The 60,948-nt window shown below is 65.0% G+C and overlaps 4 protein-coding genes across 23 annotated transcripts; 2 read left to right on the forward strand and 2 right to left on the reverse strand.

The window, feature by feature from the left end:
- Positions 1 to 4,651: 4,651 nt before the first annotated feature.
- On the forward strand, positions 4,652 to 35,574 carry PTK2B (protein tyrosine kinase 2 beta). 16 transcript variants are annotated; one of them, XM_040552239.1, is made up of 33 exons: positions 19,121 to 19,443; positions 19,526 to 19,587; positions 19,652 to 19,740; positions 19,968 to 20,229; positions 21,821 to 21,999; positions 22,098 to 22,185; positions 22,502 to 22,581; positions 22,823 to 22,885; positions 23,192 to 23,246; positions 23,966 to 24,106; positions 24,604 to 24,678; positions 24,795 to 24,896; positions 26,009 to 26,126; positions 26,305 to 26,344; positions 26,431 to 26,477; positions 26,740 to 26,793; positions 26,999 to 27,096; positions 27,187 to 27,271; positions 27,748 to 27,848; positions 27,942 to 28,057; positions 28,227 to 28,327; positions 28,409 to 28,498; positions 28,988 to 29,192; positions 29,376 to 29,484; positions 29,619 to 29,684; positions 30,313 to 30,438; positions 31,193 to 31,339; positions 32,537 to 32,572; positions 32,938 to 32,965; positions 33,310 to 33,365; positions 33,583 to 33,726; positions 34,291 to 34,371; positions 34,451 to 35,574. In XM_040552239.1, exons 4-33 carry the CDS (start codon positions 20,023 to 20,025, stop codon positions 34,664 to 34,666), a joined length of 3,054 nt encoding a protein of 1,017 aa, XP_040408173.1. In that variant the 5' UTR covers positions 19,121 to 19,443; positions 19,526 to 19,587; positions 19,652 to 19,740; positions 19,968 to 20,022; the 3' UTR covers positions 34,667 to 35,574. The 16 variants fall into 16 exon arrangements, with proteins under 16 accessions (XP_040408167.1, XP_040408168.1, XP_040408170.1 ...); XM_040552238.1 differs by having other exon boundaries at positions 19,121 to 19,587; XM_040552233.1 differs by lacking the exons at positions 19,121 to 19,443; positions 19,526 to 19,587; positions 19,652 to 19,740 and adding an exon at positions 4,652 to 5,106 and having other exon boundaries at positions 19,982 to 20,229.
- Positions 35,575 to 36,189: 615 nt separating this feature from the next.
- CHRNA2 (cholinergic receptor nicotinic alpha 2 subunit) lies at positions 36,190 to 43,489 on the reverse strand. Of its 2 annotated transcripts, none has more exons than XM_040552251.1 (7): positions 43,366 to 43,489; positions 40,849 to 41,109; positions 39,776 to 39,927; positions 39,054 to 39,098; positions 38,755 to 38,864; positions 37,531 to 38,617; positions 36,190 to 37,221 (listed from the first exon to the last, which is right to left on the reverse strand). In XM_040552251.1, the coding sequence occupies exons 2-7, from the start codon at positions 40,910 to 40,912 to the stop codon at positions 37,096 to 37,098; spliced, it is 1,584 nt and encodes a 527-aa protein (XP_040408185.1). In that variant the 5' UTR covers positions 40,913 to 41,109; positions 43,366 to 43,489; the 3' UTR covers positions 36,190 to 37,095. The 2 variants fall into 2 exon arrangements, with proteins under 2 accessions (XP_040408185.1, XP_040408184.1); XM_040552250.1 differs by having other exon boundaries at positions 39,776 to 39,930.
- Positions 43,490 to 45,721: 2,232 nt separating this feature from the next.
- On the reverse strand, positions 45,722 to 50,011 carry LOC121067566. Of its 2 annotated transcripts, XM_040552257.1 has the most exons (4): positions 49,169 to 50,011; positions 47,303 to 47,727; positions 46,785 to 46,905; positions 45,722 to 46,751 (listed from the first exon to the last, which is right to left on the reverse strand). In XM_040552257.1, exons 1-4 carry the CDS (start codon positions 49,244 to 49,246, stop codon positions 46,719 to 46,721), a joined length of 657 nt encoding a protein of 218 aa, XP_040408191.1. In that variant the 5' UTR covers positions 49,247 to 50,011; the 3' UTR covers positions 45,722 to 46,718. The 2 variants fall into 2 exon arrangements, with proteins under 2 accessions (XP_040408191.1, XP_040408190.1); XM_040552256.1 differs by having other exon boundaries at positions 45,722 to 46,905; positions 49,169 to 49,668.
- On the forward strand, positions 48,227 to 60,103 carry EPHX2 (epoxide hydrolase 2). Of its 3 annotated transcripts, none has more exons than XM_040552252.1 (19): positions 48,227 to 48,733; positions 53,015 to 53,099; positions 53,207 to 53,366; positions 53,979 to 54,169; positions 54,384 to 54,506; positions 55,231 to 55,305; positions 55,484 to 55,579; positions 55,688 to 55,766; positions 56,104 to 56,138; positions 56,286 to 56,312; positions 57,380 to 57,465; positions 57,636 to 57,747; positions 58,022 to 58,096; positions 58,700 to 58,745; positions 58,834 to 58,936; positions 59,120 to 59,189; positions 59,303 to 59,383; positions 59,625 to 59,683; positions 59,786 to 60,103. In XM_040552252.1, exons 1-19 carry the CDS (start codon positions 48,684 to 48,686, stop codon positions 59,868 to 59,870), a joined length of 1,638 nt encoding a protein of 545 aa, XP_040408186.1. In that variant the 5' UTR covers positions 48,227 to 48,683; the 3' UTR covers positions 59,871 to 60,103. The 3 variants fall into 3 exon arrangements, with proteins under 3 accessions (XP_040408186.1, XP_040408188.1, XP_040408187.1); XM_040552254.1 differs by having other exon boundaries at positions 48,233 to 48,690; XM_040552253.1 differs by lacking the exon at positions 48,227 to 48,733 and adding an exon at positions 50,451 to 50,653.
- The last annotated feature ends 845 nt before the right edge of the window (positions 60,104 to 60,948 follow it).

Genomic DNA, 60,948 nt, shown 5'->3' on the forward strand with positions numbered 1-60,948 from the left:
CTGTCTGGGGTCCGTGGTGCAGTAGGGAGGACAAACTGAGGAAGTCCACTTTGACTACTGCTGATGATTTTCTTGTCCTTCATGTGACTGGAAATGCTCTCCAGGTATAACTGCTCCATCAGCTTCCCAGGGATCATGGTGATGATGATCGGCCTGATGATCGCTGGGAACTTCACAGCCTAATTCATTGCTGTATTGGGTGTAAATGTCCAGGTTTGGGTGTCAGGGGTGTGTGGAGCATCTGCTAGGAGAGGCCGGGGCTGCCCCGTGCCACACACAGCCCGTTCCAGACAGGTCCATTGGCTCCTCCACAGGACACAGCAGAACCTGTTTGTGACACTGGTGGCACTTCTCGGCAAGCGTATTTAAGAAAAGGCAAACCCCCGAGACAGGTACTGAGGAGTGAGGGGAAAAGTGGGGAATGGCGAAGCCTGGGGGCAGAGGAGGAGGTGGGTTAGGAGTGTGGGGGGGGACGTTGGCCAGGGTGACCCCCCCCAGAATCCCGTCTGCGCTCTGGGCACTGCCCAGTGCCGAGGGAAAGCCCCGGGTCAGGCAGAAGAGAGCTCAGCCCCAGAGGAGGAGCAGCCACGGCAGCACCCACAGCAGAGCCCCCTTCCAGCTCCAGCCATGCTGGCTGTCCTCCCCTCAGCCAGGACAAGGTGGCCACCAAGGCACTCCATAAAGCGCCCGCCAGGGTGGCTCCTCTACCACACAAAAAGGCAACCCGTTGGTGTGGCCAGGAGTTTTAATTGAGAAACCCTTGACACAAGTTGTCCTGACTTGCTTCCTCTCCTTTCCGAGCGGGTGCCGAGCTCTCTGGTGTCTCCTGCTGGCCCTGCTTGCTCCCAGTGCTCCTCCGCACTCTGTCCTCCATCCTGCCCCAGGACTGCTGGAGGCAGTGCACCGTGCTGCCCTTCCTCAGGCCCTTGTCCTCATGGTGGCCCTCTTCCTCTACAGCATGCTGGGCTACATGGTCACGAAGTTCCTGTGGACACAAAGCATGGGGGCAGCCAGCCCCCAGCCCAGCACCACCACCTGCCCCAGCCCCGTGCCCTTCTCCTGCCCAAGGCCTCACAGCAACCTGGGGGGACATCTCATTGCTTCTGGTCCTCCTCTACTGCATTTGTCTGTGGATGCCATTCTTGGCTCCACTCAGATAAATGAGTGCGGAGGAAGGCTGGGCATCTTTCCCCTGGGCTAGTAGCAGTGACCAGCTGGCTGCTGCGGGGCACTCAGGCTGGGGGTGTCGGACTCTTTTGCCCACTGAGGCAGGAACTGGCACCCTTGGGGGAGCTCAGCACCCTGCTACAGCAGGAAGGGGAGCAAGAGCTGGGGCTGCATTGCTGGAGCTATGGGAGTGCTCCCCAAATGATCCTTGAAGGGACACTGAGAAACGGAGCCCTGGGGAGCAGCCTGGAAGCAGCCTGGCAGAGAAGGGCCTGGGGTCCTGGTGGGCACCGAGCTGAACAGGAGCCAGCAAAGGGCCCTCGCCACAAAGAGGGCTGCTGCTCTGTTGGGCTGCACTGGGCAAAGTGCAGGTCAAGGGAGGGGATCCTTCCTCAGCACCGGTGAGGCCACGTCTGCAGTACTGGGACCAGGTCTGGACTCCCCAGGTAGATATCTGCTAATACAGAGACAGAAGAAAATGCCTTCCAGCCTGGGAACTGCCCACCTGAAAACCCGGTCTGGGAACCAGAAACAGCCTTGGAAAAGCACAGCGTGCACCCAGGAACTTTGAGCAGCCTGAGATACTGAAAAGAAGGGCAGCAACAGGGAACTGAAACAGCAGCGCTTCGTCTGGAAAAGAGAAAAACATCCAAGAAAGCAGGAATTGGTGACTGCCGTTGGCTGTTTCAGCTGGAAGAACCGGAGAGCGATGTGGGGAAAGCAGAAGCTGCCGGAGCAGGCAGGACGCAGCCCCACCGCCCGGCCGTGCGGGCAGAGCACCCAACAGAGCAGCGCCCGCCGGTGCTTGGGTGCAGGGAGCCGTGCCCTCTCGTGTCTTTGTGGCACAGAGGACTCGTTTTCCGCCCCAAAAAGCCTCTCCCCGAGCCCTTCCCGTGCTGCACAAACTTTGCCCTTTCCTGCAGGGTTCCCGACAGAAACCCGGCCTGGCTGGGGAAGCCCGGATGACCCCGAGCCCTGGGAAGCCGATCGATATCGGCGCGGGGCTTTGTCCTTGTCGTGCTGGGCCCTGCTGGGTCTGAACTGGCCCATTGCTGAGATCGGCTTGATCGCGCTCTGTACCGGTGACATTTTGAATGTATGTGCACACGTGTACAGATAAGTAAGCTATCGTCAGTATATTTGCTACTATACTAGTGGTAAGTTCCTGTAATGTTATATATTATATTATAAAATATATTATAAATAACACTTACAATACATTGTGTATTGTATATCATATATTGTATATTTTATATTTTATATTGTATATTGTATACTATATATCATATATATGATATATATATCACATTCACATACCACACATCATATACATAATATGTATTATATATTATATATTATATATGTTATATATCATATGTTATATATCATATATATCATATATATATCATATATTAAAAGTGGTATGTTCCTGTATATTAATATATATATACTTTATATATATACACACTTGCTACTATACTGTTGATTGCTGCTACTATTGACAATATAGATCTATCTATATATAATTGCTTTCTTGGCAATAATTCATAATGGCTAAATACACATTTGCTTTATTAATTATACGTACACTTGCTAGTGGTGGTTGGCAGTAATCTGTAATCAGATAGGGAAATTTAGGGAATAAAGCCTCGGTGTCTGTGTATCACGGACCCCTGTGAATCCGCAGCCGTGATCTCCATGCACCTGCAGGCCAGAAGGAGGGGGAGCAGGTCAGTACAACTCGCATCAAGGTTTCTCACATAAAACTCCCATCATGAGCTCATTTCTCAAATAAAACCACGCTCATGAGCTTCCATGGCGATTTTTATGGCCAGCTCAGAGCCCAGCCCCACTGGGACCTGAGTGCCCTCCTGAACCTCGCTGTGCACAGGCGTTGCCTCACATGTGTCCCCAGATGTGGGACAACCACACAGCAGAAATACATCCTCTGTCAGGGAGTGCAGCACCCACCGGACCACCTCAGTCCCAAACCAGGACCTCAGCTGACGTGTGACCCCACTCAGCCCGTGCCTACAGAGCCTGTCCTCCCGTGCCCAGCCCAGCCCTCCTGCCTTGGGACCACCGTGATGGGCTCACCCAGCCCCACAGAGCTGAGATCCTGCAGGGGCTTGGAGCAACCCCAGAGCCCTTCCCTGACACCCCCTTTTCTCCTGGCTCCTATCCCACCCAGCCCCTCGGCAAGGGAGAGGACCCGCAGCCGGGAGAGCTGCCTGTAGCCGACTCCGGCAGGGAGCTTCGATTCCCTGGGAAGGCAGCGCCACTCCCGCCTTCAAGAAGGGCAAGAAATGGAATCAGAGCCCTGTCAGGCCCCCAGCTCCTCAGTGCGGGGTCTGGGGGACGTCCTGGTGGTCCTGGCAGCAGCCCCCCCACTCCCGGCCTCCTCCTTTCTCCATGGTAACAGCAGACTCAAAATCCATGGCAACCCCATGGCAACAGCACGGGGATGCCACCGGTTCCGCAGCTAAAGGCGAGCGGATGCCCGGGCCACCACAGAGCTCCGTTCCTCCAGGTTTCATGGCCACCACCCTCCCACCCCTGCTGTCGTGAGCACCGGTGGCTCCGGGTGGAGAAGGGGTTGTCCTGCAGTCACGAGGTGGCCGGACACAGTCACCTCGGCCTCCTCCATCGCTGGGCTGGGGGGGCAAGGCCCCCTCCCGGCACTGCTCTGCCTCCCCAGGGCTGCATCGGCTGCAGGTGGGGCGTCGTGTCCTACCTGGCCCCCAGGGACCCCCTTTCTGAGGGCGGTTATTTTCCCTGGGGTGGGAGCCAGGAGTAACCAAAAGGCATCCCCCAAAGTGGGTTGGGGGCTGCTCCGAGGCCCGGCAGGATCTCAGCTCTGCAGGGCTGGCTGGACCCAATGCCACATCCCGAGGCACCAGCAGTGAGAGCTGGGCTGGGCTGGGCTGGGGAGGAGACCCGGGGTCTGTAGGCACAGGCTGAGTGGGGTCGATGAGCAGGAATATGTCAGCAGATAAATTGTGGAGGACCCTGCTGGCTTTGGGGACAGCCCAGCCCTCCCTCCCCGCTGCCTGCCTGGCCCCTTTGTGGGCGTAGTGGGGGAAAAATGCTGGTCAGAGCTCTGGAAGAAGAGCAGATCTAGCCCCATTTGGTGCCTTTCCCTGCTAATTCCTTCATCCTTTTCTACGTTTGAGGGCCTGACACTGTTGCTGCCAAGGGCTGAGGAGAGATGGGGTGCTGGTGGGGGGCACCTGCACTGGGGGAAATGGGGCCCCCACGCTGCTGACTCGAGCAGCTATGCTCCTATTGGGGTGCATCGCTTAGCAGCAGAACATTTATCCCGGCTCACAGTGACACCCCCTCCAGAAACACCCCGGTGTCACCAGTCTTGTGACCCTGTTGTCACCCTGTGCCAGCCCTGCTGGGGTGTCCCTGTCACCGAGCGCTGCCAAGGAGCCAGCTTTCGGGGGTGATGCGGGGGTGTCAGCGCTGGGCCCGCCCCGCAGCAGCCTCCCGCCCTTGCTCCTGCTGCTCCCAGAGCACCGAGGACTGGGATTTTTCATCCCCGAAAAGCGAAAGCGAGGCCGGGTTTCAAAGTCAGTAATGCAGACAGCTGCTTTCCTGGGACTCGCTTCAGGTGGCGGCCTGGGGAAGCCCGGAGGGTATTTCTCCGGCTCAGGTTGGCCGTCCTGAAGATGGCAGCAATAACATGCAGCAGCCGTGCAGCGGCTCCGAGCGAGTGGGGACCGCTGCATCCCACCCTCCTGCTCGAAGGACACCCCCAGCCGCCTCTCCTGGCAGCATCTCCCCACTTCTGCCTGGCTCCGGCGCGACGCAACTTCTTCTGCTCCTCTCCGGTGTCCCCAGCACGGCAAACATCTGCTGGAGGCCTCGGAGCCACCGCCGGTGTCCTCCTCCGGCACCCAGACCCTCCGGCACCGTCCCTGCTCCCTGGCAAAAGTAAGTCGGTGCCTTTTGGCCTCGAGCAGCCCCGTGCTGGGATGCTCGAAGCCGTGCCGATGCACCGCTCCCTAGTGATAGGAGAGGTGCTATTAATAAATCCTGTCAGATTTTATCGCTTCCCTCTGTGCCAATGAAGAGGGTGGTTTGGGGAAGGGGGGGGAGGCGGGGGGAAACCTGTTTCTCTCAAGCATTTCTTAGCTACGAGCTCGCCCTCGGTGCAGGAGCATGGGATGGCTCAGCAGGCTGTTAAACCAGCTCTCCTGTAAGTCTCGGGGCTGAAGCCGGTGTCGGAGGCGCGGGGGGTGGGTAGTGGTGTTCATTTTTGGCAGGGATCAGTAGGACAAAAGCGTGGCCCTGCTCCCTGGGGGCCGTGCTGCCCGGGGCACGGCAGCAGTGTCACTGTGTCTCTCCCAAACTTGCGAGGAGCCCAGGCACCTCCTCGGGAGGGCATGGGGAGGGAAAGGTGTGCGGGGGGCTGCTGCACCTCTCCACGGAGCCGTGGCAGCGAGCAGAGGGGATCCTGGAGCCGGTGGTCTCTGCTTCCCCCCCCCCTCCCCCCCCCAAGCTGCCCCCCCAGCAGGGGGCACCTATTGCCCACCGCGCTCCCCCCTGCCCTTTGCCGGAGATGCTGGCCCGCATGGGGCGTGCGGAGGTAGCTGCAGGGCTTTGATGGCATTTAGGCATTGAAATAGCTCGGCTGGCAAGTGGAGAGTGGGCGCAGGCTGTCAGCGCTGCTCCGCGTGCGTGGGAGAGCCGCCGCGGGAGCTCTGGGCACCGCCGGGGGCTGGGCTGGGCTGGGCAGAGGGTGACGGTGGCCGCCCCGTGTTCATCCCCACTGCTCCTGTCCCCCGAGGTGCCCAGAAGCCGTCTGGTCCCTGTGGCTCCTTCCCCCATCCCTCGGGGTGCGAGGAGGTCCCGCTGCCCTCTGCGCCGGGCTGCGGGGATGCTCCGGCTGTGTTCGGCGCATGCAGCGGGGGGGCTGTGCTCAGGTTGTGCCCCGTACCGCAGGCATCGCACCTCGGGGGTGAGCTTGGGGCAGCAGGGGAGGAGTGAGCTGAGCCGAGGAGGAAGGGATTGGAAAGAGATGGTGGGGAGAGAGCTGTCACTGAACGCCTCTTCCCGAGGCAGGGGACGCCCACGCAGGAAGGGACCCCCCCCGGACCCCACCGTGCCGGGCCATGGGGCTGCGTGATGGGGTGCAGCCGCTGACGTGCAGCTCAGCAGGGACCTGCTGAGGTCAGGGGATCTCCGGGATGGGCAGAGGACCCCCGGGAGGCCACGGCTCCCCCGGACCCTGCTGGCAGTGGGGCTGGGTGGCCTCAGCAGCGATGGGGAGCAGGGGCTGCGCCACCCCGACGCAGCCCTCCTCCCCACGGCACGAACCAGCCGCAGAGCTAGGTAACCCACGGGGAAGAGGAATCCCAAGGGGAAACTGCCGTGGGGCAGGATGCTGGCCAGGGGGGGCCTTCCCAGGAAGAGCCCGTTAGCCCACGAAGCCTGCGGGGCTGCAGCAGATGCAGCTTGTGGCTCTGCCGTGCCCGCAGTCTGCAGCGCTGGCGGCAGAAGGGAAGACGCCTGCCCGGGTTTAGGGGAAGTGCCCCGCTGCGGTTTCACCCCGCCGCTTCCCCCATCCTGCTCCGCTTCACGGCTGTGCCCCCACGGCACCCCACCACCACGACCATGGCAGTCCCATAGCTGCTTGGTGGGGGGCTCGGGGTGACCCCTCCTCCTCCTCCAGCTCTTCCTCGGCTCCTCGATGTCCAAACCCGGCCGAGGTTAATTTTCGGCATTGCTCTGGGGCTGGGGGCAGTTCTGCAGGCGGCAGGCCCCGCTGTCCGCCCGTGGAGGGGATCCTCGGCGAGCGAATGTTCAGGGGGGCCTGGTGCACTCCCCAAGCGGGGAGGTGCCTTGGGGCGGTGGCGGTGCCAGACCCTACCCCGCACCCCCGGACGTTGGCACAGCGGCTCTTGCACCATCCTCCTTCCTGCCTCGACCCTTGCGCAGCGCCGGGGCGTCCCGCCGGGGCTCCATGGGGGCAGCCTGCCAGCTCTTCCCAGGTACGAGCGGGGAGCGGGACCAGCCCCAAACACCGGCCTTCCGGGCTCCGTGCCCAAATTCCCGGATGGGACCTGCCCCGACCCGCTCCGCGGGGCCTGGAAGGGTGGCTGGGTGGGCAGGTGAGGGATCCCGGGGCCTTCCTCGCCTGCTGCCTCCTCTTCCTCCCCGGCGGCGTCGCCGCGGCTCCCGCCAGCCCCGGCGAGCCCTATCCGGAAGCGGGCGGCGGGGAGGAGTGGTTTCAGCACCGGTACCAGCCCGCGGGACACGCACCCGCCCGGGGAAGCCCTCCTGCCCGGGCAGCCCTCCTGCCGGCGAGGCTGCCGAGCTGCCCGCGGGGCCGGCCCGGGCGAAGGCGTCCCCCACGCGCCCTTCCGCCAAGGTGAGCGCCGCCGCCCGCTTTCGGGGCGCAGGGCGAAGAAGGGGGGGGAACGCGGGGAGCCGAGGGAAGGAAGCGGGAGCGGGGCCGTTGCTCATCCGTGCCGGGGTGCCGGGGAAAAGCTGGGCCGTGGCATGTGACGGGCGGCGGGGCGGGAGGTGCCGCTCTGCTATCTGCTGCCAGCTCACTGTTTGCCCAAGGGCAGGGCGGCTTCCCCCGGCGAGCCTCGAGAGGAGAAAGGGGGGAAGCCCGGGGACGGGAGCGCTGCGGTGCGAGGGGCTGATGCAACACCCCCGTGCTCGCAAGGTGCCGGCGGGCCCGAGCCCCGCTCTGCTTTGGGTGCCTCTCGTTGCAGTTTCTTTTTCCCCGGTGGGCCGGGGACGTGTCATCCAAGCAGGACACGCTGCTCCTCCGAAGCCGGCCCCGTCCGGGTGATGCAGCGAGTGAATCTGCCCGCGTCCCCTGGGCGGGAAGGGTGTCCCCAGGGCCAGGTGCCCTGCGACTGGGGTGGGGAAGGGCACAGCGGGCTCGGGGTTGGGTTGGGACTGCCCGGAGGAGGTGGCAGAGCGGCGGTGAAATGGAGCAGCCGGGGAAGGCCGGGCACTTCGGCCACTTGGACGAGGCTCTGGTGTTACGGCGGGGAGGCGGGGACGGCTCAGCACTGGTCATATAGCCACTGTGAGGGTCCTCCTGCCCCTCGCTGCCCCCATCTTGGCCCCAGACCGCCCAGTGCAGTGGCATTTCTAGGGCAAAATGGCCACAGGGCCCTGCAATCTGCTGGGGGGGCAGCCAGCTGCAGTGCCTCTCCACATCCTTTACGTGTCCCTCCTCACCCTCCTGCTGCTGGAGGAGAGCCCTGGGGAAGGGAGGCGTGGGGGCTTGGAGAGGAGCAGGGACAGCCCAGGGCTGGCCCCGTTCTCACCCATTGCTCCTGCAGCCCATCTGCATGGCATGGCAGTGCACCTCCTGGCACAGCATCCAGCCTGTGTGCCATAGGTGCACAGGACGAGCTGCAGGGGTCAGGTTTTTGGAGGACCACGAGTGCCGGGACAGGAGAGGAAGGCGCACAGAGCTGAGGATGTCCCGCGGGGGACGCATGGGGCAGCGGTGCCGTGCGGGAGCACCCACGCAGGCTTCACGGCACGGCTCTGAAGGCCAGGCAGGGATGCACGCACAGCCCGTGGTGTTGGTGTGTGTGCGTGGCAGATGCAGGCTCAGCCTCGCTGGCGGTGTCTTGCACACGCTGGTGTGAAACCCAAGAAGACACACACGTAGTGCGAGGCCGCGTGCGGGTCCGGCGTGCGGGGGCACAAGTGCCGCTGTCCCCAGGCTCTGCGTTTCCATGCCTTCGTGCTCAGCTGCTGTTAATATTCAGCGTTTAGGCTCTTTCAGGCGGTGGGGGCTGGGGAGGCAACATCTGAATCATTTTGCTTTTTCCCTGGCACAGTTATTACTCACGAGGAGTAGATGGAGACGTGAACCTTTCCTGCGAAGCCTTCTTGCATTCCTGAATGCAAGCGTGCATACGCAGGTCTCCTCCTCCGCTGAGGCAGCCTGGGGAGCAGGAAGGCTAAAACCTAGGATGCTTGGCACAAAAATCACATGGAGACATTTCCCTGGGGAAATTTTGGGGCAAAATTTGTTTATTTTCCATAGGAAAAATCTTTCCCAGGGGTGACTACCTCTCTGGCTTGGCCATCTCTCTGCAGCCCCATGGGGCGGGGGCGTCACGGCAAGGCCTCCGAGCTCTGTTTGGGGAAGCAGCTTCAAAGGGGAACAGGAACGCGTCGTGTTCGAAACGCAGCTCCTGTGAGCCGGGGAAACCCCACAGCATTCAGCCATGTTTTTCACTTTGGGGCAGCGCAAATGCTTCGTGTTATAGAACAGTCCCAAAGTGCTTCCAGCACAACTCTGCTTCCCACAGGGAAAACCCTGCGGCCTCATCCAGAGGGAGACTTCTCGTGGGCTCCCCGTGCAGCCACTGGAAAAACACAGCCGCTGGCTGGGCATGATTCATGTCATCCCGGGACGCGAGCTGTGGCCTAGAAGTGTCCGCTTCCCCTGGGTGAAAAAGTTGCTGGGCGATGCTGTGCCCCGTGGAGGTGGCTTCCAGGGCGGTTGTCAGCATCGTGTGCCCCGTTAGGAGATGCAGGAGAGCTCTGCTTCCTCCCTGCCCTCATCCCTCCCCGCAGGGCTTCCCAGCGCTCGTCCTGCCTCGCTCCCCGTGCCGCCCACGCAGCACCAGCCCGACGCCTTGCTCGCGCAGCTTCAATCAACTCCCGTTTCAGCACGAGAGCTGCCACGGCCAGGAGCTTCCAGGGCGAGCTGGCCCCCGCCTCGCTTCCTGGGCCGCTCTGCCTCCGAGCCGGGGCACGTTGCTGCTCACCTGCCGCACCGCACATCCGGCACGCTGCACACCCACCACAATGCACACCCACCACAATGCACAGCCACCACAACGCACCCCCAGCCTGCTGCGCGCCCTGCCACGTTGCACACCCACCCTGCTGCACCCCCAGCCTGCTGCACGCCCTGCCACGTTGCACACCCACCCTGCTGCACGCCCGCCACGCTGCGCAACCGCGCCGTTGCACCCCTAGCACGCCCACCACCTTGCACCCCTTGCACCCTGCACCCCTCTCCACACTGCACCCTCCTCTCTCCCTGCTCAGCACCTCCCCATCCAGCAGACGTCCGTTCCCTACGTGCAGGGGCCTGTTCCTTTTTTCGGGGCACGCAAGCAGGCTGTGACTGTCCCTGAGGCTTTCCCTGCCCCGGCTGAAGCCGGGCTGATGCTGTTGGTGCTGCTGAGTTACAGCTGCCAAGGGCTGGGAGCTGGATGAGGGGCTGGGGGGGCAGGCCGGGGCTCCCCCCGCTGTGACCCCCAGCACCCAGAGCCGAGGCAGCAGCAGGGCCCTAGCAGAGGAGGAGGAGGAGGAGGAGGAGGAGGAGGAGGATGAGGATGGGGTGGGGATTTCCTGCAGCTCCCTCTGCCACTACAGCCAGAGGCGAAATACCTGCGCCTGTCCCCACGGCCAGTTCCAGCCACAGGAGAGCGGCTGCGAGGGGAATTTCCACCTGGCAGGAGCTGGGGCCTTCTGCTGCCTGTTGTTATCTCCAGAGGCTGAAGCACCCAGGGATTTCAGACGGGAAATCCCCCCCCCCTTCCCAGGCCCTTCCCCTTGCAGAGATAGCAAAGGGCGTGCAGCCACAGGAATGCAGCGCCGCTGCCCACGGGCGACGTGGGAGCATCGCTGCCCCCCGTTTGGCAAAGTGAGAGCACTTCTGCCCCCCGTTTTACAAAGTGAGAGCATTGCTCCCTCCGTTTTACAAAGAGAGCATCACTGCCCCAGCCGTGGTGCTCGGAGGCAGGGGGGCAGAAAGAAGCTGCCCCCATCCCGCAGGAGCCGTGCCGCTGGGCATGGGGGGCATTCGGGGCGCAGGAGGCCGGGTGCTCGCGGTGCCTCCCGGAGCACTGCCAGGGTGACGTTTAATTGAGGGCGGACGAGGAAAACCTTGAGTTTAAAACCTAGGGGCCGTGCACTGCAGGTCTGCTGGAAGAGTTTAAAAATCTCCCGGTTTGGGGGAGTTAAAGATGAATAAACGTCGCGTTGTCCCTGCGCTGGTGTCCACAGAGCGATGGGGGGGCAAACAGTGGGAGGCACCTGTGGGGGTCGTTCAGCTTGTTTCACTTTTAAAATGGCCTTTAAAATTTTATTTATTTATTTAATATTTTTATTTATTTATTGGAAACTTTGTAAAGGGTAAAATCTTTGAGCTTTGTGGAGATCTTGTCCTGCATAGGCCTCTGCAGCGGCGTGCCAGCGCACACTGAAATGACTGATGACAGTAAAATGAAATGCTTAATTAAATTACAGAAATTAATTTCCCCCAATCTCAGCTGAATTCCCCCGAGAAACGCAAACTTCCCCACGTTTTGCAGACCCAAGCCCTGCTGAAAAGCCTGCTGGGCCGTCACGGCACTGCCATGGGGCCGTTTGGTGCCGAGCCGCGCTGCGGCCGCCTGGGATGGCGCAGATAAAGCGAGGGGCACGGCGGGACCCGCTCGTGGGCACTGCCCAAACGTTCAGAGCACCCCGCGCCGGGGCCTGGCAGTTGGGAAAGGGAAATGACTTTGGGAGGGGGCTCGGTGGTGGCTTCCGAGCTGGCGCTGGGTGCACGTTGCCCCGGGGAAGCCTCTGCGGGGCTGACTGAGGCCGAGGCTGCTCCAGGCTGCGGAGCCGCAGCTCGGGCATGAGCACGGGGGACGGGATCGGATGCGCTGGGGGCCCTTAAGCTTGGCACCCTCCGGCGTGATTTCTGCCCCTGACACAGCCTGCCCAGGGGGTTCTGGAGGAGCTGAGTTTCCCAAATAAAGCCGAGGTGGATCCAAGGAGGTTAATTAGTGTGAGCACCCACAGCTCCAGCAGAGACGGGTGCTGGGCGCTTCTGGTACCGGTGGGAGAGGAAGGACGAGCGCCGCTCCTGTCCATGGACCCTGCAGGTGTCACGGCGCAGCGGTGCCAGCCGCATCCCACAGATGATGCCCCACATCAGCCCTGAGTATAGGGTGGGCTCCTGCCCCAGACCCTCTCCCCTCCCAAAAAAAAAGGAGGCAGGAGCAGCATCGCGTGGTACCCGCGGGTTGCCTGGCGACTGGGATGCCTAGCGACCGGCACCCGCCTGCCAAAACCGATGCTGCGAGCCCTCGGCTTCCTTCTCGCGCAGAAAGGTTACCGGGAAATACGCCCACCCTGTTCCCGGGAAGCTGTTCCCCTCCCCGAGGGGAGGCTTTGTGTGCTGCTCGGGGTTATTTTTAGCCTGGCGGCGCGGCGCCAGCTTCGGTGGATCGGTTCGGTCGGGAGGGTTGAGGCTGAGCCCTGCTGCTGCCATGGTCCTGGTCTCAGCCCCGTGATCCTGCATCGCCCCGAGGGGGGAGCACCTCAAGCACCCCCCTGCTGCTGCCCTCGGGGGCTTGCAGACCCCCCCAGCCTGACTTCGGGAGCTCCGCCAGGCCATCCGCATGCCTCTCCCTCGTACCACAGCCACACCGATGTTCTTTGCTGGAGCTCCGTTGGGCTTGGGTTTGGTTGTGGAAATCCAAGAAAAAAACCGACAGACCAGGTGACAGTTGCATTATTAATTGTAAGAAAGAGGGGGAGCCCCAGGGCGACCCCCGTGATCCAATGCAGGGTTAGGGCACATCCGCAGGGCCCTGGGAGCCTGGCCCTGCAGTAGGACGGGCTGGAAGCCAGGCCTCCCAGCCTGGAAACTCTGGGGAGGGAAACATCCTGCTATTGCTCCTGATCACCTGAGCTTTTGATGGAAAATTGCCGTTTCCAAGCAGTCTGCTGTTGGAGGCTTTCAGGGGCAGCACACCTGGGTGCCTCTGTGTGGCACGGCCGCGGAGCTGGCTTTGAGGACGGACCCTGCTGCCCACAAAGCCTGGGGATGCTCGGGGGGGGGGGCTCTTGCCCTGAAGCCCCAGGGGGCTTGCTGCTGGCTGGAGGAGCGCGGAAAAGCTGATGGCTTTGGCATGGCGAAGGGACCATGCTTTGGCATTTCTGGCCTGGAAGCCGTCCATCAGTGTGGAGGCCAGCAGGGACTGTTGTAACAAACCTTGCGGCTGAACTCTGGATAGAAACCGCCCCGAGGAGGAGGCAGGGGCCACCCTGAAGCACCCGGGGGGGCTGTGAGGCTGCTCTGCCCGGGTGGAGGGAGTGGGAGCAGCCGGCAGGAGCTTGGCGGGGACGTTTTGCCTCCAGGACCCCGTCCCTGCTGTGCACCCCGTTGCCCGAGCACTCGGGGGGAGCTGCGCTCGCAGGGAGCCTGGTGGCGAGCTGTTCCTGCGCAGATGGCCCCGCCGCGTCCCCTCGCCAGCTCCATGCCGGGAACACGCAGATCTTTCCCCGTGCCTGAGTCACCCCCTCGGGGAGCTGCCGGCCGTGGGCGTCACGGCAGCTCGCCGCGTGTTATTCCTGATTCCCGGGAGCGTGCTGCCCCTACCGCCGTGCCCAGCTGCCTGGGTGCAGCCGGCAGCCACAGCAGCGGGCTGGGAGGTGGGGCGCGTGTCCCGGCACAGCCCTGCGCCCAGAAACACCCGCACCGATGTTTTCCCCCTCTGAAAATGGGGGTGTATTGGGGGGGTGGTGGGGGATAATGCCCCTGCAGCACGAGAGGTGTCAGGTGGAAAAGTGCTGGGACCCATCCTCGATGAGGTCTGGGGGGTGCTTTTTGACCGCTGGCAGCGTTTTCGGTTGTCGTGGGGAGCTGGGGGGGCGTCATCAGGGGTTGGTTTGGTTTGGGGTCTGCAAGCAGAGAGGACAGCACCCCCTTTACCTGCTCCAACCCCCACCCCCCCCCCCACCCCGGGGGCAGCCTGTCCCCACAGCTGGAGCTTGTGTCATTTCCTCTGCTTTGCGAAATGGGCTTCCTCCGGGTCATCACATGGCGGCCCCGCTCCCCGCAGTGCCCAAAGGGGCTGAGCGGGGCCGGCTGGGGCAGCAGCACCATCCTGCACACCCCAACCCCGCTGCAACGGGACGCTCGTCCCCGTGCCCCCGTCACCCCCTGGCCCTGGTGTCTTTGTCTTGCCTTCCCTGCCCGGAGAGGCAGCAGTCCCCAAGGCAGGGCACGGTGCCGGATGGGCTGCGCTCCCGTGGGGTTCCCCGAGCTGCACTGGGTCCAACTGGTGCAAAACCAGCCTGGGACGGGGCTGAGGGTGGCGCACAAATCCTTCGCTGGAGGTCTCAGCAGCACCCCGAGGCCACGCAGGGTGGTTTTGTGTTCCCGACCCTGCGTCTGCAGCGGGGAGGTGAAATCCTGTTCGCCGTGCCCGCGGGGGACGGGGCTGGCGTGATGGATGGGAGCAGGGCAGGGCGGGTTTGGGGCAGGTATGGGGAGCAGACACCTGAGATAAGGCAGGGACCCGCAGGGAGGTGGGCTGCAGGGCGCCCGGCCCCACTCCCTGCTGCCGGCTCTGTCTGTACGGGGGCGAGGGTGGGGTCCTTGGGGTGTCCAGGGTCCCTCACCCTTTGCCCCGGGGCTGGCGGAAGGAAGGGGAAACTGAGGCAAACAGGCTTGGTGCAGGGCTCTGCTGGGGACCTTTGGCAAGCCGCCTGGGTGCCCCAAAAGCCCCCTTTATAAGGTGTGACCCCGAGGTGTGGGTGCTGTGCTGCGCTGCTCCAGATGTCACCGCCACGAGAGCCCTGGGCTCCCGGCACCGTAACGCTCCTGCCGTGAGTCATTAAATACCTGCACGGATGGGGCAGGGCCGGGGTGGGGCGGGCAGCGCTGCGGGGGCCCCCGCTTGTCCCTGGCCTTTGGGATCTTGTCCCTGGCCTTTGGGATCTTGTCCCTGGCCTTTGGGATCGCCACTCCCCGGGGTGCTCCGGGGGCACCTGGGCACGGAGCGCAGCGCTGCAGCCCGCGGGGGGGGGCAAGGGGCTGGGGGCTGCAATTTTGTTTTTTTTGGGGGTCCTGGAGCGGAGCAGGGAGCAGGCAGCATGGCTTGGGGCAGGATGCACAGGATGCTGGTGTGAGGAACGGAGCCCCCGGGTTTGGGACCCTCATGGGGGGGCCGGGGTAAGTGGTGGGTCCCTGCTGCCCCTGCCCTTTGGGAGGAGGGGGCTTGCAGCCCCTAAGCTGGGGGTGGGGGTTGGAAATGCAGCGGGTTTGGGGCGCTTTGAAGGAACTCTGGGGATGTGGGGTGCTGGGGGGGGGGGTGTCTCCGCCAGGTGATGGCCATAGGAGGGGGCTGCGTGGAGTGGGGGCAAGGGGGCTCTGCAGGGGGACACGGGGCAGGACGGGGAGCATGGGGCCGGAGCCGACTGACCCAGGGTGAATTAGGGGGGCACAGCGGGGGGGGTCCTTGCTGCGGGGTCCCGCGGGGGGGCGGGGAAGAGGATTCCCCCCAGCACAGCACTACAGGGCTGGGTGCTGCTGCCTGCCTCTGCTGCACACCCAAGCCTCCATCCCGTGCTGTGTGGGGTGGTTGGGGGGGGGGGGGGGTGGCGGGGGTGGGCGGGTGAGCCGTGCCTCAGTTTCCCCACCGGTACCATGGGCTGGAGCAGCCGTGCACGGCACGTGTGCGAGCGTGCCCGCGCGTGGGCTGCGTGCCGGGCACTATGCAAATGCCTCCGCACAGCCTCGCCAGCCGCAGCAGGAAGAGGTAGCGCCGTCAGCACGGGCTCGGGGTGGGGACGCAGGGGACGGCCCCCCCCCCCCCCCCCCCACTTTCTGTGAGTGCCCCTCGCCTCCTGCTCCCCACCCCCACCCCCCCGGCTTCCCTGGGGGCAGCGTTGGGGCGCAGACCCTCACCCCTTGTGCCTGACCAGGGGGTGGGCGGCGGGCTGAGCACGGGCAAACTCGTCACACCGAACTGGGGAACGGGGGGGGGGGGGGGTGGGGCTCAGCCCGTCCCTGGTGCACGGGGATGTGTGGTCGGCCCCAGGGTGGCTGGGGTTTGGGTAGGGCTGGGGGAAGCGGTGCCCGGGCAGGAAACTTTTCTGCGTCCCCGGAGCGAGTGGCAGCGACACGAGAAACTTCCTGGTGCGCCCCGTGCCAGGGCCCGGGTGGCTGGGTGCAGCGGGGGCGTTTTGGGGTGCCCCAGCAGAGCCCCGAGGAGACGGGGAGGGTCTGTAGGGGGTACACGCGGGCTGCAGCGGGGGTCTGGTGGCATTGCTGGGGGTGGCAAGGGCTTGGTTTCGATTCGGGGTGGCTTCTGTCCCTGCACTGGGCTGGGCTGTGTCCCCGCTGTCCTCACATGCCACCGCTGCGCCAGGGGCAGAGCCAGGCTCCCTTGGGCCCCGTCCCTGGGCCAGAGGGGAGGTGAGCGGGCAGGGGTGGGAATATGGGGTGCTGCCCCTTCTGCACCCTGAAAATGAGGGGCTGTGTATGGCCAGGTCTATGTGGGGCATGGCCACTCCGGAGAAGGGGTCCCGGGGGTGCCCAGCCAGCAGGGATGTGCCCTGGGGTGCTGTGCGTGCTTCTCGGCTCTCTTTTTTCGGCTGGGCATCTCGTGCAGGGATGTGTGTGGGGGTGTGAGAGCGTGGGGTGCTCCCCACGTCACCCACCAGGGTAGGGACACGCAGGGGACACCCAGCCCCGGTCCTGTCCCGTGGGCTCAGCCCTGCTGAAAGTGCAAGGGGACGTGTCGTGGGAACGGGGCTGGGGAAAGAAAACCGAAAATGATGAGAAAGTGGGGAGAAAGAAGAACCGAGCAAAGCATTTCTGGTGCGTGCACCCTGAGAAACGCCAGCGCACGTCCTAAAGCTCTTCCCACCCGAGAGCTGAGCTCTCCGGCCCTGTCCCCACCCCGACACCCCCAGGAGGGTGCCCCTGACACCCAGGGGGCACGGGGCTCAGCCGTAGATGTCCCGTGCTCGCAGGAGAAGCTGTTGTGCAGTTCGGTGAGGAGTTTGTGAATTTGGGGAGGGGGGGACGCCGAGGGGCAGCGAGGGGCTGGCCGGCCCTCCTGGGTGGGAGGAGAGGTGTCGCCGGGGGGGGGGGACCCAGCCTCTGCTGGGAGCTGAGGGGGGAGCAGCAAAACCCCAAGCGAACATTTCTGCCCCAGGGGCCGGGCCAGGCCGGGGCCTTGCTAATTCTGCTCGGCCCTATCGCTATTTTGATCTCGGTGAGCAGGAAGCAGGGGGCCAGCGCAGCGAGGCCGGGCGGCCGCAGCACGGATGCTCTGCCCCAGTGCTGGTCCGGCACACCACGGCCACTGCGGGTGGGGACACTGGCTGTCCCCGCTTCCCCCAGCCCTCCTGGGGAGCAGGGGACCACAAGGTGCGTCGCTGCAGGGACAGGGGTTGTAGGAGGGCTCTGCAAAGGATGTGGGTTGCTGCGAGATCCTCCCCGCCTTGCTGTGAAGCGGAGAGAAAAAAAAAAAAAAAAAAAAAGGGTGTGAAATGTGTGAGCGCACACGCACAAACCCGTGCCCTTGGGCACGCGGCCCGTGGTGGAGCTGAGGGTGCCCAGCTCAGCACCGCTGCCCTTCTCGTGCCCGGGGGTTGCTGCCCCAGTGTCCCACCGGCATCTCGGCGATGCTCCAGCGCAGCCGCGGCGATGCGGAGCCTCCTCCTTCCCCCCTTCCCTGGGAGGAACCCGGGCTGTCCGTGCTGCTGCAGGGCACCTCGCACCGCTGCCAGCCAAGCCCTTCGTGCAGCTCCGAGAGCACCGGGCGTGTTTTTTAGGCCGGTGACTCAGTGGGGCTGCTTTAAAAAAGCCGAAGCTGCAGCAGCCAGCGCGCGGCGTGCCGGCGGCACACACTCCTGCGCGGGGCTGCAGCGGGAGCAGGGACTTGGGCTTGTCAGCACGCCCTGGCACCGCTCGCGTCGGGGCCGCCTCTGAGCTCCCTGCAAATTACAGCACAAATCGCAGAAACGAAAGGGGAGGGGAGAAAAAAAAATGGGGAGGAAGAAAAGCCACCGGCCAGCCTCGAAAATGCTTCCTGCAAGCAGCGCCTTGCTGTGCGTCTTCCTTGCCTTCCCCTGCTTGCCTCTCCTCAGCCGGCGCAAGGTGCACGTTGGGGTTGCTCCTGCCCCGTCCCCAGCAGTCCCAGAGGGTGTCACATCCCCCTGGGCACTTTGGGGTTGTCCCCGCACTGTCCCCAGCTGTACAACCCCACAGGCACGCTGCGGAGAGCGGAGACCCCTCGGGTGCCACCCACCCTGTCCCCTGGCACCTTTCAGGTCCCCGTGCCACCTGCCTGGATCCGCAGGGCAGACCCCCCCCCCCGGGTGTCCCAACATCTTTCCCAGCCCCCCTGTGCCTCCAGCCCTGCCTCGCCCCCTGCCCAAGGCAGGGACCCCCGAGCCGGGGCCGTTCCCCCATGGCAGCCCCGGGGGTGACGCAGGCGGGTTTGACCCGCGAGCAGCCGGGCTCCTGTTTGCAAACAGCCTCCTGCCTGTTAATGAGTAACTCGAGGGCTGAGCTCAGCAAGGGCTTGGACCCGGAAGGGGCCTGTCGGGTGAATTTCCACATTTATTGTTGCACACCCAAAGATCAGCGTGGGGCAGCTGCTCGCAGCCCGCATTGGCCCCGCACGGAGCGAGCGGCCCCAGGGCACGCAGGACAGGGCTTTCCCCGTCCCTCCTGCCAGCCCTGCCCAGCTCACAGCCCAAACACCCCCCAAAAAAAAAAACAAGATTTGGGATCTGCTTGGGATCATCCAAGATCCCATGCCCTGTTAGATCGACGCAGGCTGAATATTATTTTTTTTTTTCCCAGTTTTTCTCGGTAAAACGAAAACTCAAACCACTTCCCCTCCAGCCTGAAGGACGTTTTCGAGCAGGCTACCAGTTTTGATGACCTCTAAAAATAAAAGAGCGAATCAATATAAATAAGTATTGCCCTTCCGCGCAGCGACGGGCCCGGGGTTGCTCTCTCCCCGTTCCGCTCTTGCCTCTGCGCGAAGCCCTCTGCTAAATTCGGCTCCGCTAGGAAGTCGCGCTGCGGGGCCCTGCGCTGCGCAGACTTCCGTGGCCGACGGACAGAGGCACGGGGCGAAGCCTTCGCCCGCTTTTCTGGGGCCGTGGACGGAGGGAGGCGGGGGTGAGCGTGGGAATGGGCGTGTGGGATGGAGGGCGAGGGGTGGTCACTGCGCTGGGCGAGGGGAGGCCTGCGCTGGGCGAGCTGGAGCTAGAGCTGATTGACGGAGCCCAAACCCCGTGTGCGCAGCGGTGTCCGCATGGGTGAGGGACAGCAGCGACCTGCTGGGGACACAAGTGTTGCTCCAAAGGTGCTGGGGATGCAGGGGTGTTGCTTTGGAGGTGAAAGGACACAGGGGTTTTGTTCCAGGGGTGCTGGGGACACAGTGGGGGTGCTGCTCTGGAGGTGCCGGGGACCCAGGGGTGTTGCTCTGCAGGCGACAGGGACACGGGGACATTGCTCTGGAGGTGCTGAGGGCGCAGGGACACTGTTCTGGAGGTGCCGGGATCACTGGGGTGTTGCTCTGGAGGCTCTGGGGACACAAAAGAGGTGCTGGGGACACAAGGACACTGTTCCGGAGGTGCTGGGGACATGGGGGCATTGCTCTGGAGGTGCTGGGGACACAGGGACACACAGTTCCAGAGGTGCTGGGGACACGGGGGTGTTGCTCTGGAGGTGCTGGGGGCACAGAGGAGATGCTGAGGACACACAGGTCCTGCCTGGAGGTGCTGCGTCAGGGCGCAGCTGGTGCTCAGTGGCCGTGTGTGGCCGGGGAGGGGGGGGGCACACGGGGAGGGAGAGCACCCTCGCTCGCACTCCTTCCTCTTTCCATCTCTCCATCGCTCTCCATCCCTTTATCCCTTCCCTCCCTCCTCTCCTACCCATACGGCTGTCCCTGCCCCGTCCCCATCCCCTCCAACTCCCTGGGGTGCCCCCCCCCCCTTTCCCTCTCCCGCCGCCCCCAGACCCCCCACCCCACCCCCCCAGCAGCGTGTCTCTCCGCAGGGAAGGGATGCTCAGCTCCTAGCGCCCCGGGCGTGCTGAGGATGTCGGCCGTCCCCGAGCCCCTGGGCCGCCCGCGGAGCAGCTCCTTCCGCAGCCTGGGCGGGACGCTGGAGGCCACGCTGGGCATGGGGCCGCTGGAGGCGGACCGGGAGGAGATGCGCATCCTCAAGGTGTGCTTCTACAGCAACAGCTTCAACATGGGCAAGAACTTCAAGCTGGTCAAGTGCCCGGTGACGACGGAGATACGGGTACGTGGGCGGGGGGGGGCACGCGGGGCCGGGGAGGGCATTGGGGGGGGGGGGGGGGGCAGGGTGCACCTTGTCCGTCTGGCATCAGGGCGAGCTCCCGGCAGGAGCCTTTCCCACAGCTTGGTAGCCCCCAGAGCCCCTTGGCTCCAAACCCTGGGGGGCAGAGAGAGGATCTGGGCATCCCCAGCGGCCCAGCTTGGAGAGGGCGAGGGCTCCTCAGCCCCGCTGTCAGTTCCTGCAACGGGGCTCAGCCCCACCGAGTCGCCCTGGCCCCTTGGTGGACAGCAAAGAGGAGTTTGGCCGTGGCTCGTCCTGCCATGGAGAGGGCGCTGCGTTTGGGTGCTGTGGGGATGGTTTCCAGCCTCCCAGGGGGGATGTGGGTGCAGGGGGTGATGCTGCTCCTTCTCGGGGGGCAGCACACTGCGGGAAGCCCAGGTAGAGGGGACCAGAGCGCAGCTGAGCCGGGGGTCGCTTCTGGGACATCCCCTCCTCCTGTCCTTGAGAGAAGCTCGTGGCATGGCAGAAGAGCTTGGAGACGAGCACAGGAGTGGTTGGAGAAGGCGAGGATTCATCAGGAGATGCCTCTGGGGAATGCAAGGAAGGACAATGAAATGGAGATGGTCTGGCTGTCCCCTGTGCCACGCACAAGGGTCGGGATGCGGGTCGCTCCTCCCCAGGGTGAGCTGGGCCATCACCGAGGCCAGAAATTGCTGTGGCTTCTGGCAGGACAAGTTTCGGGGACAGATCTTCCCTGAGGGCTCCTGATGGCTTGAACACCATGTCTGGATTTGGAGGTCTTGAAGCTACAAGTAACTGGAGACTGGGAGATTTTATTTCAGAAGGACTTGGCCTGACCCGTGTACCTAAACGCAACCGCCAGCATTTCACACCTCCCCAAGCAAGACGCGGCGATCACAGCAAGGCACAGCTTGGGCTGTGCCATCAGCCATCAGCTTGCGCTTGCTTTTTGGCCTCCAGCTGGAGAGCAGAGGCCAGGCAGGAGCTGCAGGGCCGTGCGTGCCGCCCCGCTGTCCCCACACCCGTGGGCACGGTGCCCGCGATGTCGGCCGCGGCGAGGACAGGGCAAGGAAGTGCCCACCCCGACGGCTTCTCCACAGCACATCGGGGCAGCTCTGCTCAGGTGCCAGGCTGGAAATGACCCGCTCAGGCTTTTGTCCTCCAGCAGCACCCAAAAAAATTGGGCATGTTTAGGCTGTGTCGGTGCAGAGCAGGCTGGGCGCTTCTCCGGAGCTCGAGCGGCGGCTGCGGGGGCTGAGCACGGGGCTGTGCTTGCAGCCGTGCTGGGTTTCCTCCTCGCGGCTGAGCTGGCTGAAGCTCATCTGCAGACCTTGGCGGCCTGGTGTCAAGTCCGTGGGGCAGGTGGCGACAGCAGTTTGGGCTCGCAGTGCCTGCGTGCGAGGACGCGCTGCGCTGCGAGGGTGCCCACGCTGAAACCGCGGCAGCTCTGAGCCGGAGCTGGCTGCAGAAGGCACCGCGGCGGAGGGGACACGAAGGGGGACAGGGCTGGGGAGGGTCCTGGGGGCCTGCAGGGGGCTGAGCCCCGCTCCTCCCTGCCCCATCCCGTCCCCAGGAGGTGATCAAGTCCATCCTGGTGAGCGGCCGCATCGGGCCCGACATCAAGCTGGCCGAGTGCTACGGGCTGCGCCTCAAGCACGTCAAGTCGGACGAGATCCACTGGCTGCACCCCGAGCTGACGGTGGGCGAGGTGCAGGAGAAGTACGAGTGCCTGCACCTGGAGGCTGAGTGGAGGTAGGGGACGGAGCCCTTGGCTTTGGTGGGGGTCGGTCCCTCTCCGTGCCCCCAGCCCGCCCATGGGGACCTCACCAGGCGCTGTCCCGTGTCTCCAGGTACGACCTGCAGATCCGCTACCTGCCCGAGGACTACATGGAGCGCTTCACAGAGGACAGGACCACGCTGCTCTACTTCTACCAGCAGGTCCGAGGCGGCCCTGGGGGTCCCCCAGCACCGGGGGCATCGCCTCCTGGGGAGCCCAGCACACGTGGGTCCCCAAACCCGGGACCTTGCAGCCCTCTACCTTCACCCTGCCTCACCCTGGGCTACGGACCCCCCCCCCCCCCAGCCTGCAGCCTGCAGGACCCCCCCATGGTCCCGTCCTGTTGTGCCCCCAACCATGGCAATAAACACCCCCACCCCCCGCCCTCGTCCCGGGTCGGGATGCCAGAGCATGTGGACCCTTGTGGGTGTACGTGGCATCCCCTCCACCCCCTGACCTCCATTTCTCCCCCCCCAGCTCCGAAGCGAGTACATGCAGAACTACGCCAGCAAGGTGAGCGAGGGCATGGCCCTGCAGCTGGGCTGCCTCGAGCTCAGGTACGTGCCCCTGGGGTTTTGGGGGCGCAGCGGGGGGCTGGCAGGAGGGGTGCCGCAGCGGTGGCAGCGGGGCCGCGGAGCAGCCGGGAGGGTTTTGGGGTGGCAGCAGCGGGAAGGGGCTTCCAGAGCCCTGCACGGGGGGGCTGTGCACTAGGGGGAAGGATGTGGAGGGGGGATGTGGGGTGGGGGGGGACATGTGGCGATGCATGGGTGGCCGTCTGATATCACTTTGTTCTCGCAGGAGGTTTTACAAGGACATGCCCCAAAACGCGCTGGACAAGAAGTCCAACTTCGAGTTCCTGGAGTGAGTAGGCACAGCCTGCCCCGCGGCCCCGGGGTCTCCCAGAGAGAGCCCCGCAGCCCCCTGCCCCTCATCCACCCCCTTCCAGCCTGCACTAGGGCTCCCCAGGTGGGCCTTCAGCCCCGAGCCTCCTCATCCTCCCACAGCCATCACCTTGCTGGTGTGGGGTGGGAGGGGGAAGCTCCCCAAGGAGCACCCCACCACCCCATGCACCCCCTGCTCCCCGCTTTGCTGGTGTCCCCCTCCCATGTGTTACGGGTCCGCAGCCCCCGCAGGGCCGTTAATGCACACGGGGTCTCTGCTCCTCAGGAAGGAGGTGGGCCTGGACCTCTTCTTCCCCAGCCAGATGCAGGAGAACCTGAAGGTGAGGGGCATGCACCTGGGAAGGGGGGATGCTGAATGTCTGCACGCAGGGCTGGGCGCACGGTGTGGGTGCACACGTGGGTGCCTGGGGGTGTCCGTGTGTGTGCATCAAGGCGTGTGTGGGGATGTGCATGTATGTGTGTGCATTTGCACGCGGGTATGTGGCTTTGCACATGCTTGTGAGGGTTTTCTGGTGTAGACACGTGTATGTGTGCACACGTGAGTGGCCGTGTGTGCATGGGTGTGCAGCTGTGCACCTGCAGGTGCGTGCACAGCATGTCTGCTGACAATGTGAGGGTGTGTCTGCATGCACATGTGGGTGTACGTGGGTGTATCATGCACACACGTGCACGCGTGCATTTCTGCCCACGTGGTGTACCTGCAGGAACACGTGTCCATATGTATGCGCACACAAGCATGGCCACGTGTGCAAGGGTTGGTCTGCACACACATGCATGCACATCTGCCCACACTCACGTGCATGTCAGGCTGCACACACATGGAGGTGTGCTGGCATGCACACATATGGATGCACGTGCCTGTGCACACAGACTCCTGCTCGTACCTGCAGGTGAGCACGTGGGTGCCCATGTGCCCTGGTGTGTCTGTGTGTGTATGCATGTGTCCGTGCACGCAGCCCAGCACCTATGTGGCACCGGGCAGGTCCCCGCTGCGTGCCAGGCGCCCTCCCGCCGTGGCTAGCAGCCGCTCTGCCCGCAGCCCAAGCAGTTCCGCAAGATGATCCAGCAGACCTTCCAGCAGTACGCGCTGCTGCGCGAGGAGGAGTGCATCCTCAAGTTCCTGCACACCCTCGCCACCTTCGCCAACATCGACCAGGAGAGCTACCGCTGCGAGCTCATCGTGAGTCCACGGGAGGGGACGGGGACCCCGGTGCCAGGGTGGCACTGCAGGACGGGGACACCGCAGCCTCCATCACAGGCTGGCAGCTGGGGCTGCACGCACCGTGCCCTTAAACGCAGCCAGGTCTGGGTGAAAATGCCCCCCGTGCACAGCGGGGTTGTGAGCGCCCACCCAGAGCATCCCCAGCAGCGTTTGGGGCTGCTCAGAGGTGACAGTGTGGCCAAAGCCACCCGGCTGGGGGGACACGTGTGGGCTGACGGGGGTGCAAGCCCAGCGGGTGCAAGCCGGTGCCTGAAGGTTGCTGAAGGTGGAGAAGTGCCCACGCCGGGCTCCTTGCCTTGCACCATCTTCCTCTCACCTTGGAGCTCGCCTCTCTCCAAGCCCCTCCTGGAGGTGGTCTCTCTGGGGTGTCACAGAAAATGAGGGGTGGGGGGGAGCTGGCTTTGGGGGAGAACCCCACAAAATTCACATCCTCCGTCTGCTCCCCATCCCTGCAGCAAGGGTGGAACATCACGGTGGACCTGGTCATTGGGCCCAAGGGCATCCGGCAGATGACGAGCAAGGAAGCCAAGGTAGGGGCACGCACTGGGGGGGTCCCTGAGAAAAGGGGGCGTCTGGGGAGGGTGTGAGGACCCCCCGATGGTGAGCACAGGGCTCTGACAGCGCGGGGCCGTGCCTCTGTCCGCAGCCCACCTGCCTGGCCGAGTTCAAGCACATCAAGTCCATCAGGTGCTCCAGCGTGGAGGAGGGCAGGGCTGTGCTGCAGCTGGGGCTCAGTGGCACCCCCCAGGTGAGGGGGCCCAGGATTGGGGCGTGGGGGGGGGACACACTTGCGGGGCTTTATGGGTGGGATGGGGGTGCCCGTGGGATGGTAGCTCTTCCCTGCAGGACCTGGCAGACAGCCCTGTTCCTGCCTGGAGCTGCAGCTGGGGGGGCTCTGCCCCCAACCAGAGCCCACCCAAAGTGCCCGGGGTGCCCTTGTCTGGGGGGTTTTGGGGCTGGGGTGCTTGCAGTGATGGTGCTGGGGAGCTTGGGGTCTGCTGCAGTGTGGGGAGATGGTTTCCAAGCCATCCCAAGGGGGAGAGGAGGGTGACCCATCCCCATCCCATCCCCATCCCCATCCCCATCCCATCCCCATCCCCATCCCCATCCCCATCCCATCCCCATCCCCATCCCCATCCCCATCCCCATCCCATCCCCATCCCCATCCCCATCCCCATCCCCATCCCCATCCCCATCCCCATCCCCATCCCCATCCCCATCCCCATCCCCATCGCATCCCCATCCCCATCCCATCCCATCCCATCCCTTCCCCATCCCCATCCCCATCCCCATCGCATCCCCATCCCCATCCCATCCCCGTCCCCATCCCCATCCCATCCCATCCCATCCCATCCCCATCTCCATCCCCATCCCCATCCCATCCCATCCCCATCCCCATCCCCATCCCATCCCGTCCCATCCCATCCCATCCCATCCCATCCCATCCCATCCCATCCCCATCCCATCCCCATCCCCATCCCATCCCATCCCATCCCATCCCCATCCCATCCCCATCCCCATCCCATCCCATCCCATCCCCATCCCATCCCATCCCCATCCCCATCCCCATCCCATCCCCGTCCCCATCCCCGTCCCATCCCATCCCATCCCATCCCCATCCCATCCCATCCCATCCCATCCCCATCCCATCCCCATCCCATCCCATCCCATCCCTTCCCCATCCCCATCCCCATCCCCATCCCATCCCCATCCCCATCCCATCCCCGTCCCCATCCCCGTCCCATCCCATCCCATCCCATCCCCATCCCATCCCATCCCATCCCATCCCCATCCCCACATCCCCCCACCCCTCAGCTCAGGGGGGGGCAGCCCCTTACCCATCCCTGTGTCCTCCCCCAGTCCCTGTCCATCAAGACATCGTCGCTGGCCGAGGCGGAGAACATGGCTGACCTCATCGACGGCTACTGCCGGCTGCAGGGGGGCCTGGAGACCTCCCTCATCGTCTTCCCCAGGAGAGGTGGGTGCCCTGCATTCCCAGGTGGCCGGACACTTCCCCAGAACCATCCCAAAATATCACGGGGAGCTGGGGGGTGCCTGCCCTTCTCGTCCTGGAGGGGTGAGGGGAAGGTGTGGGGGGGTCCCGCCACCAGCCAGGGTGACATGGCCGGGAGGTGACCGCTGCTGTTCTCCTGCAGAAAGGGAGAAGAGGAGCAGCCTGCCGCGGATCCCCAGCCCGTGAGTAGTGCATGGCCCCGCGGGGGGGTCGGGACCACTGCCCTTACCCCAACCCCGCTGGCTGACCCCAACCTCCCACCCCGCAGGCACCTGGAGGAGCGGCACTCGGTGCTGGCCGACAGCGTGAGCGTGGGTGAGTCTGGGGGCTCTCCTGCCTCCCCCCAGAGCCTGGGGGTACCCAGTAGGTGTTGGAAGGTTGGGGGGGGGGGTTGTGATTTGGTGCAGCGGTGCTTGGCTGGTGAGCAGGGATGCAGCTGAGCATCCCGGGCGGAGGGTGCGCTGGCATCCTGCCGTGCCCCCAGGGCAGCTCCAGGCCGGGTGGCTCGGGCACCGAGGGCCAGATCCTGCCTGGGGCGCTGCCTGCACCGCTGCCCCTACCCTCCTTCTTGCCCTAGACTCTGATATTTACGCTGAAATCCCCGACGAGTCCTCAAGACCGAGGTCTGGAGGTGGGTGTCACCCCCGGGTGCCTTCCCACCCATCACCCCCATCTCCCACCCCGTCCCCACCACCCCAAAACCAGGAGCGAAGTTTTGCCCTCGCTGCCCACCTCGCCTCCCGGGGGGGGCTGCGCTGTGGGGCAGGACCCCTGGGCCTCAGCGTGGGGCCGTGCCCGGGGAGGTGGCACCCACCGGTGCGCCCTCGTCCCTTCAGTGCAGCACTACGGGATCTGCCGGGAGGACGTCACGCTGGGCAGGATCCTGGGGGAAGGCTTCTTCGGAGAGGTGTACGAGGGCACCTACACCAACCCGGTGGGTGTGCTGTGGTCCCCCCCTACCCGCTCACCTCCTCTGTACCCCCCGGGAGGAGCCGGGTCGACCTGCCCCTGCCTCTCCTTGCAGAAGGGGGAGCGGGTCAACGTGGCCGTGAAGACCTGCAAGAAGGACTGCAGCCCCGAGAACAGGGACAAGTTCCTGAGCGAGGCGGGTACGCCGAGGGGGGCCGCTGATCTTTGGGGCTCCTCTGCAGCAGCCTGTGCCCCGTGGGGCATGGGGGGCAGCCCGTGGGGTGGCTGCAGTGCTGGGGTGCGAGACAGGGCACGGTCTGTCCCCCCCCTGCCTGGGGACACATTGCCACTTAAATGTGGAGCAGAGCAGCTGGAGGAGGGGGTCCTGTGCGCTCCCCCCATGACGTGGCTGTTGCCCCAAATACCCGTTTTATGAGAGAGGGGAGGAAAAGCTGCTCAAAGCTTGCTGAGAGCGGGTGGGCACCATCTGTGCGTAAACCCGTGGGAGCCCCAGCCCTGGTGCAGGCATTGGGATCTCCCTGGCAATTCCTCTTCTGCTCCATCTCTGGCTTCACAGCACAGAGTTGCCCCTGCACCCTTGGGTGGGGTTTGGGCTCCTGGAGGCCCCCCCCCCCCCTCCCCCCTTTGCGGGGTGGCTGAAGAGGTCTCCCCCCAGTGCTGATGAAGAAGCTGGACCACCCGCACATCGTGAAGCTGATCGGCATCGCGGAGGAGGAGCCCACCTGGATCATCATGGAGCTCTACCCCTACGGGGAGGTGCGGGGGCTGACGCTGCGGGGACCCCCACCCGCCTCGGTGCCACCCTTTCAGCCCCTGACCCCCGTCCCCCCCGTCCCCGTCCCCTTGCAGCTGGGGCAGTACCTGGAGCAGAACAAGCACTGCCTCGCCGTGCCCACGCTCATCCTCTACGCGCTGCAGATCAGCAAGGCCCTGGCCTACCTGGAGGCCATCAACTGCGTGCACAGGTAGGGTGGGAAGCAGCGGGGCGGGGGGAGGCAGATGGGGGGAGTGGGACCATGCAAAGGCAGAGGCTGGGGAGTGCTTTGCAGACCCATTTTTTTGGAGCTGGAGGAGCGGGTTGCTGCGGGTTGGGGGGTCCAGCCCTTCTCCACAACCGAGGGTCTCTCCTCGCAGGGACATCGCCGTGAGGAACATCCTGGTGGCCTCCCCGGAGTGCGTGAAGCTGGGCGACTTCGGGCTCTCCAGGTACATCGAGGACGAGGAGTACTATAAAGGTAAGGGGAGCGCGGGGGCCCGGGGCTCGCTCCAGCCCCTCTGCAGCCACGAGCACGGCCTCTGACTGCCTCCCCCCGCAGCGTCCGTCACCCGTCTCCCCATCAAGTGGATGTCCCCCGAGTCCATCAACTTCCGACGCTTCACGACGGCCAGCGACGTCTGGATGTTCGGTGCGTGGTGGGACGGGGACGGAGCGGGTCCTGGGCACATCCCGGGGCACCGTCCTGCTGCAGGGGGACAAATTCTGCCCTAGCACGGGGGTGTTACTCAGCCTCAGGCAAAGGCACCCTAGGAAAGGGCTCCTGGGGCAGAGCTCCCTGCAGTCCAACCATCACCGGGGGCCTCCTGAATTCAGGATGCTCATGGGGCTGGGTTAAACTCAGCAAGCATCCATCTCCCCGCCTTTACGCCCATCCCCATGGCCTCTGGCACTTGTCTGTCTGTCTGTCCATCCCCAGTAGCAGTAAGCAGGAGCTCGGCTCCTTGCAGCCCCCCGGCAGAGCTGGAAGCCCTGTGCCAGGGGACGAGAAGGCCGAGTACCCCGCGACCTTCCACAAAGCCTGGCACTGCCACCGGGTCCCCAAGACCCCAGGGCGAGGGGCTGGTCCCCAGGGCGCTCGCTCCAGCATCAGCCGTGGGTGTTCCCCTGTGCCCCGCAGCCGTGTGCATGTGGGAGATCCTGAGCTACGGCCGGCAGCCCTTCTTCTGGCTGGAGAACAAGGACGTGATCGGGGTGCTGGAGAGGGGCGACCGCTTGCCCAAGCCCGACCTCTGCCCGCCCGTCCTCTACACCCTCATGACGCGCTGCTGGGACTACGACCCCAGCGAGAGGCCCAAGTTCAAGGACTTGGTCTGCAGCTTGAGGTGAGCAGGGAGGCGGTGGGGGAGGTTTCGGGTCCTGTGCCTGCACCATGGTCCTTTCCTGGTCCTTTCCCTTGGCTCTCCCCATCCCTCCTTGCTCCCTCCTGTTTTCCACCCCCATCCCGCCCGTGCGTCCCCGTGTCCCTGTCGCAGGGGGCTGTGACAACCTTTCCCTCTCCCCTGCAGTGACATTTACCTGATGGAGAAGGAGGTGGCCAAGGAGCAGGAGCGGAACAACCGCCACCGGCCTCCCAAAATCTTGGAGCCGCCGTCCTTCCAGGAGCCGCCCCCCAAGGTGCGGAGAGGGCAGAGCCCGGTGCGGGCAGGATGCTGCAGGGCTCTCACCTGCCCCGTGCCCTGACCCAAGGATGCGCTGCCAAAACGGGGCATCCCCAGGCTTGCAGCCAGCCTGCTTTTCTCCCCCTGCAGCCCAGCAGACCCAGGTACAAACCTCCGCCCCAGAACAACCTCCTGGCTCCCAAGCTGCAGTTCCAGGTAAGGCTGCGCGGCCACAGCAGCCCGTGGGGGCCCGACAAGGGCTTGATGCCAGGAAGCCGTGCCCAGAGCTCCAGCCCTTGGTAGCTGGAGGCTTTCAGGACCCAGAGTGCCAGCAGGACAGCTCAACGCTTCGGGCTCAGCCCTGCCCGTGTCTTGTCCCTGCCTCGGGGCTCGGAGAGCGGCTTTCTCCCCAGGGCAGGGCGGTTTGCATGCTCCCAGCAGCCAGTTTGCATGCACGGCTGGGAGGAGAGGAGGCTGGCTGCACCCGTGTCACCTGCAGCTCGGTCTGGCTGCCTTGTGGGAGCACAGATCACCGCCTCCACCGTTTGCTCTGCTCCTTGGAGCACCCCCTTCAAGAGCAGCCTCTATTTTGGGTGCTTTTATAGGGGCCAGGCAGGGGTTTGGGCAGGAGCACGGGAGATCTCAAGCCCGTGCTCTGGACACTGGAGCAAACCTCCTGGTGAGGAGGGTCCTGTTAGGGCTGTCGCTGCTCCTCTGTGAGGTGTGAAAGCCGCTTTCCCACGCTCTCTGTCTGTCTGTCCATCCGTCCGTCTGTCCGTCCGTCCGCGCTAACCTCCCGTGGCTTTGTTCCGTGCTGTGCCGCCCCGCGCCCGCCACGCCGCAGGTGCCCGAGGGTCTGTGTGCCAGCTCGCCCACGCTCACCAGCCCCATCGAGTACCAGTCTCCGGCCAGCTCCCTGCACACCCCGCCGCTCAACCGCCACAACGTCTTCAAGCGCCACAGCATGAGGGTAAGAGAGGGTCCCCCTGCACCGAGGACGCCCTGGGGACCCCGCCGGAGCGAGAGGAGGGGGCGATGCTCCGCGCCGTGCCTCGCTTTGTGCTGCTGCTTGCGCCGCTTCCAGCTCGTGCTGTGGGCCTGATCCTGTCTCTGTGCTGCTTGAGGCTGGAGGCATCGTGCCCGTGAAGGGCTCCGGGTGCTCGCAGCCCCCTGCCATGCATGTTGTGCAAGCACCCAGGCGGAGGCACGTCGGTGGAGGAGCAGTGGGCACGGCGTCTCCAGAAACGGGCAGGGGTGTGCTGGGGACGGGTGGGACCTCGGGGCTTTGGGTCGGCTCATCGTCACCTGGAGTGCCGGTGGTGTTTGGCAGCTTGGGTGCTCTTCCCTGGTTCCTCAGCACTGCTGCACAGCCCCGAAATCAGAGGCAGGCATTGTCCATCACGCCAGGATGGCCCCGGTGCTGTCAGCACCTGCACTGTGGGCACGATGCGCTGCACCGGGGCATCCTGTGCGTGCTGCCCAGGGCTCGCACGTGGGGCTGGGAGTGCCAGGACGTGGTGCACGAGGTGTGGGGCCTGCCAGTGGGTTCCTCTCGCTGCTGGAAGCCCAGGGGCTCCCCGGGGTCAGTCTGGAGCAGCCCCAGGCTCACAGCCGCTGGGGTCCGGTGCATGGCTTTGCATGCGCAGAGCGGGCTCCGGCTCCCGTGCTGAGACCGGGGGGCTCTGGCTGCTGAGCCCTCCGTCACCGCTGGCTCCGTGCACCAGGAGGAAGATTTCCTCCGTCCCAGCAGCAGGGAGGAGGCGCAGAAGCTCTGGGAGATAGAGCGGCTGAAGATGCGGCAGGTCCTGGACAAGCAGCAGAAGCAGATGGTGGAGGACTACCAGTGGCTGCGGCAGGAGGAGAAGTCCCTGGTGAGTGCCGTCGGGCTAGGGTCGAGATTTCAGACGCATGCTCCCAGCTCTGGCACCCTTGTGAAGGCGCTGGCAGAGCCGCAGCTTGCTTTCCGTGGTTTAGTTGCGATGCAAAAGCTCTGCCCTGCTGCGGGTCTCGCTTTCCTCCAGAACGGCTCCGTCACCAGCCCGCCTGCACCCCTTTGTCTTCTGCACTTGTAAAAACCTCGCGGAGCTGCTGCGGGAAATTAATATTGTGAAACTTGTGCAATTTTTAAGTACTTGCGGTTGCGTCTTAATGAGCTTTTGTAACGCTATTTAAACAAGGAGCCAAGGTAGCTAATGCATGACTAACGCGGCAGCTCTCGGGGAGACAGAAAGAGACAGAAAATCTTTTATTAGCTCGGCTGACGCAGCCGCTGCAGCCAAGCCCTGCTCCCCCAGCCTGGTGCTGCGGGGGCGAGCGGCTGGCGTTTGGCGTCGTGGTGCTGAGCAGCAGCACGGGGGTCCTGGGGGTCCCGGTGCCCCCGGAGCGGGCGGGGATGGGGATGGGGCCACAGGGAGCTGGGGAGCTGGGGAAATGAGCAGCGCTCCTGGGGTGTGCTCTGGGGTCTCCCAGGAGTCAGGGAAATCGTGGAGGTCTCTGGGAGATCGGAGATGGGTTTTGGTGGCTGATGTTGGGCAAGGTGAGGCGGGGGTTGTGCATCTTTCCCTGCTGGGAGCCGGGATGAAGGAGTCAAAATTTGGGAAAGTTTTGCCAGGAAGGAAGAAGAGGGGTGGGAATGGTTCTGTGGGGGTCAGTCCACCCTTTTTCTTCTTTTTCTTCTTCTTTTTCTTCTTCTTTTCTTCTTCTTTTTTTTTTTCTTTATTCTTCTTCTTCTATTTCTTTTTCTTTCTTCTTCTTTTCCTTTTTTCTTTTCTTTTGTCTTTTCTTTTTTCTTCTTCCTTTTCCTTCTTTTTCTTTTTCTTTTTCTTCTTCTTTTTCTTTTTCTTTTTCTTTTTCTTTTTCTTTTTCTTTTTCTTTTTCTTTTTCTTTTTCTTTTTCTTTTTCTTTTTCTTTTTCTTTTTCTTTTTCTTTTTCTTTTTCTTTTTCCTTCTTTTTTTTTCCCCTTTTTTCCCTTCCCCTTCCCTTTCCCCTTCCCCTTCCCCTTCCCCTCTCTTTTTCCCTGTCCTTTCCCTTCTCCCGATGCCTCTCACAAGGCTTCTTCCCCCCTGCAGGACCCAACGGTGTTCATGAACAACAACACCCCTCTGGTGAGTGCCGCCAGCCCCAGGGAACTGGGGTCAGGTGTATTCGTGTGCAAGGGTGCAGTGGGCTCCTTTCCCCTGGGGTGCCCAGAGATCCTCGCCTGCTTCGGTGCCAGTGGGCTGTGGATATTTACAGGCTGCAATGTTGCTGCCGGTCCCCACTGCCCCTTTTCCACCTTTTCAGATGCATTTAGGGGCTGTGGGGGGAAACCCATCCAGAACTATTGATGGGGCGCGATAATTGTGGTCCCGACCTGCTCCCCCAAACCCATGGGACGATGCCCCCTGCCCTGGGGCAGTGCAGCCCCCATCCTTGCTGCCTCTGATCAGGACTTTTCGCCTCTCATTTGCTGCTGTTTCTTCCCCCGCAGATGCTGCCGGAGAAGGAGATGGATTACAGTGAGTGCCCACAGCTGCTGCCCGCGGGGAGCACCCGCTCTGGGCTGCAGCTTGCACTGGGGCCAGCACAGGGAGCCCCATGCTGAGCTGCAAGAAGCCTCGGGGCCACCTTGCAAGCAATCCCGCATCGCGCCGACCAGTTCTGCCTCCCCCACGCGTGGGGGGGTCTGAGCCGTGGGCACCCCCCTTATCCTTGTCCTGCTGCTGGAGGGGAGGTGGGACGCAGCCAGGGCTAGCTGGGGTCCCCAGGGTGCTGTGGGGCATGGCATGGCTCTCAGGGGTCTTGCAGTGTGCTCGTGTGGCTGGTGAGCAGCCAGAGTGACTCTCCTTCCTTTCCCTTACTGATGGCGTAGCGGAGTTCACGGGGCCCCCCCAGAAGCCTCCAAGACTCGGGGCGCAGGTAAGACCTTGGACACCACGGTTTGAGTCCTCCCCCATCACCCTCTGCACCTGCAGGATGGGACTTTTCTGCCCCTCCTGGGTCTGGGCGACCCCTCAGCCTCTGAGACACGGGTGGGAGGTGGCTGGGTCTGGTGGGCCAGGGCTCCCCACGGGTGTTGGTCTTTCCCTCCTTGCCCCCGGGGCACCGAGCCCACGGTGGCCCTGCTCCCCATCAGTCCATCCAGCCGGCCCCCACGGCCAACCTGGACCGCACGGACGACACGGTGTACAGCAACGTCATGGACCTGGTGCGGGCTGTCCTGCAGCTGAAGAACGAGATCAGCCTCCTGCCCCCCGAGGGGTACATCCTGGTGGTGAAGGTAGGGAGGGCAGGAAGGGGGCAACGCCAGGGCTGCTCTGAGCAGTGGGGAGGGAGCTGGGAGTCAGTGTGCTGAGCGCTGCCGCTGCATGGGAGCACTTCCCAGGGTCCTTCTTGGGAAAGTCTTACATGTATGGGAGGGAGCATTTCCAACATGTCCTGCTCCTCCATTGGCTCCTTGGGTCAACGGGGAGCGTTTCCAACGTATCCTGCTCCTCCTTTGGGTCCTTGGGTCAATGGTGGGAGAATTTCCAACATGCCCCACTCCTCCATTGTGTCCTTAGGTCAATGGTGGGAGCACTTCCAACGTGTCCTGCTCCTCCTTTATGTCCTTGTGTCAATGGTGGGAGCATTTCCAATGTGTCCACTCCTCCTTTGTGTCCTTGGGTCAATGACGGGAACGCTTCCACCATTCTCTGCTCCTCCATTGCCTCCTTGGGTCAACAGGGAGCGCTTCCCTCCATGCCCCTCTCCCCACTGGAACCCTTGAGTCAGGGATGTTCCCATGCACTGCTTCCCTGTGCCAGTGCCCGAGGCCGTCCTAACCCCACCGCTCCCCCCACAGAACGTGGGCCTGTCCCTCCGCAAGCTGATCGGCAGCGTGGACGAGATCCTGCCCATCCTGCCCGCCACCTCCCGCACCGAGGTAGGGTCGGCGCCTGCCCCGCGGGGCCGGGAGGAGGGAGCGGAGTCGTGCGCCCCTAATCCCTGCGTGTCTTGGCCAGATCGAGGGGACCCAGAAGCTGCTCAACAAGGACTTGGCCGACCTCATCAACAAGATGCGCCTGGCGCAGCAGAACGCCGTCACCTCGCTGAGCGAGGAGTGCAAGCGGCAGATGCTGACGGCCTCCCACACCCTGGCCGTGGACGCCAAGAACCTCCTGGACGCCGTGGACCAAGCCAAGGTCCAGGCCAACCTGGTGAAGCTGTGCTTGGAGTGAGGGCAGGGGCGGAGAGAGGGAAGGAGAAGGGGTGGGGAAGGAGAGGAGGAGAGGCAGCGCCGCGCGCCGGTCGGCGGAGAAGGGAGGAGAGCATCGTGGAGGAGCTGGCTTTTGTGTGTCTCCCGTGGCCTCGCCGCCCTGCCCTCCCTGTCCCCCCTCCTCCCGCAGCTGCTCGTGTCTTTAGCATCATCTTGTCGGTCGTCTGAAGAAGGGAGGCACCTGGTGACTCGTCCCTCGAAAGGGCCAGGGGGGTCCTGGCTGTCCCCAGGGGCAGACAAAGGTCCCTTCGGCTCGGAGGAACCCACTCCCAGCCAGCAACGGGTCCGTGCGTCCGTCTGGCGGGGGTCCGTGTGCCCATCCCGTGGGTCTGTGTGCCCATCCCGTGGGTCCATGTGCCCATCCCGTGGGTCTGCGTGTCCGTCCAGCGGGTCCGTGTGTCCGTCCCTCGGCCCCTCCGAGGGGCAGCGCATGGCAGGGGGGGGGTCCCACACCCCACTCCTCGGCGCCGGGAGCCGGGGACACGGTGACCGGGGGAGCTGGCTTCCCGGGGGGAGCCCCAGCGTGCTCACTGGAGGGGCAGTCTGCATTTCCCTGTGCGTTGTACCGGACGTTTATTTAACGAGGGGCGCGGGGCCGTGCGCTGCCTCGGGTCGGGTCTCGCACCCGGAGCGTGCCCGGCCCCGGCCTGGGGAACGCGGGGGGTTTGGGACCCCATCGGTGCCACAACCCGGCCGGGAGAAGGGGGGCCTCTTCCAGCCGAGTTTACCCCGAGCTGCTCTGCGTAAGCGACAACAGCACCGAAGTCTCTGTTCGGATTGTGCTTGAGTTGGAAATCGTACGGTTCGGGCTTTTCCCCAGCATCTTCCCACAACGCTGCTCGTTTTGGCTGAGATAAACCATGCACCAAGCCCCGCTGTGCCTGTGTTGCCTGACGCCCCTGCGAGCCCCCTGCTCACCGGCTGCTCCTGGAAAAGAGCTGGGGCCCGGCAGAGCCAGCCCTGCCATGGCGAGGGTGCCCCAAATCCATACAGGGTGCCAGGCTCTCCTTGCTCCCAGGACTGGCTAGCAAAACTATCCACAGCTCCTTTGCTTTTCGAGGACCATCAGGAACTCACGGGTAATTCAGGGAGAAGGTTTCTTCAGGGCAGCACGGCCACAAGAATAGGGCCCCCCCCAAAAAAGGGTTCACGGGGTGCACGTCGTGCCCCACCGGGGGTCCCCCAGAGGTTGTGCCCTGTCCCCAGCCAGGCAGGGCTGAGCTGAGAGGGGAAGGGAGCAGGAATGCGGCTGGCGAGGGGCTTCTGGGGGGCTGATGTGGGGAGGAGATGAGCACAGCGGGCTCTGTAGACCATATGGCTGGTGTGTGCTGGGTCAGACACACGCGTACCTGTGCACACATCCAGCCTGGGCACTCGCTGCCTCGCACACCTTTCCTCAGCCCCACGCACGCACATCTCTGAGCCAGCCCGCACGCACCAGAGGATGCGCGAGCGGCTGCAACGCCCCTGGGATGCGCACGTCTCTCGGCGGCACGCTTTATTCCAGCCCATTTCACTCCTGACAGCACAAAGTGTTTTCTGAAGCCTCTCAAACGGCATCCAGCACCGCGGTGCCTGGGCTGGGCTCCTGGAGGAGAAAGCACTGCAGGGAAAATCCCAGTTCCAGGGCGCAGAAGAGACTAGGTCCCTTATAAGCACGGGCCCTTTGGGGTACACGGAAGCTAGAAATTACAGCTGGATTGCAGAAGTCATCAGAGCAAGGGATTTTGGGGTCTGCAGGTGGTTGCGGGAGTGGGTTGGAGAGGACGATTTGCTTGGGTTGCCCCCGGGGGAGCGGGACCCCCGTGCTGATAGATCCAGCACCTCGGAGCGAGGCAGCACCCCAGGGTCCGTGGCCCTGAGACCCAAGCACACATCTGGGCTGGTGTGTGGTGATTGCTTGCTCTGGCTGGGATCGGCAGAGCAGGGCCCTCTGTCCCCTCCCGCGGCCGTTCCCCTTCCCCACAAGCCACCCGAAGCACTATCGCCTGCCCCACGTTTTGGTGACCGTGCCAGCCCGCGGTCCCGAGCACCCTGCGGTCAGGATGCGTCCAGAAGCGGCTCTGGAGTCCTCTCTTCTTACCCAGTGCCTTGGAGTCACAACCAGGTGTATCCCCTGGGTTCCAGGTAGGATTTGCATCAGCTCAAGGAAGCAGGTGCCTCTCCTAGGTGCCTCCAGCCCGTGTTCAGTCTATGGAGAGGTGGTGCTGAGCCTTCCTCAAGGCCGGGATGGCCCAGACCCCCGTGGGCAGGACAGCCAGGAGCCATCCCACGCCACAACCCGCAGGTCGCCCCCAGCACACACTTTGCTCCCCCCTCCCCAGCACTTCCCACCCAAGGGTCCTCTGTGGTCATGGCCGCATCCTGCCGAGCCTGCATTGCCCCCAGCCCCTAGATCATCCCCGCCAGGTAGGGCGGCAGGAAGAGCCCCACGGTGCCCAGCAGGCAGACGATGATGAACATCCAGAGGAAGATGCGGTCGATCACCATGGCCACGTACTTCCAGTCCTCCTTCACCTGCCAGGCAGAGAGGGGGCTGTGAGGGGGCGGGCAGGGAATGCAGCCCCCGGGGATCCCAAATTCACCCAGCTGGGGGTGGGGGCACGGGGGTGGTGGGTGCTGTCCTACAGAGCCCTGAGCTGACCCCCGGGCCCACGCATCTCCCAGGAGGTGGCTGTGGACCTTCTCCTGGCTTTGGGTCCTCAGCACGGCAGGAAGCAGCTGGCCCCCCCCCCCCCACTGACTCCCCATGGAGGGACGTGACAGCAGCAGCACTGGGGTGGGGGGTCCCCAGCACCCCCCCCAGCCCTGGGGGCGCCCACTCACCGAGAAGTCAGCATCCTCGGCTCGCAGGTGGTCTGCGATGTACTGCACCCCCTCCAGGGCCTTCAGGATGCTGGGGGACAGCAGCAGCCCCCGGTCCGAGCCCACCTCCTCTTCCTTGGGGGGCACCCGTGGGGCTGGGCCCCCCGATGCCTTCCTCGCTTGGCGCCCGCAGCCGTAGCGGCACTGGGTGCCCTGGGCATGGGAGCCTGCAGGGGGCACACGGCCGGGGTACGCCTTCTCCTCCTCCTCCTCCTCTTCTTCCTCCTCCTCTTCCTCCTCCTCCCACTTGTCATCCACATCGGTCTCCAGCCAGCAGCGGGAGGTGCTGAGCCTGGTCCCCGGGGGGTCATACTGGCCCGCGGCCCCCTCGGCGGGGGGCAGCGCCGGGGGGCGCTTCATGAAGAGCCAGCGGGGGATGAAGCCCAGGAAGAAGCCGCGCACCCAGCGGGGCATGGTGTGGGTGCTGGGCGAGCGGTGGTGCACGTTGAGGACGAACACGGTGATGATGATGGAGAGCGTGACGAAGATCATGGTGAAGAGGAGGTACTCGCCGATGAGGGGGATGACCAGCGAGGTGGAGGGGATGATTTCGGTGATGAGCAGCAGGAAGACGGTGAGGGAGAGCAGGACGGAGATGCAGAGCGTGATCTTCTCCCCGCAGTCGGAGGGCAGGTAGAAGACCAGCACGGTCAGGCAGGAGATCAGCAGGCAGGGAATGATGAGGTTGATGGTGTAGAAGAGCGGGAGGCGGCGGATGACGAAGAAGAAGGTGATGTCGGGGTAGATCTCGGTGCAGCAGTCGTACTTCTTGGAGTTGTAGGTGCCGATGGCATTTATGATGGCCCACTCGCCGCTCTCCCAGTAGTCCTTGAGGTCCACGTGGTGCTCCATGTTCTCCAGGTCAATCTTGGCCTTGTCGTAGGTCCAGGAGCCGAACTTCATCTTGCAGTTCTGCTGGTCGAAGGGGAAGAAGGTGACGTCGATGCTGCACGAGCTCTTGTAGATGGCGGGGGGCACCCACTTCACCTTCCCGTTGGAGAAGAGGTGGGCCTTCGTCATGTGGGTCACGGCGAACTCCCCGTCGGCGCTGTGGGGCAGAGAGGTGAGAGGTTTGGAGGAGGCTGAAGGGATGGGATGGGATGGGATGGGATGGGATGGGATGGGATGGGATGGGATGGGATGGGATAAGGTGGGGGAGCTGGCCCTATGGATGCCCCATCTCACTTATTATAGAGCACGATGTCAGGGATCCAGATCATCTCAGAGGGCACCCGGATGGAGGTGACGTTGTCGAAGTCCGCCGGGTTCCAGCGCAGCTTGTAGTCGCTCCACTCCTGGAGGGAGGCACAGAGGGCAGCAGGTGGCCCTGGGTCTGCCCAGTGTCACCCTCCTACTCCTCCTCCTCCTCCGGCAGCACTCCCCAGGGGGATGACACCGCGGAGATGCCCCCAGCAGGGTCTCTGTGCCCCAAATGCTCTGCCCACCTTGGCACGCTCCTGCCCGAGGAGGGCACAGGCTCCTACCTGCTTCAGCCAGACGTTCGTGGTCATCATTTGGTTCTTCTCATCCTGTGGTGGGGATGAAATGGGGAGAAATGAGAGGAGGTGGACAGAGAGGGATGCACTGCTGGGCGTGCAGCCCCTTCTGCCGCTGGGCTTCAGCTCCTGGAAGCAACTGGTACCAGTGCAAGGTGAGTGAGAGGCTGGCTGGCTGCTCGCTAGATGGCAGCAACAAATAGGATATTGCAGCGCACAGCTCGGATGGGAGGACAAGCAGAGCCCTACAAATAGATGGATGGATGCTCCTCGATGCTCTCCTGCTCCCAAAAGGGAGGTTGGGGATGAGGGGAGAAGAGCCCCCAGCTTGTTGGAGCGCTGGGCAGGCGGGTGGGTGGCTTGTCACCCCCTGGAGATGGGCAGGGGGTGCTGCTGCCTGAAGCCCACCTTGCACCAGTTTCCCCTGCCCGTGGTCAAGCAGACGGGTCAGAGCAGTGGGCAAGAAGCGGAAGGAGCCCCGAGCATCCCTGTGGGAGTGAGCCCTGGCTATTTCACTGCTGGGGCAAGGCTCTGTGCCCAGAGGGGCACCAAACCGTGCCCGAACTCATGAGCAGCTCCTCAGGGGGCTGAGATGGTTGCAGGGGGCTCGCAGCCACGGCACGGGGCTGGGGTGCTCCAGGGCAGCACCGTGGGGCCACGAGGACGGGCTCAGAGGTCCCAGGCTGGGGTCCCCCCGGTGGGCTACGCACCACGTCGATGAGCTGCGCGATGGAGAGCCCGAACTTCACGATGACCACGTCGGAGGTGTTGGGCACCGGCCGCGACCATCGGTTGTAGCCGGTGAAGAGGTGCTTGAAGAGGCGCTCCTCGGCGTGGCTGCGGGGCTGCTTCTGCGCCTGGGCTGTTGTAAAGAGATGGGGCTGGGGGCCAGGCAGGGGCAGAGCCCCCCCTGCACCCCACAAAACAGGGCTGTGCACAGCCCTGAAAATAAAAGTGATGAAAAATTTCATCCCCTTTCTCCCACCCCCTGCCCAGGGGGCTTTCTGCTCCCTGCTCTATTAACGCTCCTCCTCAGCAGTGCTTGGGGCTGAAGGCGGGAACCCCCCAAAATTACTGGGTGGGGATTTGGGATGCTCTGGTCCTCTGCCCTGCTTGGGCAAGCTTCTCTTTGCTGCAGTGGGCAGGGTGCTGAACCCCACGTGGGGATGGGGAGAGGGGATTTGTCCCCTGCTGCACTGCCCCATGCTTGCTGGGTGGTGCAAGGACGACTTTGCAATGCCAGCCAGGAAACCCGGCGAGAAAATGCTGCTCTGGGACGGCTGAGGGTGCGCAGGAGGGGTTGGCATTGCTCTCCGGTGCCGTCAGCCAGCCGCGTGCCCGCGGCGCATCGCTCAGCGCCAGCCGCCTCGGTCCTTGCTCGCTGCAGAGCCCCATAAATTTCTGCCAGGGCTTCGCACAGCAAAGAGCAGCCAAAAAGGCGCTGTGCGGGCGGCTGAGCCCCGAAGCAGGGCGGGTGTGCATCTCCACAGCATCCCCAGTGCCCCCTGTTGACCCAGCACAGCCCCCGTGCCCCAGGTGCTGGGCGGATTCAAGCTGCTCTGAAAAGACACCGACCCCTTCCTAACGCGACCTGTGGTGGAGGACACGGTGCCAGCCTGGAAGCTGGGGCTGCCGAGAGGCTGCGTGGAGGTAAAGTGGGAGGAAAATGGTTTTATACACACCCCACAGCCCCCACTCCCCAAATTAGGTTGGGACCCACGGGAAGGCTGGGCTCGAGCAAAGGAAATTTGGGTACCCCAGGGAAAGCAAGAGCCGCCCCTACCTTCCTGGAAGGCGACGAAGCACCACGCGAGGAGGGGGACGATGCCACGGCAGAGCCTCCCCATGCTCCCTGCTGCCTGCCAAGCGCCCGCAGGGCGAGCCGAGGCGCAGGGACAGCGGTGGCCGAGGAGCCTCAGCGGGGAGAGCCACCATGGGGCACCTCCGGCGGGGTGTCCTGGGTGTCCCTGCTGCTAGTGAGCGCTGGAGGAGCCACGGATGGAGCTGGACGTCCGGGCTGAGGTCCCTGCCTGGAATTTTGTTCCTTTTCCTGAAGGACAGCAGAGAGAGCGGCACTGCCACCGCGATGCCGCTGCAGTGCTGCTCCGGGAGGCGGCAGTCCCGCTGTGGTCCCCTCCCCTCACCCTTCCCGGGGCCGACACAGAAACCTGTCTCTGCCTTGTACCTGGGCTGATCGGTGGCAGGGCCAGGGGAAAACATCCCCAGAGCATCCGCTCCCTGGTGGGTGGGTACCGGGGGGGGGTCTCCTCGCTGTCATCACGGGGCAGCCGAACCCCATGAGTGAAAGCCGTGGGGATGGGCAGAGCAATAACACAACAAATAACACAACCAAAATGGTCTGTACAGATAAAAAGAGAGGGGTCCTTGCAGAGCAGGCAGGCCCTGGGGGTACGGAAGGGCTTTAGGGGAATCTCGCTCTAAGCCTCGATGCGAAACTTCAGAGCGACTGCTTGGGAAGTGATTGGAGAGCTCGTGCCCCCGGGGGGGGAGCGTCCCCAGGCTCCCTGCCCACGGGACAGCACGGCGGGGTGGCACGGAGCTGTCCCTGGGGAGGTTTTCTGGGAGATGGCACCGGCAGTGGGGCGAGGCGATGTGCCACCCACGCTTACCCACCCACCCGTCATCCATCCATCATCTATTTATCCATCGTCCGTCCGTCTGTCCATCCATCCATCCATCCATCCATCCATCTATCCACCCATCCATCATCCATCCACCCACCCATCATCCATCCATCATCTATGTATCCATCGTCCATCCATCCATCCATCATCCATCCACCACCTATCCATCCCTCCATCCCTCCATTCATCCTTCCTTCCTTCCTTCCATCCTTCCTTCGATTCCCTCCCCAGCAAGTCAAATCTCTTCCAGGGAGGAAACCGCTCACTCTGCAGAGGTCCCAAAAGCTCCTGCCCGTGCCTGCAAGGTGACCCCTCCGCACCCAACCCGAGCCCTGCAGCAGCCCCTGCTCTGCGGACAGGAACCGCTCCCACCCCGCAGCACAGGAGCCCCCCAGCCCAGCACTGCTTCTGGTGGCCACCGAGCTCCCACCACCGAATTCCCACCCAGCAGCATAAAACCAAGGGGCCGTCATGGACTCGTCGTCAGTCTTTGCGCAGTTTCCAACTTGCAGCCAGGCTGATTAATAAGACGGAGGGGGTGGGAAACGGGAGGGGAAGCCATGGCCACCGCGCTGAGCTGGAAATTCCCCGTGTGGCTGAGCTGTCTGAAACGGGGGAGCCCAGGGGTGCCGGGGAGCTGCTCCCAGGCTCGGCTGTGGCGTGGGGAAAGTTGGGGCCCTCCCAAAGCTCTGATAAATGTTGGAGAGGGGAAGGAGATGCTCTGGGTGATGGGGAGCAGGGCAGGAAATGTGGTGGAGGGGGCGTGGGGTGCTCTACGGGGGGGGCAGGAGGCTGAGAGGGGCCTGTGGTGGACCCCATGCGGGATGGAGCCCATGGGGAACCGTGCACCCGTGGGTGGCGGTGTGGTGGGGATGGGGATGGGGATGGGATGGGGATGGGGATGGGGATGGGGATGGGGATGGGGATGGGATGGGGATGGGGATGGGGATGGGGATGGGGATGGGGATGGGGATGGGGATGGGGATGGGGATGGGATGGGGATGGGGATGGGGATGGGGATGGGGATGGGGATGGGGATGGGATGGGGATGGGGATGGGGATGGGATGGGGATGGGGATGGGATGGGGATGGGGTGGGTGAGGAGGGAGCTCCTGGGGGCTGCACCCCTGCAAGGACACCGCTGGCCTGGCCAGGAGGCTGTGCCCACTGCGTGGTGCCTGTATCCATCACCACCCCTCACGTCCTCCCTGACATGACCCTTCCCTGCAGCCCCCCCCCGCCCCCCCACATCCTAACAATTTCCCGGTGGGTTCCCCCACACCCTTGGCACCCCACTGCTGAAGGCCGGACCCTTGGGTGCCGCGGGGAGCTCTCGGCACCCTAGGGCGCAGGCGGGGAGGCAGCGAGGAGAAGGGCTGCCTGCCAGGGAGCAGCGGGAGGCTGCCCCCCTCTTCGTGCTCTTCTGCTCGGCTGATAACGGATTGATAAAGGATAGATGGCTGCGGGGGGGGGGGTCCTGTGGGATGGGGGGGGGTCCTGTCGGACGGGGGGGTTCTGTCGGACGGCAACTTCGTGCGCAAGGGGAAAGAAACTTTCCCTGCTGCTCCCCTCCGCCCTGCCTCGAAACTGGGGGGGCTCCAGGGGACCCTCCCCACCTCCTCTCTCCCCCACCCCCACCCCGGCCACCCCCTTACCTGCCTCGGGCAGAGCCCGGGGGGGTTCCCCGGGGCCCCGTCCCCCGCCGCCGAGCGCAGCCCCGGGGATGCTGCGCCGGGGAGGCTCCGGCGAGCTCTGGGCTCCGGAGGAGGCTGCCTCGGCTCGTCCTCGGGGCGGTGACGGCAGGGGGAGGGCGAGGGGGGGGCGGCCCCGCTCAGCATCAGCCGCACGGAGCTCCTGTCCCCCCCCCCCCGCCCCCCGCCGCGGGGCTTCCCCGGGCGGGGGGAGGCTGCGGGCTCTGCTGGAGGCCGGGGGGTCCTCGGCCGGGAATGCGGGGGGGGGGGGGGGCAGGGGGGGGGGCGCTGGGGGGGGCGGGGGGGGAGGGGGGGGCCGGGGGGGGGGTGCAGCACGGCGTGGGAGGGGGCACTGCGTGGGGATGTCCGTGGGGTGTCCCCTGGGATGCTGCATGCAGTGGTGCACAGGGATGGTGAATGGGGCGTTGCGCTGGGATGTACTGGGATGGTGTAACGGCATGGTGCATGGGGATGGTGCACGGGGATGTTGCACTGGGGTGGTGCACGGGGATGGTGGGATGGCGTAATGGGATGGTGCACTGGGATGGTGCACTGGGATGGTGGGATGGTGCACTGGGATGTCGTATTGGGATGGTACACGGGGATGGTGCACTGGGATGGTGCATGGGGATGGTGCACTGGGATTGTACACAGGGATGTTGTACTGGGATGGCGCACGGGGATGGTGCACTGGGATGGTGCACTGGGATTGTACACAGGGATGTTGTACTGGGATGGCGCATGGGGATGGTGCATGGGGCGTTGCACTGGGATGTACTGGGATGGTGCACTGGGATGGTGGGATGGTGCACGGGGATGGTGCATGGGGCATTGCACGGGGTATATGGGGTATTCCAAGGAGCACTGGGTGCGCGGGGTGTTGCGTGGGGCATTGCAAGGGATGACCCATGGGGTATTGCAAGAAGCATGGAAAGAAGAATCGCCTGCTGCCCGCCTCCTGGCACTGGCGGGGGGGGGGGGGGCAGAAGCAGAGGACTGGGGGTAAACAGCCCCCAGGGTTCACCCACCTGCCTGGGGCTGTGGTTTGGGGCTAACCTGCCTGTGGGCAGGGCAGCTCCGGGGAGCGGCGGTGTCCCTGCCATGGGCGAAATGGGGTGCACGTCTGGAGCTGGCCCAGCACCTCCCCATGCCATGTCTCAGCCTGCGTTTGCCCCATAAAACGCTGCCAAGGGGGCTGTGGCAAAAGTGGGAGAGCAAAGCCAAGGCATCCTGCATCTCCCCACCTCGCAGAGCCTTCATCCCTCCACCCGCGGCCACGCACCGAGTCAGCCCCGGCCGGTCCGAGGTGCAACAGGGGCTTGGGGACAGGGATGGGGACAAGGACAGGGATGGGGACAGGGCTGCTTGGTCAGCTCCCCATCTGCAGGAGGATGGGAAACCCCGAGCCCGCCCGTGCTCACCTCCCCGAAAGGCTCAGCCCCGTCCCCAGACCAGCCTCTCTCCTTCCTTCCTGCTAGGAAATGTAACGCGCAGCCTTCCTGCGACTGAAGCCCAGGACTGCAATTTCCAGCCCTGGGGGACCTGGGGAATCATCGGCTTCCTTTCCCCCGGGAGATAAACGAGGAGGCAGAGCCAGGCTCGGGGGGGTGCCGGAATTTGCTGCTTCCCCCAAGGAATTTTCTGCGCCCCATCCCGCCTCCGTTCCTGGTGTCCTCAGGGTGCTGAGCACCAGCAATGCAAAGCCCCTGTGCGGGGTCCTGAGCCCACGGGGACATGTCCTAAGGCTGCCCGCAGGGCCAGGGGAAGGGGTGGTGGTGCCGGGGGTGCTCGGCTGGGCCCCGGGGCTGGAGGAGGAGGACAGAGGAGTGAAGAAGAGGGGCAGGGATCACCTGGGGAAAGCCGGGGTGCTGCGAGGACAGCCCGGGACGTGTGCTCCCTGGATTTGGAAATGGATCCGGGTCCAGGGGGGTGAGTCTGGTAAGGCCGTGGTGAGTGAATCGGGAGAAAAAAAGACAACCGACGTCGATTCTCTGGGCAGGACATTTCTTCTGGACTCCCCGTTTTCTGGAGCTGACTTCTGGTCGGGCAGCGAGGGGGCTTGGGGGAAGCGCCCCCCCCGGCTGAGTCTGTCCCCGAGTGTCCCATGGGCACGGGGCAGCCGAGGGGACCGTGCCCGCCGCAGCCTCACCAGGAGGTGCAGATGCAAACGGTGCTGGGCGCCGCTCGGAGGTGATGAGCAGCCCGCAGCGAGCAGCCAGCGAGCCCTCTCCGTGCCATTCCGGAGCCGGAGGGGCTGCAGGCGGCCGCGGCCGTCCTCAGGCAGCAGAGGACGGAGATAAAACAGACACGGAGATCACGCTGACGCCTGGCAGAGCGCAATGCCTCTTTATTCCACTGCCTGCAGCGCCTGAAGTCGTGCCGCTGCCGCTGCCCCCGGGGATCCCTGCCTCGTGCCCAGCCCCGGGGCCGTACGGGGACAGCAGGGACCCCATGGCCGGCATGGCAGGGTGGCCAGGACACACCGTGCCCGGAGACCCCCCCTGGCTCCCGAATTCACCGGGGTGTTCTGCCTCCAGCTCTTTTCCTGGTGCCCAAACCCCCGTGGGCTTGGTGCACTCCGGATGCCAGCTTCGATTTACTGCTGGGTGGTTCGTGGCTCTGCCCGGCGCTTCCCGGCGTGCGCGTGCGCAGCCAACCTGTCCCCAGCCCTGTCCCCAGCCCTGTCCCCAGCCCTGCTGCTCCCCAGCCTCCTGCTCCCAGCAGCCGGGGGGTGACGGGGTCTTTTAGCTTGTGAGCCTGGACCAGGCTGGGGCTGTGTGACGGATTAACGGGGGCTGGCGGTGGCTCTGCCCACGCGGGGACGCATCCAGGAGGGCTGCGATGCGGGGAGGTCACCAGCGGGATGCAGCCGAGCCCCAGAGGAGCTGGGATTCATATTTAAGGCACTTTGGGGGTACTGGGGAGCCCCGGGAACGTGCTCAGATACTGGCGCACGAGTCTGGCAAGCTGCAAATGCTGCATGGACAAAGCACGCTCGGGGAGGGCCCAAGGGTGCAGGAGCCTGCAGCAGAGGGGGTCTCCCCGTGCACACGGGGCTGTGCTACAGCAGGGCGCAGCTCCTGCGGGATAAATGCATTAAAGACTTGGGGCTGGGGCTACGGGCAGCACACAGCAGGCTGCAGCCTCCCGTCCCTCCCGGTGCCAGCCCGGCACCCGGCTTGTTCCGCAAACCTGGGGCCGCGCGGAGGAGCCGGACGCCCCGAAAGCGGTGGGAGCGAGCTGGCTGGGGGGCAAAAGAGGGTCCTACCAGCAAGCAAGGCCTTACAGAGGGCGGGGGCAGAGCCCGGCCCCGCGTCCTAGGGCTGGGCGCCGGCGGCAGCGCGGGCGTCCTAGGGCTGGGCGCCGGCGGCAGCGCGGGCGGCCGAGCGCTGCAGGCGCTGGTTGAGCTCGTCCTGGAGGCGGCGCGAGGAGGCGTCGAGGGCGCGGGCCAGGCGGGCGGTGAGCCGCAGGACGTGGGCCACCACGCGGACGTCCTTCCGCAGCCTGGGGACGGGGACAGCGGGCTCAGAGGCACCCCAGGGGGCTGCCCCCGGCGTGGGCAGGGCTGCTCCCGGGGTTTGTACGGCTCGAGGGCCAAGCCATCCTCCTTACATCCCACCCCGGAGCGAGCAGCGGGACCTGGCACGATGGGGGACCTCCGGCCACCCCGTTGGCTTTAGGATAGGGATGCACGCATGGGTATTGACGGCAGAGGCTTGCTGAGCATCCAAATCCCACGTGCGCCCACCACGAATCACCCTTGGAGCCCCCCCCGACCTGGTTTTTGGTAGCCTGGGGCTGGCTCCCACCCGCACCACTGGGGGTCACGCTCCCTCCTGCGCCCACCTCCTCCGGGGAGCGCCCCCCTGCCTCCCCCCACCCCCCCCACCCCGGCACTCACTTCTCCCTCTTCTCCACCGCCTGCGGGTGCTCGGTCTCGGCCACGTGCGCCTCCAGCTCCCTGCGGACGTTGTCCAGGCTCTCCTGGAACTCCCGGTTGGCCCCGCGGATGGCGGGCAGCGCCTCAGCGATCACGTCCTGGTAGCGGGGCCGGTGCTCCTCCAGCGCCGCCGCCGCCTCCACGTCCTGCAGGCTGGCCCTGGTCTGCTGCAGGAGGCTCTGGAGATGCTCCAGCTCCTCGCGGGAGGCCGAGGGGGGCGGCCGGGGGGGCCCGCAGGGGCTGGGGGTGTGGAAGGTGACGCCGCAGCGCTCGGGGACCCCCGGCTCCGCATCCTCTTCTGGGGTCCCCTGGGTGCTGGCGGGGGGGAGCAGGGCGCAGAGCCCCAGCAGCAGGCACCACGCGGGGCCCCGCGGGACCATGGCGTCCTGCGGGGAGACCGGGGGGGGGGGGGGGGGGGGGGGGCTCAGCACCCTGCAGAGGGGTCGGGGGGGGCTGCGGCTCAGACCCCCCCCCTCTGGGAGCCTTTCGGCTCCCGCCAGGGACCCTCAGATTTCAGCTCGCACCAGCGAAATTCCCCAGGCCCCCTTGTTTTTCCCTGCCTACGATTTCCAGCTGCTGGGACGTGGGGGTTCGGGGTGCTGAGCCCCACTCTCCCCGCGCCACGAGGACCCCCTTCCTGCGCCCCTAAGGTGCCAGGGGGAAACCGGGGGGGCACGGAGGGGGCGAGGCTGATCCTGCTAGGGGGGCAGCTCGCCGCCCAGACACCCCCCCCCCCCCCCAACCTCTGGCTCCAAGGAGAAGCAGGGGGCCACGGCGGGGGGAGCAGACAATGTGGCTCTTTCAAAACCACCGCTGGAAACCGCTGGAAACCGCTGGCGCCGGGGCTGGCGGGTGGAGACCAGAGGCTGCCGGCGAGGGCGAGGAGGTTCTGGATGTCCTGGGGGGGGGGGGGGGTGCTGGTGGCAGTGGTGGTGCTCAGCCCCGGTACCCCCCTGCAGCGGGACAGGATGGGACGGGGAGGGAACGGGGCTGCCGCGAGCATCCTTGGGCGCAGCGAGCGCCCAGGGTCTCAGCACCCAGCCGGGGGCTCTCGGCTTGGAGCCTCCCCCCCCGGGGAGCGGGGACGGATCCGGAGGCGCCGCGTGGGGAAGGTGCAGCGACCGCAGCGGCGTCGTGCCCGGGGGCCCGGCCGTGCCGTGAGCTGGCCGGGGCTCAGCGCGGCCGCCCGGGCTCCTGCTGGCAGCGGGGAGCTGGAAGGAGCGGCACCAGGCCGGCAGAAGCCTTGCCTTGCCTCTCCTCGCTCCCCGAAAAGGCTCCCGACCGGGAGAAACCGGAGGCTGCGGACAATCCCCGTGCCCACCGGCGGTCCGAGCCGCGCCAGATGCTGGGTAAGGGGCTTTCAGCCGCTCCCCTGCTGTGGGACCACCGCCGGTCAGGGCCCCCGCGAGGATTTCGGGGGATTTTTTTTTTTTTTTTTTTTTTTTTTTGGGGGGGGGGGGGTGGGATGGGGGACACCGCGCCCCCGGCAGCGGGGTACCCACAGATGCTAAATGCATGGCTCCTCCGGGCTTGGACCCTGCCCAAAGCAGCCCCCCCCCTGCCATCCCATAACCATCCCAGCAGGGAATGCCCCAGCTGTGTTGCGCTTTGTTTGCAAAAATGCAATTCCCTCCCCCCCCCCCCATCCATGTCCCCCCCGCCCCCCCCCCCCCCGCCGTGCCCCTTTGAAGCTTCAGCCTCACCGCTTACTGTGCAGATGGGGAAACTGAGGCAGGGGCCGGCATTGCCGGGCTCCCCCCGCCGTGGCACACCGCGGCTGCTCGCCCCCCCCCTGCAGCCCCCCCCCCCAGCCCCTGCCCCGCTCACCGCAGCGCTCGGCTCGGTGGCTGTCCCACAACGGGCACTGCCGGCGGCTCGGGGCCGGCCCACGCTGCACACGCGCATGCACACGCACGTGCACACGCACGCCGTGCTTGGCGCCGGGCACGCCGTGCTTCGAGGGCTGCATGCACGGGGGTGTGCACACCCCCAGGCCGTGGGTGCTGCGAGAGAGGTAGGGACGTTGGCCGCAGTGGGCTCAGCCTCACACACGTGTGCATATATGTGCTAAGCGTGCAGACGTGTGCTGGGCGTGCACACACCTGCTTGGTGCGCATACGTTTGCTTGGCGGTGCACACATGCTCAGCACGCATGTTTGTGCACACACATGGTCGGCATCCACACGTGTGCCCGGCAATGCACAGACGCGCTCCATGTGCACACATGTGCTTCATGTGCACACACGTGCTCAGCGTGCGTGTTTGTTCACACACGTGCTCAGCATCCACACATGTGCCCAGCAATGCAGCAAACGCACACGTGCTCAGCGTGCACACATGTGCTCAGCGGTGCACACACGTGCTCTGTGTGCACACACACGCCCGGCAATACAGACATGAGCTCAGTGTGCACACACGTGCTCAGCAGTGCACACGCATCCTCTGCACACTCACGCCTGCCTGGCAGTGTGCACACGTGCTCAGCATCGACATGCGTGTTTGGTATACACGGGCCACGTGCATGTTTGTGCATACATGTGTGTGTTTGTGCATGTGTACATATAGCTACATTTCATGCATGTTTCTGTGCATGCTTGTGCAAACGGATGTGTGCATGCATTTGTGTGTGTACACGTTTGTGTGTACATATGTGGAGGTCTGTGACGTGCACACATGTAGGTGCGTGAGTGTGACCAGGTACGTAGGTGTGCATGCAGGTGTGCACGCATGTATGCAGGCATGCGTGGGCATGTGCATGTGTGTGTGCGTGCGTGTGTGCATGCATGTGTGTGTACATGTGTGTGCATGTCTGCAGCACACGGCAGCCCTTCTGCCCGTGCACCCCTGCCCCTTTTCATCCTGAACCCCATGAGGCCACTTGAGCTCTGCGCGGCCGAGGTCCGGCCGAGCAGTGGCACGGATCCCCCAGGCTCAGCCTCATACGAGACCTCGGAGAATCCACGCAGGAGACAGCGCGGGGCGGCGGCGCTAGGACCCAGCGCGGCGCCGCGGGCGGGGGGGGGGCGCGGTCAGGGGGCGGGGGGAGGCGCGGTCTGAGCGGGGGGCGAGGTCAGACGGCGGAGGCGTGGTCAAGGGGACGGGGGCGGGGTTGGGGGCGTGGCGATCGGTTGACGGGCGTGGGGAGGGGCGAGGCCTCGCCGAGGCTGGTCAGGGGTCGCGGGTTCGAGTCCCGGCGCAGGCGGCGGTCGCCATGTCGCGGCGGGCGGTGCTGTTCGACCTGGGCGGCGTGCTGTTCGGGCCCGGCCTGCAGCACCACCTGGGCTCCTGCGAGCGGGACTGCGCCCTGCCCAGGTACGGCGCGGCTCGGCCCGGCGCGGCCCGGCTCGGCACGGCACGGCGGAGCCCGGCCCCGCGTTCTCCTTTCCGCCCGACCGCGCCGCGGCGGGTCGCCGCTCGGCCCGAGAAACGTGGAGACGAGGCGGCGATTTTGTGTGTGCCGCCGCCGCCCGCGCCGGTTTGGTCGGAGTGGGGTCCGCGAGGGGATGGGATGGGGCGGGATAGGAACAGGAATGGGGATGGGGATGGGGTGGGGTGGGGTGGGGTGGGGTGGGAGGGAGGGATAGGACGGGACGGAACGGGACAAAATGGGATGGGACGGGAGGGATAGGACGGGAGGGGAGGGATGGGACAGGATGGGACGGGATGGGAATGGGACGGGATGGGAATGGGACGGGATGGGAATGGGACGGGATGGGATGGGGTGGGATGGGATGGGATGGGATGGGATGGGATGGGACGGGATGGGGATGGGACGGGATGGGACGGGATGGGAATGGGACGGGATGGGACGGGATGGGACGGGATGGGACGGGATGGGATGGGATGGGACGGGATGGGACGGGATGGGATGGGATGGGATGGGATGGGATGGGACGGGATGGGAATGGGACGGGATGGGACGGGATGGGATGGGATGGGAATGGGACGGGATGGAATAGGACAGGATGGGATGGGGTGGGATGGGAATGGGGATGGGATGGGACAGGATGGGTTGGGAGGGGATAGAAGGGGTTGGACGGGACAGGACAGGACAGGATGGGATGGGATGGGATGGGACGGGACGGGACGGGACGGGATGGGATGGGATGGGATAGGAGGGGATGGACAGGACGGGACGGGACAGGAGGGATAGGACGGGATGGGAGGGATGGGATGGGAGGGATGGGACAAGACGGGAGGGGATGGGACAGGATGGGATGGGATGGGATGGGATGGGATGGGGCAGGACAGGACAGGACAGAATGAGATGGGACAGGAGGGACGGGATGGGACTGGAGGGATAGAGAGGGACGGGATGAGACAGGACAAGATGGGACAAGACGGGACGAGATGGGATGGGACGAGACGGGACGAGACGGGACAGGACAGGACAGAACGGGGCAGCAACCGCCTGGCGGTGAGGCAAGCTGGGTGACTCCTTTGGGGGAGCCTCGAGCGGAGGCAGCCGAGCCCCAGAGCCCCAACAGGGGTGCTTAGTGCGGGTGTCACAGCTTGGGGCCCCTCAGATCCCCGCCACATCCCCGTGCACCAGCACCCTCCGCAGCTGGGCACCTCCACCGCGCTCCCTTGGGGCCGTTTCGCCACCCCCCTGTCCCACAGCACCCTTTCACCCCTGGCACCGCTCCCCAAAACGCTGCTGGACGCAGCCCAAGCGGCTGACATTGGGTGTTTAACCCCATCCTGCCCCGCAGCACCGGCTCTGCAGCCACCTTTTCCCCCAAAAAGCAGCACCCGGTGCACCGTGCTGAGCCCCGAGGGACCCCCCCCCGCCCTATTCCCCAGGGTGCTGGGGGACTGAAAACCCCACGAGCCTGCACCCAGCAGGCTCAACCTGCTGGCATCGCCCGACGGCCGCGTGGGCACGGGGCTTTCCGTGCCTTTGTGGGGCATGGAGCACTTTCGGGGTGCCACGGGGCCGCGGGGACACCGGGGCCACCAGCCCGGCCCTCTCCCCTGCTGCTCTTTGGCCCAGTTACAGCGTGGCCGGGGTGAAGCAAGGCGTTAGGAAACACCAACGCTGGAGGACGCGGGGCAGGAGGAGCCGTAAATTCCTCTGTTATCAGGCGATGAGAGCTTTATTTCCTTCACCTTATTGAATAAAAAAAAGGTGACACCGATCTCGCTGGCACGAGGAGCGCTGCTTTATTTTAAAATTTGCTGCGCTCCCATCGACTCGGAGGAGAGCTTTGTCCCGGAGCCAGCTGCCGTAATCTTGTTTTATTGCCTCCCCAGAAGGCCTTTTGTGATCTCCTGATAGGGCAAATTATTTTCCTTGAGCTACAGCTTACAAAATACCTCGCTCTCGGCATTTTATTTTATTTTATTTTTTTTCCCCTGGCAAATCAGCCCCTTTGCGTACCCGGGGCGAAGTAATTGAGCTGCCATCCGAAATTAATGGGCAGCTCCGTAACGAGGCGATGCGCCCGACCAGGAGATGAGGAGGCAGCGCTGCCCCGAGCCCAGCTCCGCTCCCCGCATCCTCCCCAGCACGCATCGTGCCCCCCTGCAGCTTTGGGGTCTTTCGCTCCCTCTGGTTTTGGGGTCCCCCCCCCCCGGCTACGGCACCCCCTGCCCACCCCCCCCCAGCTTTGGGGTCTTTCCCTCCCCCTGGTTTTGGGGTCCCTACGGCCAACCTCTCCTCCCTTTTTGCAGCAATTTCTTGCGGGATGTTCTGCTCGCTGGCGGCCCCGACAGCCCCCACGCCAAGGTGATGCGGGGGCAGATCACCCTGTCCCAGGTGAGCGGGGGGAGCCCCGGGGGTGCTCCCGGCCTGCCTCTGGATGGGGTCAGGGGGCTCGGGCTGAGCCCCGTGGGCCGGCTGAATATTTGGGTGGTTTTTTCCAGCTCTTCTCAGAGGTGGAGGAGGGCTGCAAGCAGCACGCCTCGGCCGCGGGCATCGCCCTGCCGCCCGCCTTCTCCATCGCCCGGGCTTTCGAGGAGATGGCCGCCAAGGGGGCGGTCAATGCCCCGCTCCTGCGGGCCGCCGGGGTGCTGAGGAGGAACGGTGGGTGCTGGAGGGGGGCAGCTTCCCCCTCCCGAGCAGGTCCCGTGGGTATGGGGGTCCCCGGGTGGTCCTGAGGCATCGTTCCCACCTGGGACCCCCAGTTCCCCGGGAGAAACCCGCGCACCCCCCGGGGCTGCGGCGTCCCCGCTGCGGGTCCCGCGTTGGGCTGGCCAAATTCCGGCCGTGCGCATCTGCAGCAAGCCCAGCAAACATCATCAGGGCCTTGCTTTTCCCGTGCAGCAGGAGCTTTGGGGTCACGCTGATTTTTCCCAGCGCCGTGGCTGAAGCCGGCAGGGCCTGATCCCGCCGTGCCCCCAGCGGCGGTGCCGCAGGGCGCTGCGGGTGCATCGGGTCCCAGCTGGCCCCATAAGCCTTGGGGACAGGGAGGAGGGCAGCCCCTTGGGGTGGATCCAGAGGGGTTTTGGTGCTCCTGGAGGGCGTTAGGGCGCGCTGGGTTTATTACCGAGCTGTCTGTCGTGCAGGCAGAGCCTTGCAAAGCAGATTTTAAGCTGTGATGTCTGAAAACTGCTCCTGCTTTTGCTCTGGGGAGCAGAGGTGACATCGAATGGTGGAGGGGGGAAAAGGTGTTTAACCTCTTCTGCCTTTCCCTAGGGTTTAAGACCGGCATCTTCACCAACAACTGGGTGGACGACAGCGCGGGGCGGCTCTTCACGGCCACGCTGCTGGGCGCGCTGCGCAGGCACTTCGACGTGGTGATCGAGTCGTGCCGCGCCGGGCTGCACAAGCCGGACCCCCGGCTCTACGCCCACGCCCTGGAGGTGCTGCAGGCCAAGCCGCAGGACGTAAGGGCACCGATCCTGGCCAGTGTCTGAGGGACACCAAGGGACGCCCTTGTCACCCAAAGCCCTCGATCGCTGCCTTGGGTGCCGGAGCCCTGCTCCTTGGAGAGCTCCCCGAGCCCAGGGACGTGGGGCTGGGCACCCTGCTGGGGCAGGGGGGGGTCAGGGCACCCAGGGGTGCCCCCAGCAGCAGCTTCTCACCCTGGTTTTGCTCCAGGTGATCCTCCTGGATGATATCGGGGAGAACTTGAAGCCGGCCCGGGAGATGGGCATGGCCACCATCCTCGTCAGGGACACCGAAACCGTCCTGAAGGAGCTGCAGGAGCTCTCGGGCGTGCAGGCACGTAGCGGTGGTGGGCGCCCTGCTGCCCTGCCATCCCCTGGGGACATCCTGATCCCCTTCCCCGGTTCTGCAGAGCCGGCAGCCTCAGGTTCTGCTTTTTGGGGTCTGGGGCGGGGGGTTGTGTGGCTGCCCGGGCTCGTTGCTGGAAGGGGAACCGGCCACGTCCCTCTCTGCACGAGCTTTTGCCTCCAAACCTCCGCATGGCAGCGTGCACGGGACGCCTGTACGTGCAGCGCAGTAGCGAGCAGCTCCCCTGGGATGGGTTTGAATCGCCCTGCACCGGGATCTGACACAGGGTGGGGGGGCACGGCTGTGGGTGCTGAAAGCAGGTGGGAAGAGGGACCAGGAGCAGCTCCCCTGTGACCACCCCGCAGCCGTGTGCCGTGGCTCTGCCCCGAGCATCGCGCTGCGCCTTCGCTCCGGCTGTGCCCAGCAGACCAAAAACACCCCCGGGGCGTGAAAGTGGCAGGGCCACGAAGCACAGCAGACGTGCAGGAGCTTTGCTGGGCGCACGGGGCAGCCGCGAGAGGCAGGCTGGTCGCTGACCGATGCCCTGGATGTGGTGTAGCCCTCCCTTGGCTCCGCTCGCCCCCGTATCAGCCGCCTTATCGCTGCCCCGAGGGACTCGGGCTGGCTCTGGGCGCGATGTGGCGGTGCTGGTGCAGGGCTCACGGTCCTGTTCTCCGTCTCGTGAGCCCGTCCTGCTCTCCTTTCCCCGCAGCTTCTCCACCAGGACGAGCCGCTGCCGACCGCCTGCGACCCGGCCGACGTGAGCCACGGATACGTGCCCATACGGGTACGGGGCGGTGGGGGGGGGGGGGGGGTGGCCGCCTCGGCACCGCGTGCCGAAACCCACGCGCGGGGCTCAGGGGAGGGCAGGAGCAGTCGGGGGGGGGTGGGGGTGCTCCTAAGGCTGGTGCTGGGTGGAGGGTGCTGGCAGAGCGAGGTCACTGAGGGTTCTCCATCCCCTGCAGCCCGGCGTCCAGCTGCACTTCGTGGAGATGGGGCAGGGCCCCCCCGTGTGCCTCTGTCACGGCTTCCCCGAGGTCTGGCTCTCGTGGCGCTACCAGGTGGGGAGAACTGGGGAGCCGGGCCCCCCACGGGCACGGGGGTGGCTTCGTGCCCCGCCGTCCCCGTGCCTGCCCGTGGGGGTGCCCGTGTTCTGCTCGCTTTTGTAGATCCCCGCGCTGGCTGACGCTGGTTTCCGCGTCATCGCTTTGGAGATGAAGGGCTACGGGGAGTCCACGGCGCCGCTGGGTGAGCTGGCCCCATCCTGCTGGCCCCATCCTGCTGGCTGCAGGGCCGGGGGTGCGGGGCAGGGGGGGGGGGGGGGGGGGGGTGCACCCGGCTGCACCCCGGGGTTTTTCCAGCCCCGATCTGCTGGGTCAGAGGGCTCAGAGCCAGGAGCGAGCGGTGCTTGCGGCTGCAGTGACCAATTGCTGTCATTTTTCACCGGACGGGTGCTGCGTGGTGCTGGGCCCCCCCGGGGGCTGCCCGAGGGGGGAGAGAGAGGTGGTGGTGGTGGTGGGGGGGGCTGCTGCTGTTGTGGCCCCCGTGTGAGCGCTGCCCCAAGGGGAATTTGTCTTCCCCGCAGATGTAGGAGAGTATTCCCAGGAGCAGATCTGCAAGGTGAGGCGCTGTGCTGCGGGCACACGGGCAGATACGGGGGGGGGGGCTGTGCTTGGAGCCCCCACACCTGGGCTTGGCCCCTGCCTGTGGGGCAGTGCTGGGGCTCGGTCCTTCTCCATCTGACCTTCTCTGCCTTCCCTCCTGCAGGACCTGGCGGTTTTCCTGGACAAACTGGTGAGGAGCCCCCCTGCCACCCATGGGTCCCTGCAGCTCGCGCCTCCCCCTGTGCCCGGCTGGTGTGCACGGGGGTCTTCCTGCCCTTCTGCTCCCCACCTTCTGCCCCCCACGGGTGGGATTCTCGGGGGGATGCTCACACAGGGTCTATGGGGAATCTGCTCCGGGGCATCCTCGGGGAGGCTCTGCTTAGCTCCAGCTCCGCGTTGCCTCCTCCAGGACCTCGAGCCGAGGACGGGGAGGTGGGCGCCCACCGTGGGAGCATCACCCCGATGCCTCCCCGCTCCCCTTTTGACCTGAACTGTCCTAAAAAGAAAAATCAAGGAACAGGGAAAAACAAACAAACAAAAAAAAAAAAAAACAAAGCGCTGTGAGCACCTTTGCAAAGGCTCCTCGTTGACGTTCAGCTTCGCTGGCCCCAAAAGTGGAGGTTTTGGGGGGTTTGCGTGAGCATGGCAGGGCCAGGGCTGTAATTTTGGGGTCACCAGCACCCCGAGCAGCCCAGCGTCCCCCACGGGAAGAGGGCTGAGCTGCGGCGCATGGCCTCACCGCGCCCCCCCCCCCCCCCCCCCCCCCCCCGGCATCCTCAGGGAGCTCTTGCTGCTGGAAGGGAATTTTAATTACATTTCTAACCGTCAGCTAATTACGAGCCGTCTGCTGCGCCGTCACGAGCTGGCGTTTTAATTGGATTTGTTTGGAGGCGCCCACGGGGGTCGGTGAGGAGGGAGGAGAGGGGGAAGCGCGGTGCTGTGCCCGATCCGGGCAGGATGCGGCCACCCCTGCGGGGCGCTGCTGGCCCCCTCCTGGCCCCATTGCTGGGGGGCTGCGTCCCAAGCAGGGCCCCCCCAGCCCCTTTCCAGCCGGCTCTGCCCCCCGCTCCGTCCCCATCCATCCCATGGTGGTGGCAGCTTTTTGCTGCTTTGGAGGAAGGCAAACCTCCTCTCCGTGCTCGGGGCACTGGCTGCTGCTTCGGGTTTTTTTTTTTTGGGGGGGGGGGGGGGGATTTTCACCGGGACGCTCGCCTCGGGGACCCGCTGACGGTGCCCCTTCGTGTCCCCGTCCCGCAGGGCATCCCGCAGGCCGTGTTCATCGGCCACGACTGGGGCGGCGTGGTGGTCTGGAACATGGCCCTCTTCTACCCCGAAAGAGTGAGGTGGGTCGGCGCCGTGCTGCCCCTTTGGGACCGGCCTGGGTCCCTGCAGGGCCCCATCGTGTGTCACCCTGCGGGGGGGGGGGGGAGACAGCGTTGCTGAGCCCCCCGACCCCCTGCATTCGGGGTCTTTTTGCTCCCCGTGGTGACTTTTTCTCCCCGCGGTGCCGCAGGGCTGTGGCCTCGCTCAACACCCCGTACCGGCCCGCGGACCCCGCCGTGGACATAGTGGAGAAGATGAAAAGCATCCCCACGTTCGAATACCAGTTCTACTTCCAGGAGCCGGTGAGTCGGGGTGTGGGGGGGTGGGATTTTCTCATTTTGGGGCTCAAAGCCCCCCGGAGGGGGGGATGTGCCCATGCTGGGCTTCCCAGCTCGTGTGAGCATCGCCTGCCCCATGGCAAAGCTGGTGCCCCGGGGGGCTCTCGCTGTCACCCCACTGCCCCATCCTACCCACCAATTTTGGCCCCGTCCCCCCCCCCAAAAAGCCCCCTGTCCCCGTGCTGTGCTACCCGGTGCTCGGAGCGGGGCCGGCACCACCGTGGGGTTCCCCCCGCAGGGCGTCGCGGAGGCAGAGCTGGAGAAGGACGTGGGGCGCACGCTGAAGGCCCTGATCCGCTCCACCCGCCAGGAGGTAGGAGTGGGGCTTGGGGGGGGCTCCGCTGGGCACGGGGGGTGGCTCGGCACTTCCCCAGGTGACCCTCAGGCACGCTCCACCCTTTCGAACCGAGGCCGGCACGCCAGCCGTCTGCAGCAAAGTCTGCATCCAGACAGCCATCAGTAGGGACCAGAGTGAACGCGTCCTTGTGAGCAGCGTAGGGGCGGCGCTCTCCTTCCTCCCCGTGGTGCCGTTGCCACTCGCTTCGCCCGTCCCTGGAACTTCATCTCTCGCTTCAGGGCACAAACCTTCCAGGTTCAAAATAGCAGTGCCCGGGGGGGGTGCGCAGAGGACAGGAGGCATTGAGGAGGGGATGCTCCGTGTCCCCCCCCCGCCCCCCCCTTGGTGATCCTGGTGCTTGGCCCGGGGCTGGAGCGCACATCCTGCATCCCTCGGGGTGCTGCGGTGCTCGGAGCCGCCTCTTGGCGAGGAGGGGTCCCCTCCCCAGCCACATTGCCCCCCAGTTGCGAGCTTATGAGTTGCGATGCAAACGTAAAATGCAAAAAATAATTTAAAAAAAAAAAAAAAAAAGGATGAAAAAAAAAGAAGCCAACAGGGTTATGAGCTCTCTCTCCGCAGGACCGCCTGCCCTCCGCGCCCAGCTTCCTCGGCATCCAGGAGCGAGGTAGGGGCCGAGCCGGGGTGGGGGGGAGGGTGGGGGGGGGGCACTGCCCCACGGGTGGTCTCATCCATCCCGGTGCTCTGTGCCGCAGGGGGGCTGCTGGTCGGCTTCCCCGAAAACCCTCCGGAGAGCCTGATCCTGCACGGCCCCGAGCTGCAGTACTACATCCAGCGCTTCCAGAAGTCCGGCTTCAGGTAGGAGCTTTGGGGTGGGGGGCAGGAGGGAATGGGTGCTGGGGGTCCCAAACCCCCCGAGCCCCTGGTTTGTAACGGTGAGATGAGGCTGTGGGGGGACAGCGCTGCTGCGTCCCTATGGGGTTTTGGTGTGGGGGCAGCGGGCACCCCTACACCTCCACCCCATTCCCTCTTCGTCCCCAGGGGTCCGCTGAACTGGTACCGGAACATGCGGCCCAACTGGCGCTGGGCGCTCACCGCCAAGGACAGGAAGGTGGGGACGGATCCTGCTGCCCCCGCAGGAGCCCGGGGAGGTGGAAAGGCAGCGGGTGCGGGGCCACCGCCGTCCCCTCATCCACCCCTGCCCCGTGTCCCCCTCCCCTCCAGATCCTGATGCCCGCGCTGATGGTGACGGCGGGGAAGGACGTGGTGCTGCACCCCAGCATGAGCAAGGGCATGGAGGAGTGGGTACGTGCGTGGTCCCGTCCCACTGCAACGGGACCTTAAAAGGGGGGAAAAGCCCCCGGGGGCTGTCCGGGAACCCTGCTGGGACCCCTGGGTTTGGCCCAGCTGTGGGACAAGGAAGGGGATAAGCGGGGAGAGGGCGGCGTTCCCTCCTTTCCAGAGGCAGGCAGAGGTTGGGGGGGATTTATCCCCGCTGCCAGGCTGGGGGGCAGCACATCACGACCCCTCGCTGCCCCCCTGCAAGGTGCCGCAGCTGCGCCGGGGACACCTCGAGGAGTGCGGCCACTGGACGCAGATGGAGAGGTACCAGACAGCGACTCCCCCCCCGCGCCCCCTCCCGGGGCTGGGCATCCCCCAGTGCCACCAGCACCTGGCTCCAAGCCCCGTTTTGTGCCCTCCTGCCAGGCCGGCGGCGCTGAACAAGATCCTGGTGGAGTGGCTGGAGGGGCTCCCCGCCGACGGGGCCGTGCCCAGGGTGTCCCGGCTGTGAGCGGGGCCGGGGGCAGACCCCGACCCCAAACCCCTTGCTCCCGGTGCGCTTCTCCCTGCATGGCCCCGACCCCGTCCCGGGGGCTGCCCGTGCTCTGGGGCTGTGCTCGGAGGGTCCCGGTGCCTGCCTGGTTTTCTCCGGGAGGTTTGGATGCACTAATGATAATTAATGCTGCTGCGGAAATCGCCCCCCGCCCTGTAACCCGTGGAGAAATAAAGCACAAGGTGAGCTGAGCAGTGCCCGTGGGCTCTCACCACGGGTTGGGGATGTGCCAGCACCGTGTCCCCAGCTCTGGGCTGAGCCCTCTGATGGGCTCCGGGCTGTGCCCTTCCCTACAAACTCCTCCGGGGCCATCCCTAAGGATGGGGCAGCCCTGGGGCTTCTCTGATGTCTCGTAAGAGGGCTCAGCCGCTGCTGCTTATCCGCCTGGTCCTTGGGGCGGGTTGGTGCTGCAGCCTGCAGCGTCCCCGTCGTCCCCCGGGCCCCGAGGTGCCAGGGCTCGCCTCGTGCCTGCTGTGCCGTTTGCCTGAGCTCCCAACCCTTGCTCCGGCCCCAGCAGAAGTTGTTAGCAGACAGCCAGGACGGCGTAAGGACCGGGCAAACACGCTTGGTATTTCCCCCCCCCCCCCAAGACTCTCCCCCGGCCCTCAGCTATTTTCAGCGCAGGATTTGCGGTTTGTCTGTCTGCTAACCCCAGCGCATCTCCCTTCCAAGCACCGCTCGGTCTGCCAGCGAGGCCGCCGAAATGCTCAGCACCCTGGGGGCGGACCTGCGCTGGGGGAGACCCCAGGGAGCTGCGGGGTGGGGGTGACAGCGGTCCCGGGAGGGCAGCGCTCCCCAGCCGCTCCTTCCAGCTCCCCATAAATCCACCAGCGAGCGCTGGCTCTCTTCCTCGCCCCGTTCTGCTGGCAGGGGAGGCAGCCTCAGCAGTGGTTTCCTGAGCTGCTTTGGAGTCTGCTGCTGGAATAGAAAAGCCGGGAGCATCAGCCAGAGCCTGCCCGGGTGGCCGGGGCCGTGCCTGCAGAGCGAGGCAGGCGCTGCCAAGCGGGCCCCACAGCTGGCACCAAGTCTGGGCTTG

Source organism: Cygnus olor, chromosome 3 (genome assembly GCF_009769625.2).
Source record: "Cygnus olor isolate bCygOlo1 chromosome 3, bCygOlo1.pri.v2, whole genome shotgun sequence".
Lineage (NCBI taxonomy): Eukaryota > Metazoa > Chordata > Aves > Anseriformes > Anatidae > Cygnus > Cygnus olor.

Excerpts from the sequence above, each read along its gene's own strand:
- PTK2B (XM_040552232.1), top strand. The coding sequence starts at position 7,139 with ATGGGGGCAGCCTGCCAGCTCTTCCCAG. Across the intron at positions 22,000-22,097 it reads CACCTGGAGGCTGAGTGGAG|GTACGACCTGCAGATCCGCT; the intron begins GTAGGGGACGGA and ends CCGTGTCTCCAG. Across the intron at positions 34,372-34,450 it reads CCGCCACCTCCCGCACCGAG|ATCGAGGGGACCCAGAAGCT; the intron begins GTAGGGTCGGCG and ends TGTCTTGGCCAG.
- EPHX2 (XM_040552253.1), top strand. The coding sequence starts at position 50,553 with ATGTCGCGGCGGGCGGTGCTGTTCGACCTGGGCGGCGTGCTGTTCGGG. Across the intron at positions 53,367-53,978 it reads CGGGGTGCTGAGGAGGAACG|GGTTTAAGACCGGCATCTTC; the intron begins GTGGGTGCTGGA and ends GCCTTTCCCTAG. Across the intron at positions 56,313-57,379 it reads CGGTTTTCCTGGACAAACTG|GGCATCCCGCAGGCCGTGTT; the intron begins GTGAGGAGCCCC and ends CCCGTCCCGCAG.
- LOC121067566 (XM_040552257.1), bottom strand. The coding sequence starts at position 49,246 with ATGCGCGTGTGCAGCGTGGGCCGGCCCCGAGCCGCCGGCAGTGCCCGT. Across the intron at positions 47,728-49,168 it reads CCACCGAGCCGAGCGCTGCG|GACGCCATGGTCCCGCGGGG; the intron begins GTGAGCGGGGCA and ends GTCTCCCCGCAG. Across the intron at positions 46,752-46,784 it reads ACCAGCGCCTGCAGCGCTCG|GACGCCCGCGCTGCCGCCGG; the intron begins GCCGCCCGCGCT and ends GCCCAGCCCTAG.
- CHRNA2 (XM_040552250.1), bottom strand. The coding sequence starts at position 40,912 with ATGGGGAGGCTCTGCCGTGGCATCGTCCCCCTCCTCGCGTGGTGCTTC. Across the intron at positions 39,099-39,775 it reads TCGCGCAGCTCATCGACGTG|GATGAGAAGAACCAAATGAT; the intron begins GTGCGTAGCCCA and ends TCCCCACCACAG. Across the intron at positions 38,618-38,754 it reads GACATCGTGCTCTATAATAA|CGCCGACGGGGAGTTCGCCG; the intron begins GTGAGATGGGGC and ends TCTGCCCCACAG.